General features: G+C 38.7%; 2 protein-coding genes across 3 annotated transcripts in view; one reads left to right on the top strand and one right to left on the bottom strand.

The window, feature by feature from the left end:
* The first annotated feature begins 41285 nt into the window (after positions 1-41285).
* Positions 41286-68337, top strand: BMX (BMX non-receptor tyrosine kinase). Of its 2 annotated transcripts, XM_040532867.1 has the most exons (17): positions 41286-41423; positions 42450-42554; positions 44696-44777; positions 46527-46646; positions 48443-48504; positions 53186-53364; positions 56535-56594; positions 57146-57200; positions 57989-58071; positions 58578-58705; positions 59113-59187; positions 59954-60125; positions 61042-61258; positions 62848-62912; positions 63932-64050; positions 65990-66147; positions 67168-67399. In XM_040532867.1, exons 1-17 carry the CDS (start codon positions 41286-41288, stop codon positions 67240-67242), a joined length of 1893 nt encoding a protein of 630 aa, XP_040388801.1. In that variant the 3' UTR covers positions 67243-67399. The 2 variants fall into 2 exon arrangements, with proteins under 2 accessions (XP_040388801.1, XP_040388812.1); XM_040532878.1 differs by lacking the exons at positions 41286-41423; positions 42450-42554; positions 44696-44777; positions 46527-46646; positions 48443-48504 and adding exons at positions 51877-52112; positions 55420-55482 and having other exon boundaries at positions 67168-68337.
* A 3076-nt stretch (positions 68338-71413) lies between these two features.
* The window catches only part of ACE2 (angiotensin converting enzyme 2), a 25528-nt gene continuing 24852 nt past the window's right edge, over positions 71414-72089 (bottom strand). Inside the window, exon 18 of the mRNA XM_040532779.1 lies at positions 71414-72089. This exon is cut by the window's right edge and continues 128 nt beyond it. The gene's annotated coding sequence lies outside the window, so the exon portion shown is untranslated.

Below are 72089 nucleotides of genomic sequence, written 5' to 3'. Positions count from 1 at the left end.
TGACTTGTTGCTGTCACCATTCACATAGTGAAGTAAATTAAGGGAAACTTAGAAGAAATGCAATTTTAAGCACCATTACTTTTCATGGGATATTCCACACTTGACTTCATAGATTACAGGCAAACTAGAGGAGTGACCACCCTTGGCCTGATACTCATTGGCAAATGCTGGTGGTGGTCAATGGTTTACCTCACATTGGTTGTCCTTTTAGAAATCAATAGTAACTATGAAACCTCATCCATGCAAGTGATGTGACCAGAACTTGAATAAATAAAACCAATGAAAATATCCACTAGGAATAGCAAAGCAGTAAAAAAGTTTTTTCCAATGGGTGTTTACTTGGCTTACTCTTATTTGGAAGTATTTCTTGTTACGAGGCAGTTCCAAATGTACATAAGAAAATCCTTTCATTTCCTCCTTCCCACTTCCCCCACCCAGCTAAATAAAAAGAGTGTGTAAGTCCATTTAAGTTAGATGCTTATGTTTTCCAAAATATACATCAGTCCTCCCAAAAAGAAAAGCAATGAAGATTCTTTGGAACTTCCTGAAGTATTGTATAACAGCCCTGAGGTGCTCCTAAATTCATCTCTCTACCACAGAATAAAAGAAGCCCAGCTTGTTCCTGTGAGGGACTGTCACATTATTAAGCCATTCAGCTGCAATGAAGAGGGTTAAGAGGTCAACAGAAGACTGCTCAGGTTTAAATGCTGACAGACATTTTCTACCACGTCAGTGGAATTCTGCTCTTGGATTTGATCACCTTGCAATTTTGGTAGAAGTTCTTCTTTTCAAAATGAACAATTTAGGGATTGTTCCTGGAAAAAAATGCTGCTGAGCTCATGTCCTTTTTTGCAGGCCAACTGAATTTAACAGACAAAGCAAAAGAAAAAAAAATTAAATCCTTGTGACAGGTTTAACTGATTTTAGTAGAGAACCACATTTCTTCTTCAGGAATCCTAAAAAAGTCTAAAAGTCTATTCAAAATTAATGCAGATTTTCAGGTGAAGTCATTGTGGCTAAGTCATTATTAAGTGTATTTTATTCATTGAATTCCTTAAAGACCACAGGAAGCTTCACAGTATTACATGATGTTCACATGCAGAACCAACCATAAACTGACACTGAACTGGCTACAAAAGTCTGGACAACAGTAAGAAGAAACACTTTCTTCCTCTTCCTCAGTGCTAACAGAGCCTATTCAAATACAACACATGATCATAGACATGATCTTTCCTGGTCTCTGAGGACTGATTTCAGCTACTTATGTTTGACAAATTGAGTACCCATAAAAAGACCAAATGTATCTCAATGTGTAATGAGCTGCATAGTGGTCACTGGACATTTACAAGAGACTATCAACAGAGACTCTGTGGTCTGCCTGGACAGAACATCATGGACTCTCTGGCCAAGCGGTGACAGCTTTCAGAAGTAACATACGTATTTGAAATTACCAAACCAAACCAACAAAACACGTCTTATAGATAACTTCTTGTAGGCCTTTGCAGCAGTACATTTTTTATTCATACACGTAGAATAAGAATTAAGTAAATTGAGTCCAGTCAGGTTTTGAGTTTCTTCAAGAATGGAGACTCCATCACCTCTCTGGGCAACCTGTTCCAGTTCATACAACGGTCATTTACATCAAGGCATCAAACTAAGACAAGACAGGATACAGAACAGTTCCTCACTCTGCGGAGAAAAGCGTTAGAGATTACTCAAAAATATCAGGTTTGAAAAAGTGTCAGGAGAAGTAGTCTGATGTTTTCTTTTTCTTTTTTTTTTTCTTACAGAGAATTTCTAGAGTTTGTGATATTATTAATTTCTGTTTCCCATTACATGTGGCAATCATGAAATCAATATGCCTTTATCATTCATATTTAAAATAGACATAGCCTATTTTGAGTATTATTTAATGCACATGCAGCCTGCCTAGTCAGATCTAAACTGCTTGCTGGTTAACATATTTTAGTATACACCCTAAGATTTAATTCTAACTGTGGATCAAAGAAAGGCAGCTGTATTTTTTTAAGAGTGAAAGCTTCTATAGCAAAATCACCAAAAGTCTAAGCTGTAGTTTCATCAGTCTCTTTACATGCAGAGGGTCATATTTCCTTCTCCTGTGGCTCACACAAACTTCCCAGATCTTTTATTCTGGAATGGGGATGGTGGTCAGGATTTTCACTACTAATAAACCCCCTGGTCAGCCTTGGTCTTTGGCCACCAATCCAAAATGGTGAATCTGCCAGGGAACAGAGGAGTTCGCAGATCACCCTGGGACCAGGTGGATAATGAGTGAGCTGTCTAACTCCTAATAAAGCATTAAATGAGATTAAAAATTGGAACTCTTTGATATTCCTTCTTTTTGTTCTTGCCATTTTACTCATACAATTGCTATCACCTCCACTAGATAGTTCCCTAACTAAGGACCGAACCATTTCAGGAAGGGGCCCTTAGAAAGCAGTCTCACATAGTAACCAAAAGCACACTCTCAATACAGAAAATGCACATATCAGAAATGGACTAAATATATAAATTCCCTTTCTGAAATGAAGAATTACCTATATTGTATTCCCTTCAAAGAGTTTCTTTTCAGAAGTCTTTAATTTTATCACCCCTAACAGTCTTTCCTTCCTTTCCTGGGTTTTATTTGTAAAGGTGTTCTTAATTATAAGAAGAAAGACATTGCCACACGTAAGCTCTGCAGCCTATTGAAATCACAGCTGCTCCAACAGAGAAACACTGGAGTTCCCAGCATAAATATGAGTACACTAAATTCCCCTTCTGGATATCAGAACTGATTTACAAACCTTTTTCAGTATGTCCATTTTATTGCCAAACTGAACCAAAATACAATTTAAAAAGTGAAGGAAAAAGAGATGATAAAATGTAGTGGGGTTTGCATACCAGAGCAGTCATAAATTTTTCAACATGTGGCTTCAAATGTACCCATAAGTATTTTACAATCATATTTTAAAGACATTTTTATTTAATTTGTTTTTTCTTTAAGCTTACTCCATTTTTAACTTATATAGCATATTGCGTTTAATTTCCTGACCTAATTATAATTTGCAACACCATGTCTTATGACATTATAAAAAAATGAATGTCTTCCTCTCAATTCTTTTTCTTACTGTATTACTTACTTCCTGACAGACTCAATAAACTTAGCGATTTGCATCCAGATACCATATTAGATTCAGTTATCAATAATTCCACAAATACATAGACTCTGTATTCAAAGAGAAATTCAGGTGGAAATCAGCCAAAATTTTCTCTACGCTTGCTTCTGTAAATGCAGTGTATTGGGCAGATCCATTCTTCTAACAGCTGCTTCTATAGGCCTTATTCGGATCTAGCCACCAAATCTTCTAGAATACTTATTGTTTTAAGTAAACAATCTGTTGATAATCACCTGTGCTTTTGTTTTGATCCACATATTGGAGCACTAACTCTATTTTACCTGACCTCTTGCTTCACCTACATTTATTTTTCTGTTCTACATCTCCTCCTTCCAGTTTTTCCCCTTCTCCCCTTTCCCCTCCCCTCCCCTCAGTGTCAATGAATCATAACACAAAGATGGCATTCCACAACAATTTTCTCTTTTTAATTCATCTTTGCTTTCTCCCTAAATATTTGAAGTCTCAGACCCAACTTCACTCAGGCAGCTGTGCAGTAACCTAACATCTGGTTCCTCGCATATCAACCACATGCAATTTTGCCACGTCCTGTACAAATGCAAATGCAAATGCAAATTCAAATGAACAACAACAACAGCAAACAAACTAACACATCTTTATGGGTCCTAGAGAGCTTACAGTATGACTTCATCTTACTTTAGGGCAAAGATCAGCACAGACAAATGGGGGAGTAAAGGAACCAGCAAGGCAGTCCTGTTATGCTAAACAGTGGGCTCACCACAACCTCAAGTTATTGTTGCAGAAAACCAGCAAGGCAAGCTCCTGTAGAGAGGTTTGGAAATACAGGTTTCCCTCCATGTCTGTCATAATAAACAAAGATAAATTTTAAAATGTCACACTCTTATGTATTTAAACATATAGCAGAAAAAGAAAGAAATGTGGGGAGAAGACAAAGATGGCCAAGACAATTCATAGTTCTATTCATATTCAATTTTACTTCACCTAACACAGGAAATAATTTAAACCATTATTTCCCTATCATTCTTCTATTGCTTACTGCTTAGTTCTTTTTCAACAGATATCATTTCTGTCACACTCACAGTCTATCAGTTGTATGTGAAAGACCAAAACTTCTCTTTGTATGTAGAACTCCCTTCAGTTAAACAGAATTTCATGACTTCAAGATTCTTCCTATGTAGATACAAATGCAAAATTGTAACCTTAAATTACAGACTTTCAGGTAGTGATCGTACTTGTCTGATTCTATCAAGTGCATAAAACATTTCAGACAGCTAAAAACTTCACAATCAATAAAAAAATGCTCATGGGAGACAGCATTTAAGTACTGCAAGCCAGTGGTATGATGGTGCAGAGACTGAGAAGGAAAAAAATATCTCTTTTTTTTTTTTTTTAAGAGTCCTAATGACCTCCAAGTCAATCATTTCCTGACAGTTAACGACCAGATGGATTAAGACCTCCTCCAGATGGCCATTAACTGCCAGGAAATAGCCGACTGATTGGCCATTAGTGCTTTAAACACCATTAGGATACTGCTCTTCATTAGTCCCATTCACATGATGTTGCTATGCACTGAGTATATGAATGCAGCAGAAAACCTTAGTTTCAAAAGACACCAGAACAGAGTGCACGTATGAAAACAGCATAAGCAGATGTGTTTCGCTTACGCAGAGCTGTATTGCTGGTAGAACCATAAGAATGTGATGCTCATGGAAATCATTGAAGAGAGAGTCATCACTGCAAGCTTCCACACACTAATCCACTTATGTGTCGTCTCTTATGTCCTGACAGGACTACCCCAAGGGGTGAAAGGTTAGCCTCCATGCCAAATCAACTCATGGTTTTCCTGCTAAGATGTCCAAAAAAGTATGTGACTATTGAGATTAGGTTACACGATCAGTATTAACAGGACTAAGACAAAAATTCTAAAGCGCAAAAAGCACAACCATTTAGTTTTAGGGTACACACACACATTAACATATTCAAAGAGAGACTAAAATATCTCTTCCAAGCAATCTCTAGAAACAGAGAACTATATATTTTTTAATCATGTGTGGTATATACACATAACCACTTTTAGCTATTGACACAAAAAAATGCACAGTAAAACTAACTGGACAACCCCTAATTAATCTGAGCCTGATTTATCGTAAAATCTCCAAAGTTAAAGATAGATCATTAATCTATATTCAAAAATATTTTTTTCTGATTCTCTTTATATATATATATACATATATATAAATAAACATATGAACATTTATGAAGTGAAAATTGGACTATTTGTGAAATTATAGGTAAAACAGTTTTGGAAAAATAACCTGCCAATGTTATTATGTAATCTAAGGTAACTAAAGAGCAGTGGAGCTGAGAAGGACTACCTTCAAAAGAGCAGTGAGCACACCTAAAGCTATATTCCTTCTATTATTTTTGACAAAAGCTACAAATACTCCTGCTCAAAATCATCAGCCAATCCTTTGCAGAAAGAGATAGAAAGACACTCTCACTACCTTTGCCACATTTAGATATCATTTTTTGCAACATATTTTACACAAAGGGCATGTTAACCCTCAGCTTGGAAAGATAAAACTAGTGAAGAAATTGTTTGTTTGTTTCTGCAAAATTAATCAGTGATTTTGTACTTGGTGCTGGTGCTTTAAGGCCATACCATTACAATTTACAGGTCTGAAGATAAGCCCAAGTTTTTATGAGAAATCTACAAAACACAATATGAGCTAAAATTATTACAACACTTAGGTCCTCTGAAGGTCCTTGGTGCCAGCAAGGCCTTCATAACAAGCTCCCACATGCTGCATATTTCATTTTCCTGAGATTTGTGTCCCAAATATGCCAAAATTAGTTTCCATCACATGCTGCAGATGTGTTAAATTCTTGGAGAGGTCTTATTTGCACTGGGGCAAAGCTGGTTTCTTGGAAAAGAGAAGACGACTTTCTTATTACTTTCTTCCCCATTTTTTCTGCATTATTTTACTACAGTAGAATATATTTTTGATATGTTTGCTGAAGTCTTCATAGCAGGGAGATGCAATTAAAAATAAACCAACACATTATTATTTTTTTTTAATTTAAGTTGATTAAATGAGTATCTCAAAAACTGCCAGAGGTTCTGTGGTGCTTTCTGAAATACAGAAAAACACAGAGAAATCCAACACCCCCAGAAGGAACCATTCTAATTGTGCCTGAAAATAGATGATTTATAAAGGAGAGGAGAATAAATCTTTAGTAATGTCAACGTGTATACATTACTAATTCCATATATGACTATTGTGAGCTATTAAGCTAATCCATCAGTGAATTGGGGAGGTCTATTCAAAGAGTACATGAACAACTGGGGCTCGCAAGCAGGCTGGATAGTCATGAAGCATAATCCTAACACCTCTTCACAGACCTCCTGAAACACCCATACAACAGTGACAATGCACTATTGTAGACCAGAGCTCTACTGACACAACACTGCCTCTGACTGGCACTTACCAGTCTGTGGTGAATGATGGAGTCCGGGTTGCCTCCTCCACACATAGAGAGACGTTCCTTAGCACATGAGAGAAAAACCTGGATGATGTGCTAAAGGCAAAATGGCACAGTTGGAAGAGTTAGGATTCCTTTTAATCCATGCACTCATGCATTGGTATCAGAACTATTTCAGATAGCTGAAGCTCAGAACAGGCTTCCTATATAGCAATGACTTATCTATCCCAGATGTACTATATAATTTTTCATATAGTTACTTGTTCTAGTGACTTATAAGCTTTTCTTCTTTACGTTCCCTGCTAGGCCTGTTCTGGTGAGCAGTCAACTGGTTTACTCAGTTCTTGATTACCTCATCCCTTTTTTAGCAAACAAGAGTCCCTGCCAATTACAGGGTGCAGATGTCTTACAGAGTTTAATGCCAAAGAAGTAGAAAATGCTCCTCTGTGTACAGGCAAATAATTGCCAGAAACTTATTTATAATGAGGATCCATGACTTTATTTCCAAATTTGAACAAGTTAGACATAATGCAGTCAAGTTATATCTGAATCTCACCTGGTTCTGGCAGACAGTATACACAGAATATTTTCTTACTTCACCTGGTGATGACAAAATAACTACTGACTTTAGTATGAATGTAATTTCACTCATGCTTTTCAGGTAAAGTAATCTATACCCTTAGGAATGCTAATATGGGGAAAACCTGACAATTATATTTTCCCAGTTAATTTTATTGACAATAACATAAGCACTGATTTGTGTCACTGTGTGATTGAATATATCTTCAGAAGGCTTGTGTGAGGATTTTTTGTAAAACAGCAATCTGCAATAATAGTGCAATAAAAGAGTGGTTTTGAAGAGGGCATTGTGGAACAACAAACTGGGAGACTGGGCTCTATGTCCAGCCCTCCAGGTAAGTATCTGTGTTGGTAGACACTTCCTTATCTATAAACAGACCTAGTAATTGGTGGAGCGTCCCTTATTTTCCCCATTTTATGATATTTTCTAAGCATCTTTCCCCATTTACTGGCTGAAGATATGCAAAAGCGAAAGACAAACAAATAGTAACAGGGGAAAAAAAAAAAAAAAGTAATTCTTTTTTGTTAAAGAGAAACAAAAAATCAAACCTACCACATGGACCTACTACGTTCCTGCTAGAGGGCAGTAAATGTCAACACTGTCATATACTTCCTGCTTCTAAAATGAACTGCTTTTAATTCAGAACCATTAAACTTCACAGCAGTGGTAACCCCTTCCTGTGTGTTGTCTTTGCTTTGGGCCAGTCTCTTAAATCATTCAACTCTGCTGCATGCTAGAGACTGAATCCTCAACAAATGAAACTGTCCCTGCAGTCAGATTTCTGCAATAAGGCAGTGCTTTGATCAGAGCCTTCCTTCTTTCCCCAAGGATGAGTTAACCTAATAAAAATGCATATCCTGCCCAAATGTTCATTTGCTCTCATTTATTCATTCCTTAATACTAATAGCAAGATCACTAACAACTGAGCCTGGGTATAAATATCCACCCTTCAATGGCCATTTGTCAAAGATGATCAAGGCCATACCACAATTCATGCTGTACTTGTAGACTGGGCAGCTGCTGTTTTTCTTGCGTTGGTTCAAAGGCACCCATTAAGAACAAGCATCTGGTCTTAGAGAGGGAGCAAGGGCATGAAATCTGAGCAGTATGAGCAGATACAAGTCCGAGTTATTTTATCTAGCTACAGATTCTCTTGTGCTCTGTCCCAGTATAGATGGTAAAATCTTCATTGGAAATGTAGCTGTGTTTGTAGCTACAACTGCCAACCACTAAAGCCTTTGTTCAACAGCCACTTGAATTAAGATCCAGTAGTGCAGGTTCTGATTTTCTTTTATACCCCACTCATCAACATCCAAGGGACTGTGGAACAAAATAGTGAAAGGTCATCCATAAATGAGCTTGGTACAAAATAAAGGTCTTATTCTCTATTTTATTATATAAAGCAATAGACAAAGTTAGATGCTGTCTAGAGAGGTAGGCAGCCACAGTGCTCTTCCTCAAAGTCAAAACAAGCAACCTAGTAGAGGGTACAGAAGACAGCCACTAAGTGTTTAACATACTGTAGCTGCACACCGGTGCTTTCACCTGATGAAAGACCAAGAGAAAATGTACCTGACCACTATCTTGGGAAAAAAAAAAAAAAAAAAAAAAAAGAAAAAAAAAAAGGGAGGGTCATAGCTGTAAAAGCAAAGATATAAGGCAAATATAAGGCAAACAAATTCATGTTATCTTTGCATCCTAGCTTCTGGATTTACTTTTACCCTTAAAGTATCTCTAACACAGAGCTTATGTTTTCTTTCATAATAAGTGGTTTAGATTTACACTGGCTCAATCAGTGATGCTGGGATTTATTTATTTTTGTCTGTTTTGCTTGCATTTGATAACATATTTTTAAAAGATATTAAATCATAAAAGACAAAAGTTTAAAATCACTTTAAAGAATTATTTAAATTATTATTTAAAGAGCAGGGAACTTTCTTATTTTTATGTAATACCTGTTACACATGAACACTGAAATCTGTCTGAGGTTTCTATGCAGAAATCCAGCTAAAGTAATAACAAAAGACTACTAATGTTCTATCACCTTGGTCATAAAATGTTTCAAGTAACTTAAAAAATAGAACATTTGGGGTAATCAGAAGTCTCAGTCACAGCAGAAAAGGCCCCTATCACAGCTGTGAATGGGCTGCCAGTTTGAAAAAGATGATCAAGAGGCTTGAGCTGTTCCCATACCCTATATGTTTTTCTCATAGATAAGGGAAGCATCACAGCTGCAGAGCAATGAAAAGCTTGTGTTCAAATTTCTTACGTAAGAGAACCCAAGGAAAACTGAAAGGCGTCTGATTGCAATGTTAGTAGTAGACTTGTTATTTCAGTATGCATTCATCTTCTCTTTCCCCTATAAAGGTTATTCGTAATAAAGACAATGAAGCCACAGAGCTGTGTATCTCTGCAAAGCAGATAAACATGGATGAAAATGAAGGAGCTGTCTATGACTGCCTTTTGTCATGCAGCAAGGGTGCCAGGAATGAGCTTATGTCAAAGGTAATGCGATGTTCAATTTTAGGGAGTTATTAAATAGTGATGACTAGTTAATAAACATCAATTCAGTCCTTCCATTGAGTTGACAGTTTAAATTGCAATGGCCTTACCAAGTATGAAAAGTGCAAAAAGCCACGTGCACTTGTATAAAGAGTCAAAGCAACAATTATCATCTGGCAAAGAAAGTCTCCCATGACACTTGTACTGAAAAAGATGACTACATTATTTTGGAAACAAATAGTTGACTCTTATCTCAATTTGATCAAATATTTATAACCTTCGGAACATTTCTCTGTGACCCAAAAAAAGCTGGCACAGCAGTCAGAAGGCAGTGAGATTTTGTTTTGGATGGGCAAAACAGCATCATAAGTTTGGCTTTAAAAGAAAAATCAGGTACTCTTCACCCCCAAGTTAAACCTACAGGGCATGAAGTGAGGTGGCAACACTGTTTTCAGAAGGGAAGGGGCTGGAGAAGAAAATGGCATTCTTCTTGGTGATGATGCTGTCTTCAAACTCTTTTTAGTCCTGTCCAACAAATCAGTGAGGAATGGGAGTTCACAAGCTTATGTGAATATGCCATCCTCATGAGATATATTTTTAATTACGTTCATAGTAGGGGCAACTGCAGCTCCAGTTCTGTGTCAGGGCCTGCAAAAGAGTGTGGGAAGACAGGTTTCCAGCCTTATCTGAAACTCAGATGTGAAGAAGGAGATGGCAGCAGCAGCCCCTCCAGGCCATGCATCATTCATGAGCACAGGAAGAGGCATTTGACTGTAGTTCATCTCTCGCATGAAACGTGACAGGATGAATTGGTTTGGGTAGCATTTTGAAGCAACTTCTGTAATATCACCAACAGAAATACCTAATGTGGAAAGTGACCTGTGGAAAGTTACACCTTGGCCCTAAGAGCTGAGAGCCTGCCTGTCCTCTCTGCTGTTCTGGCACAGCACAGGGTAAAAAAGGCTACTAAAGCTCCTCCTCTCTAATGACATCAGAAAGCAGCTTCATTTGATCAAAAGCAGACATCTGCATCTAAGCTACTTCCTGAGGTCAACAGGCCTGATTCAGCTTGAGATGAAGCGGAAATCTAAATACCAAAAAAAAAAAAAAAAAAAAAATCTTCTCCAGTGGCAGCTGTGACCTTTAAAGTCAGGTGAAATAATTTCACTTTCCACCTTTCCAAAAAACCTTTCATACAGCATCAAGTCCAGATTTATCCTAATCGACACCCATCTGTGATCTTTGAAAATTCAATTACATCATTTTCTTCCCCTTTCTGTAAACATATTCTTGCTCCATCTGGCAACGGGAACCATAAATCACCCCAGACTCTACTGGCTATTCTGGCATATTTGCGGTAGTTCACACTGACAGAGAGTATTTATACAAATGGCAAAAGGAAAACACTTCTGGATGCATGAAGTGGAAGCATCAGCTACGAACAGTGTTTCTACTGTATTACTCTGATTCTGCACATCTTGAACTCAGCTGCACCTTCTGTCCTCCAGCACTACGTTCATCGTTTCTTCATGACTGCTTTCTGTCAGAAACGCAAGATTAGTGGATCAAGAGAATGCAGCAAATGTCAGCCTTGTGTTACAGCAAACCCTTCATTCTCCATCTTACGTCTCACTTGCAAAATTAATGTGAACCAGCTAGCATGAAAACAGTCATGGAGACTGAAAAACTCCATGAACATAAACAGAGGGCAATGATAAATAGCTAAATACAGAGGTTAGGGGAGAAATCTAATGGAGGATTTAAGGATCAGAGTAAATTTGGTTTTATTTAAAATATGCATTTAGGATCAGGAAAAGTACCTGGGATACCACATTCATGCAATTTTTAGATGTTCCTAAACTGGGAGAAATAACAACCACCAGTCAAAAGGGAGGAATAATGCAAAAAGCCTTTGATCAAAAGAAAATTATAATAGCTTGGTGAAACCATGTCACAGAGGATTATACATCTGGAAGAAAGGAAGTACTCTGAAACGCTGATGCATACAGTAAGAAGGAAACAGGGTAACCATGGTGCTGAATGGCACAAATTTGTAGTAGGAACAGCAAAGTAGAGAGCCCTTGACAGTACTATGTGGTACCCAAGATAACCAATTCAATTAAGAGCTCCATAAGCAGAAAGGTCACCTAACAAGGACACCTGCCCTCACCTTGACGACTGGGGTACTGCTGAGGGTCCCGAGGGCAGGGAGGGGGAGGCAGGTGAAGGAGACTGGTTCCTGAAGTTTCCTTTCCCTCCACATCCAACAGCACCAGCACTATCATGCACATCCTGTCTCTGGATGGGACAACAACCGCAAGGCTTTGTGGCCCAGGCTCATGCACGTGGCTTCCTTTGCTGCAGGCTGCCCTCAGTTCTGGGCCTCAGATTTCCTGAGCTACAGGTCAGAGTGTCCAGCAGGAAAAAGAATTGGGGGCAGAAAGTGGACTGCACTGGTAGAAAAAGCATGGTGCTAAAACTGTTGAGTCTTTGTGTACATAACAAAGGAAGAAATATTAGTATTTGCTAGTAAGAGATGCATCATTTCAGTGCTGTTATCTCATAGCATTTTCAGCTTTCTAATGCTCTGGGTGCTGAAATCATAGTTATACAGCAATCTATCTTTTTTGTTGTATTTTTTTTGTTTGTTTGTTTTGTTTTCATTTTAGGTAACTTTCTTTCAACACAATAACACAATTTAGGAGAAACATTTGTATGCAAACTGCAACTTTTTTTGGGGGGGGTGGGGGTTAGGGAGTTGTTTGTTTGTTTGTTTTTAAAGAATCTGCCTGAAGGCCAGGTTCCAAATTTCTGTTGGCAATACTGTTATTTAAGTTCTTAAAACAGCTGTAGATGCTGGGACTAAGAGAACAAGATCAGAAAACAAATTGTAACCGTATTTGGAAGGTGAGAGTGTCTGCTTCATGAAGCTTATCTGATCAAGGAAGTTGTCAGTACAAAAGGTGATAATACATATAGGGGAAAGCAGTGAATGAGAACACATAGAGACATAAACCTGGTAAACAAGGAATAACAGAGACAATGCCAAAGACCAGAAGTCTCTTGTCAGTAATGGGCTACTAATGATGGGCTAATAAGAAACTGGAGGTACAGATTTGGAAAAGGCCAACGCAGACTTTGCAACCACCAAGAAGATAGAAACAAGAGGAACATAGATTTGGGATATTCAAACAGGGTCAGTGGGACAATACCAGACATAAGGAATATTTAGGGAAGGAGTTTGGGGAGGAACGAAGAGGGACTGGACAGAAAGGTGTGTAGAAGGGGCCAGCCAGTGAGGAGAATCAGTATGGCCAGATACCAGACTAGCATCTCGGGTCATACCGGGACCTTGCTGTTGCGCATGTCCTGGAAGTGTTATATGGGGTTATATGCCTGCATTATCTCATTATTTCTTAACAGATATCCTGTGAAAATATGTGAATTATACAACGTTAGAAAGCCCTTGGCACAGAAGACATGCAAACAAGAAGCAGTATATCCCACACTTCCTGCTCCCGTCAGCCTAATAGGCAGGCAATAATTTTGTATTTTTAATAATCCAGGACTGATGAAGTCTAAGCTTAATTTGAAAAATGGGCTGCAGAGGATGCTAACTACCCCACTGACACAGCTGATGTGGAGGTACAAATGTGTTATTAGAGTCCACAGAAGTGAAGCCTGCTTCAAATACATGAACTTGGGCACGGTTATTCATAGGATTTTAAAGCTATGAAAATGTTGAGAACTATTTGAAGGGTAAGCTTGCACCTGAGTCTTCAGTCAGAAATCTCCAGTCTTAGAAATCAAATCAATTATTAAAGCCTTTTATGCTCTTGGTCAAATTGTTCTCATCACTATTTTCATGACTGAGAAACTGCTTCAAATAACAGTTGGGGATCTACAAGATAACTGAATGCATACAATCAATTATCTCTCAGGAATATGGTAGAAGTGGAGACAAAAAAAATGAGAGGCTGAAGAAATTCAGACAGACATCTGGGTTTTGCACTGCTGTATGCTTTGTATTTGAGATGAGCTCTGCTTTTTGTTTTCCTGTGTCAGTGGTCTGGCAAAGAACAGTATGCTAACAGGAACACCACATGTTAGGCATTACATACTCATGTATAAATCCCCACAAAAGAAGAAGGACTTAGACCTTCTGCCTTGAACTGTTTTGGAGATCATTTTAAATAGATGTATGTGGGAATTATACAATGCGTAGAGACACAGGGAAAAAGAATTGTTAAATCAATCGGTCCAGTGTCTATCCAATTGGACAACATCATTTTTTTTCAAGCACCAACAAGCTTTACATACTTCAGAGGAAAAGTAAGAAATCCCACATCAGACAGAGGAAGTGTCTTTTTGTTTTATAATAGAGACTGTCTCAAATGCAGAAGGATTCAGTTTAATAGCATTCTCACTTTTGTAATATATTTTTCTAATCCAATATCATCTACAACCTTAAATATTTTTATTAGCCCTCTAATTCTGTTAAATGGTTTATGAATCTTTTTGTATTCTGAACAAAACCAACCTTCTATGTCAATGAGTTCCAAAGACTAAATAAATTTTTGGTAGAAAAAGCATTAGCTTTCATCAATCTTTAATTAGCAAACTTTACACATGCATTTGAGTGCCCCCTTCTTGTCTGTTAACATCAGAAAAGCAATTGTTCCTGAATCTGCTTAGGTGTTATACTTTATTTTGAAAAACAAAAGTTTGCCCACTTCTAATAGTTCTGTATATGGTTTGTTAAGCCCCCATAATTCTTTTAATCTTTCATTTACTCTTTTCTGTTGAAATGAAACGAGACATTTAGTTAGACATCTGGGAGATGCCAGTGGTACTAAACAACAACCAAAAGGTGTACCTGAACAATCCTCTTCAAACAAAAACAACAAAAAACAACAACAAAAGGCTAAAATTTATCATAAATTAGATTATAATTTAAACACAGTGGCTTATCAGTTCCCAGGCTTCTGCCCTCACTCAGGGACACTCCCAGCAGTTGGAACTTCCCTTTCGTCAAAAAAAAAAAAAAAAAAAAGGTTTTGGCAAGGAATCACTCATCTATCTCCCCAGCATTCTGAATGTATCTATAGATCCAAATCCTATAACTTGCCTTTTTAGCTACCATTTGTCTCTTGCCTCCACTAATGTGGTGATCTTTACATATTCCCTACATCTTTGCTAGAAGACATTTAACTGCTTAGAATTTTAAGCAATTACAATGCTGTCTTTAGCTTTTCTTACCTATCTTTAGAACTTAAAAACACTTTCACAGATTGTGTCAGTTAAAACTGTGGCAAACAATTGCCTTGTTTTGGTTGTAACCATTTCCCTGTATCATATATGCTGTCCAGTCTATTCAATACCTCTTCTAGTGAAATTGTTGCTTCAGAAAGGGTGTCATCAAATGTGGTTTTGTAAGCACGAAGCCAGCAACAGCAAAACTTGTCTTGCAGAAAAAGTATAGGCATGGATTGGCAGCAGTTCTTAGGGCAGCAGTTCTCTGTCCGTTCCTAAAATCCTGGTCCTTTCTAAATGTTTTAGTTTCTCTGTGGTCAAGTCTTATGTTGTTAAAAGTATCCACACTAATTACCTACCCATAGAACAGAAGACATCAAATACTTCCTCTAGATAGCTTGATTATTTCTAAAGGCATCATTTTTGAAAAAAAAAAAAAAAAATCAATCACAGCATTTCATATGACCTGCATATGTGCAAGTCACAGACTTGTTACGTACCCAGCTGAGGTTTTAAAATGAGGAGCCTTGTAACTTCAACCAGAGAACTCTAAATCTAGGCAAAAAAGAAATACTGCTCAGTGTGATCAAGGTTGCACTGCATCTTGGAGGTGCCTATTTCTCTTCATTGAGAAAGGCTATGATGAGTACAGCCTGGAAAGAATCCAAGCCTATCTTTTATTACATTTTAAGAGAAACTTTCAAATTCTTTCAATTAGAAGTAATCCAACATCCACTACAGCATCTCTCAAAAGTGTTCTGTCTTCTGCTGTTTTGATGGCTTGACCTTACTACAAATTCATATTTGTTGCAGCACCAGATACAAATGTCTCCACATTTGCAGCAGAGATATGTCTATTTTCATTATTCCTAACATTTCTCAATATGCTGCAGGCAGGTAAATAATCTATTTGGGACTGAGGAAAAAAATCAGGATATAGTTCTCAGACAAAAGTTAAGTATCTTTGTATCTAGCAATTCTTCTGCACGTGAAGGAATTTCTAGCTGCATTGTTTTATAGTTGCAGAATGATGCTCTTTGGTCTTTTGTTAGGTAAGGCCAACCTCACTACAGGTGGAGATCATGGGATAGCATAAGCTCTGTGCTCTGAACAATGCTCTATATTTCTGAGTTCCTGTTTTTAGTGATTGCACTAACATGTTGTTGAATTGGTATGAAACTACTGGACTTCAGGATAAAGTTGTGTTGTTGAGACAGCATCCACTAGCAGATAGAAAGAGGTCTACAGAAAGAAGAAATGTAAAACAAAACAAAACAAAAAGTAATACTTTGTAAAAGACAAACCAGGAGACACCTCATTCATAAGATGAATGTCCCTGATGGGATTCCTAACACTTTCTTTAAAGTTGTTCCAAAAATCTCTTCCATCATCCATAATACTCTTCATGTCCAATGGAAAAAGCCTGGTTTTTGTTGTTGTTGATATTGTCTTTGTTTTACTGTTTGTTTTTTTGTTTTGTTTTGTTTTTGCTTTGTTCACATTCTTACTATGCCTCACAGGGTGCTTGGAGAAGAAAAGATTTCCTGTGCCAAGCTATAGTTTGCAGCAGAAAAATTGGATCCCTTCTGATGCACAGTCCCCAGCATACTAGTTCATATCTGCCTATCAGAAACAAATTAGAACAGCCAAAAAAAGCGAAACATTCCTGAAACTGTTGACGCTTTTTCTTCTCTTCATTTATCTGTCCTCAGCTCCAGATGGAACCCATTATCCCCTACTTCCGCAGTTAGGAAATGGTTCCTTTGTACATGCTGTACTGCTGCTCCGTTGCTCCGGGTGCATTCATGCAGCCAGCGATGAATGAACGCTGTCCCTGCTGCAAGTGAGTCAAATGTAAGCCAGTAAGAAACCAGATGCCTTATGGACAAAAAGGATAAAATGAAAAATAGCTTACCTGAGCGTAAGCATAGCACTGTGCTGCACAGGAAGGCTACCCTGTTCCTGACCTGATTTAACTCCCATGGACAAAGAAACCTGCACCAGTCTGCAACCACTATGTAGACCTGGCCCTCTATATCAATCACTTGTAAGCAGAGATTTGCTAGAAGACACAGTTAGGTTACCCTTTTACTTATATGTCCACAATTTTCTTCCTTCAGCACTGTTTTGTTTACAATGAGATGCAGTTAGCTTGCCTTGAGTGTAGTTTTTAACTACACATCAGGCATACACTTTGTGTAAAAGTTTTGCTGCCTAACTTTCTGTAAATGCAGTGAAGAAAATGAAACACCCTCTCTGAAGAACATCCATAAAGCAGAGGGAAATTCTTTTTCCATCAATTGACCTCAATCCCCAGATGTTCAGCTACTTTCTACAGAACCCTACAAGCTTTACAGGAAAAGTAGGAAAATACAAGTACAAAAGTACAAGCTTTCTGATTAAAAATGTTGCGCCCTAGAGAGAGACATTATTTATCTGTCTAGTGCCTCTTATTCATCCTCACTGAACTGGAAGCAGAACAGTAAGATCTAGGTAGTAGTTTAGGGCACCAAAAGTTATCATAGGAAGTTTCAACTTGCTGCAGTGCAAAGGAGGAAAGCAAAGAGATTTACTAGAGAGAGTATTCATTATGCATATTGTCTGTTTTGCCCAGATCTTCTTTCTAACCCTGCAGGCTCTCTCCTCTAAAGCCATTCCTTCACTGGGCACGTGGACTGAACTCGCCTTGGACTGGGGACCACCAAATAGGCATGAACGTCTGACAGAGGTGTTTACATGCTCTTGATTTGCTACAGAGCTGTCTGGCATGTTGAAAGAAGGAGATGAATGCCAAGGCTGATGTAGGGCTGAAGCTGAGAGCAGGAGAGTGTGCTGCCCAGATTCCTGCATGGACTCCTCAGATCCCTGTGTGGGCACCAGGAACCTGCCTTGCATGCTGTGCTGCTTCGTTGCCCCTTCTAACCTCCTCCGATGAAAACATCCTGCTGGTTCACAGCACAGACAAAAGCTCAGTCTTATTTGACAAGCCACATTCCTGTAGATGACAAAGGCGCTCTTATCTAAACCTTGTATCTGAGAAACCCACTCCTTTTTCCACTTACTTCTAGATCTGTTTGCAATCAAACCCTAATAAAAATTTACATTGTAATACCAAAATGGTGAGTGAAAATAAGCAGCTTGCCTCATACATGTTCAAAACCTCTTACTTGCCACAAGGACAGGAAAGATTGAATTATTTCTCTATTTATATTGTTCTGAAAGAGAAGGTAAAGAAGGCAAAACATGAAACAAAACAGTTTCATTGAACTGTCATTCTTACAAAGCAAGGCACACTTTGCTACAAAATAAATAAAATAAGTAAATAAATAAAATTAAATGCAATTACTAGGATAGAAAATTACATGTGGGAGAACTTAAATTACTGTTTTAAAATATTTTTTATATTTAAATTTTACCATTTCATACTACAGGAAAACTCCATAAAAATTGTTCCAAAACAAGTTCTTATTTGATCAGACATTTGGAAAAAAATGTGGTTTATACTTTTTTTTCCCCTCTTTTTAACGCTAATATCTTAACACTGTCTATAGAACAACTTTATACTTTCTAAAGAAACATGAGAGGAGTATTTGACACCAGAGGGTGGTGCTGCTGTTCAGAGGGACCTGGACAGACTGGAGAAATGGGCTGGCAGAAACCTCACAAAGTTCAACAAGGGAAGGTGCAAAGTCCTGCATCTGGGGAGAAAAAACCCCAGGCACCAGCACATGCTGGGGACTACCCAAAGGGAAAGCAGCTTTGCACGGAAAGATGTGGGGATCCTGGTGGACACCAGGTTGAATGTGAACCAGCAATGTGCCCTTGTGGCAAAGACAGACCCAGTATCTTTGGGCTGCATTAAAAAAAAAGCATTGCCCACAGACCCCTCTGCTCAGCACCGGTGAGATATGTCTGAGTGCTGGGTCTACTTCTGGGCTCCCTGGTACAAAAGACAGAGACACATACTGGAGAGAGGCCAGGAAAAAGTGTCAAAGGTGATTAACATATTGGAGCATCTGACATAGAAGAAGCTGAGAGAGCTAGAATCATTTATCCTGGAGAAGTGAAAGTTCAGAATCACACCAACGTGTACAAATACCTGACAAGAGCATGCAAAGACTAGTCAAACCCTTTTCACTGTTATATAGTGACAGGACAAGAAGCAATCGGCACAAACTGAAATGCAAGAAATACTGTTTAAACATAACAAAAAATGTTTTACTGTCAGGGTTATAGAACACTGGAGCAGGTTTTGTAGGGATGTTTTGGAGTCCCCGTCATTGGAGTTATTCAACCCCCCCCCCCCCCCCCCCCAGGACACAACCCTAGCAGCTTGCTGTACACGACTGTGTTTTGAGCATCAGGTTGTTCTCAACAGTCTCCAGTGAGGCCTTCCAACCTGAACCATTCTCTGACTGTAAGCGGCAGTGTGCTACCCTGCTATTAGTGCTAAAATATCAAATATAAAGTCACACCCATCTGGATCTTCATTAGTGTAAAAACTGTGGTGATCAGTTCTATCTTTACAAGCTGCAGAACAGCTTGCTTACCACAGGCAAAAAATGCATGTGTCAAGTTGAAGGTATTAAGGGCAGCATGCCTTAAAGTAGATTGAATGCAATGCTTCTCTTCATATAGCTATGCCAGCAGGCCAGAACCTTTGGTGTTACAGCACCAACAAGAGGTCACCTCCCTCTGGGCTTCCTAATGGTCTCTGCCATCAGCTCTCACACACAGAGCAGGACTGAAAGACTGTTATTCTACCCCCTCTTGCTTGGATTTAAGTGCCAGAAGAACACAGCCACTCCAGGGCCAGCGACAGGCAAATGCCCAGCTATGCTGTTCTGGCACTCAGTTCCTACAGCACAAACAATCTAGGATCAATGCTACAGGGTGGAAAGAATGAGTTTTCTAGGAACAAGTGCAGCACAAAGCCTTTTTCACCCTGCCTGTCTTGGCTTCGTAGTTCCTACTGTTCTTTCCACAAACTATTAAGCATATCCTATAAAAGCTGTATCAAAGGACCCTCTGACAACAAGACTGGACACCCTCCCCCAACAGGATGTTTTGCTGTTTCAAAGAAACACTGGTAACCTTTTTAAAATATTACGTTTAAGGATTTGTAATCTGACAACTAGTCCTCAGACAGGCATCTACAGTGGATTTCAAATATTCTTGCAAGTCAGAGTTGTACAGACAAGCCCTGTGCAATGAAACGTTGATGATTTTCTTTCCCTAACACATATACATAATACTTTTTTCCTTCTGAGTGGAGAACTGTGCCACAAACATGATTTATAGTGTATCATATGAAGGAATGATTGCAATAAAATGAGGCATTACAAGAAATATATCTTGCTAATTAGAAATGACAAGATGGAACATTTACTGTGTAACTGCAACCCTCAAAATTTATTTATAAAATCCAGAGAATCTTGACTCTTAAAGTATAAGGAAGATGAGAAAAGAGTTATGTTTGAACTTGTCTACAGACGTATGATAAATAAAGCTCCACAGCACACAATTCACTTGCATACACTTACCAACTGTCCCACTGCTCTGAAGAATTTACCTTTGCCCCCAGCATCTCTCCTGAAATGATGGATGGGATTGCACCATTCTTGCAGGGTTTTGGCATTTTCATTTCATGGCAATGAGTCCTCACTGTTTTTTCTGAACTTCTCACATTGATTCAGATTTGCAGGCCATGCTCTGGTTTCTCTGAGTAAGACATCTCTGCATGAAGACCTGTCCATCTCGTTCACTAAAGAAAAAGAAAAGGCTGACAAATTACATGAAAAAAAAAAAATAATCAGAAGTCAGACACCAAATTTTAGAAGCCAGGACCACAGAGGCAGAGCAAAACATTTCCCAGTGTAAGAAAGACCCAAAGCAAAAGACCAGAAGACAAAGTAAAAGGTGACACAGATGGAAAACATACAGCATGAAGGGCATCCTAAATATCCTGTGCTCCTTCAACAGGAGAAACCATGTTAGAGGAAGCATGGGTGGAGAAAAAAAAAAAAATAGAATTGCATGTTATGGGATGAACTGATATGGCTGAAGCTTTCATCTGATTTGAAGATAAGTTAGGCAAAAAAATATATATATATCTATTTTATCTGTTGATTTTCCTGTGTTGAAGTGTTGCATGGAAAAAATGCCACTAAAATGTTAATCAGCTTTAGCAGATCAAGAAAGCATGACCATTCACTGTTGGTGGAGATTCAAGCAGCTCCAATCTAAAGATTCTCAGTAAAGCATGGCATGTTCAGAATTCATCTGGAATGTGAACGTGTTACATTTATGAAGGCAGAGTACAGTGCTTTGGCTGACTTCAACAGCTGGTTGCAAAATAACCAAGAGATGCAGTAATAAAGAAGTAGTAATTCTGGGCTGCAGAGTCTTCATCACTGCATATGAGAAGGCAGAAGGAGCTCTTAAAATATGAGTACTCTTTTTTGTGAAGATTGTCTTAGCTGTAAATGGCTTGGCTTCGGTTTACTTTCATGTCTACAGGAATCTTCATAAACCATAAAATCTCAATCTGCTGGATAAGTTACCTTGAAGAACAAGGGATACACACTAATTCAACAAGTGTTAGCTACATTTAAAATAAACACAAACCCAAAAACTTTACAAGTAAAAGTAAAAATACACACTCTAATAGGCAGTTGTGTAAGAAAAATATTTCATTCCACTACAGAAAACAGCTGTGTGGCTTTTCTACCTGATGTGAAAATTACACTTTTTTACTGTTGCTTTCTTCATTCCTCTCCTTTCCTCACTTTTATTTTTATTGAGCCTTTCCACCATTTCTGCCTTCTCCATTTTTGTTTTCTTTTGTTTCTAGGACAGAAAGAAGAGCAAAAGAAATAAGCTAAGACTTTAAACCTGCACACCACAGGTTTTGCTACGATGGTAACAGAAATAAACACATTTCACTAACATGATCATCAGTGAGGAAACCAGGAGGAAACACAGCAGCACAAGCCATGGTCAATTTTTCCTGCAATAACATATGCAGGAAAGCACTGCCAAGACATCTGCAGATGTCTTGTGCAGGTTTGGCCACTTTACCAGCTCTTAATACTTGCTTTGAGGCTTTCAAAGAACTGCAAATTAGACCTGGGTGAACCAGCTGCTGAACTCCCTGGCTAGCTGCACTGCAAATGCTGAGGCCAGAAGGAATAACTTCCACTGGCTGAACACCTCTGTGTCTCAATTACTTTCAGCTGCCTTCAGGGCATAGGCTAGAGCATTTCTCCACCTGCTTTTGCTCACCTCAGATGAGCCTCCAGATCTGAAACTACAAAATGTTGCTGTGCTATCTTCTCTGTGGCTCAGCATTGCCAAAAGGAACTATAGTTTGAGCAGAACTTCAGCCAAGCCAGTTACAAGCCTGGGACAATAAAGCCAAGAATCCAGAAGGGCTAGGCGTGTATCACATGAGAGAGGGCTAGAAGTCAAATACAAAGCAGTGTTGGGGCATCTAAAATAAAATAATAATAATAATAATAAAATCAATCATATATGATATCCCACACAAGGACTGACAGAGACAGTTATTACCAAAAAGCCTCTACCTCCTACTCCAAGTTAAAGCCTCAGTATAGCCTAAGCATTTATAAATCACTAGTCAGCACTCCAGAAATCATGCTGCTTTATAAATATGTATTATTTTTTAAAGATTGCCTACTGTATCTGTGCTGTTTTATTTTTTGTTCCTCCTCCCTCCAAGGAAGCTTCCTAAATTCAGGATGTGACAAAGCTATTCAACTTTAACAGTTATTATGAAAGATTCAACTTTAATAGTTACCATGAAAGGGTGGCAGCAAATAGCAGCCTCCTTCCCTCTGCATGAAGGAGGCTCGATCTGTTGCATCAAAGTAGCCTGCTCCAGGCAGGTGGGTGCTTTAGCCACCCCTTCCTGTCACTTCTAGTTTCTTCTGTACTACCCATCTCTCAGGCCTTCTTGGGCCTTTTTCCAGACCATCTCCTTTGTCTATGCACTGCACTGCACTGCACTGCACTGCACCGCACCGCACCGCACCAACCCCACCCCACCCCACCCCACCCCACCCCACCCCCCAATCCAGGCCCATTATATCTACACAAAACAGATTTTATTTATTTATTTATTTATTTAAGAAAACGGGTTGCACTTGTCTTTAAATGAGTAATAAAGATGGAAGTCATTTTGCTCCCTTTTGACTCCACTGAAAGTGATGGGAAACTGCAGCTGTGGAAGTTAGGGGCTCATCACGGTATCACAAGAATAAACTCAGAGCTATATGAATTTATGAAGCTATTTCAAAATATTAAAAATCCTCTATTTTTTTTTTCCAGAATGTCTGCAGCCATGGATTTCCTAACATGCTACAGTGAGCAAGGATCTTATAAAGTTATGACTTTATTTCACCATTTGCATAAAAAGATTGCTGAAAATCAAATTTTAAGGACAGCTAATCCATCTCCAGAATTATGCCTGCATTAATATTCTAACTCAACTCACGTATGAAGTTAAAGTGAAACCACCTCCCCTTTTCATCAAAAAGCTTCAAACTGAGTTATTTCTAACATTTATTATGGATATATAACAAGTTACTTCAATGTATAACTCAATTACAGGGGCTTTGCTAACATTTTTAGCTTTTTATAGTTAGATTTTTTGTGGTTTATGATGTTTGTACTGCACTATGCATCAAGAGAAATGCAATCTCTGCAGGATATTTGTTATTTTACATAGAATCTGGTGATTTCCATCTAATCCTTCCACTGTTTTCAGTACAACCCAGTTATTCACCTTAAACTTCTGGAATTACATAGTAAGACCTAACAATATTTCAAAGCAAAAACCTGTGGTTATAATTTTCCAGTTAAAACTTTCAATAACAATGACTTCTGATAACAATTATAATCCACAATGTTGCATCTTTATTTAATGCCACCCTAGTAATCCAAATGCAGCATTTGCCCACTGATTTTCCACCTCTTCATTCAGTAAACTTTGGGTGCCTTGTCTGCTCCTCTCTTTAAAAAACTTGTTTGCCCTTAAGTTTCCTGGCACTATAAGTTAATATATTCTTCCTCTGATGTTGGATGGCTTAATCATCAGCAGTTAAGTAAAATCTACACCTCACTTATTTGCCTTAATGCACAAAGAGAGCTATTCTTTTAAAAAGCAGGTTTAAACAAATACTTCCACACTTAGTTTTATGCCTCTTAAACTTCACAGGGAGAAAAAGTCAGCAGTGTTACATTGCTACAAAACTGATATTGTATCAAGCCCTGAGATCTACAAGAGAAAAGTTTTATGGATAAATACATGCTGAGTGCTTTTGTACAGATTACATTTCACCCTTTAATTCTGTTTTCTTGTGAAAAGGTCCAAAACAGTAAAAACTGCCTTAGGCTGTGTTACCACACCTCTATACAGCCTTTCCTCTAAAATACCTAGCTTGGATTTTGCTAAACCTATCTATCAATCTACAGATAATGTACATAAATTCAAGAGAAAGCAACCACCAGATATTTGAGCTTTGGGAAGAGGTAATACAGTTACCCTTGGATCATCTGGTTAAGGAGAGTTTCAAAGAGCTGCTGTTGGCAGAGAGACCTCTTATCTGAGTATGAAAGCCACCAAAAGTACAGAAAAGAGGAAAGTATCATGCTTACTATATCTAGGTGACTCTGGATCTCTTGCTGAAATGAAATGTTGCTGAGATAAAACACCGGTGAAGACAACCAACAGTTAGAAGCAAGCACTACCTCTAATTTATCAGAGACCCTCAAAACTTATTTTTCTGAGGAGGAAGACATCAAGGACCCATTGCTCCTTCACTATTATTAACTCCACAGCAGCATTGATACTGGCTGTTCTTAGGTAATTTAAAATGCAGTGTACAAATAGAACAATTTACGGATGTATTAATCATCACTTAGTCATGTTAATGAAGTATGTGTGAAGAATCTTCCATCTTTAAGGCAAGTGCCATATAAAGTTCATCACATAGAGCCAATTCTTCATCCAGAAACGGTATTTGTTTTTAATTTTAGCATTAACTGCAGTGAATGAAAGTTTCGTCTCAAAAGAGAGCTTACCACTCAAGAAATAGCTGAAGAAAGTTTTACATACAAAATGTGTTTCATAATAGCCAAATCTAAAACAAATAAGATAACAGTCTCTCCAGCAACTTGGATACTGAGTGGTCTGCCCACATCAATATTTGTAGATTTAACTGGGTCATCATTTCCACTCTAGGAGATTCTGCCAGGTTGAAAAAGGGGCAGAAGAGGGAACAAAAAACACTTTAACAGTAACTGAAGAACGAGGAGTGTTTTTGCCAGTGGAACATATTTGTTTGGGGCAATGTTAGGGGAAAAAAAAAAAAAAAGGAAGAAAAAAAAAAAAGAAGCCCTAAGTTTTTCAATATAATTTGATACCAGATTCTCCTCAGAGGAATGGAAAGAAAAAAAGCTGTTGTCCTGAGGATAAGGATGAAGGCACACTGGGACATTTCTAGCTAAAGGTCACTGCCCCCAGAGCCACCCTCCTACATACACACATACTGCTATGCTGAAACAGCACAAGGCTCAGGCTACCAATGAAATGAGACTACTTTGTTATGTTTCTTTTTACATAGAGGAATCCAGTAAATGTGTCTAACACTAATGCTCTTTTGAAATTATTTTAAAAATTTTAATTTTTTCAAAATTAATCAAAACTTTCACTGAGAAGAGTAAGTTAAATCAGCAATTGAACCCAGGCAAAGAAGTTGGCCAGCACCGGGCAGAAGTTGCTTTCTATCAGCCCAGCACCTCAATTCCCAGTTTGCCCACTCTATGCTTCCTGTAAGAAACGGGGGAAAGGAAGACAAGCAGGCAGCAACTAGTTACAAAGGTCTATTTCAGGTCCCTCCAAAATTTTTTTTATCTCTAAACCTTTGGTGGGTGTAGTTGAATTATTTGTTTTCTTTCGTGGCAATCCTGGCATTTGAAGATCCCATCTCATTCCCATCTCCTCCTTTCTTTATTCCTGACCATGCATCCCAATTCCCTGTCCACATAATGAAAACGTTCATTCTTTTTAACACATATCAATGAGTTTATAGCACAGACCACAAACAATTATGCTAGCACAACTGAGAGGGTTGCAGGAATAGGAAAGAGCAGCCAGGAGAATGGAAAGGGCAAGAACTTCTTGTCTCCAAAGAAAACAAGCTGCAGAACAGCCTCCCAAGAGCTCAGCTGGCTTCAGCCAGGCTTCTGGCTATCCAGAACTACTCCCCAGGCCTTGGCCCAGCACATCTGCTCCCTCTCAGTATCTGCTGCATTTGCCACATTAATGAGAATTTCACAATACTAGCTGTTTTCTGGTAGCCCTTCTGCTCTGGAGTCAAGAAAATATTAATTACATTAAAAAAAAAAAAAAAACACTTTTTATTTGAAAGATAAATATGCTAATGTGAACCCCAACAACTCAACACATCTAGAAGGTAAAGAGTTGCATGAAATTAGTAATCTGCTAATGCCTTGATTTCATGACTTCCTGATCTGCCTCATGAGTGTAAGGCTCAACACCTGCAACAGAGCATTCCCATACGCATTTGACAAAGTAGGACACAGGGTTGCTTTCCCTCAGTTTGTCCATGTTTCCTACAAAATCAAGTTCCCAATGCCTGTATAATACGAATGCAACTATAATTAGAAGTTATTTTCTCTATACATAAACATAAATGCCCACAATATAGCAAAAGATTACAAAATTCGAAGAGAAGACATTGGCTTTATCCATGTCCAGATGGAACAAACAAACTGTGGAAGGAAGGAAGGAAGGAAGGAAGGAAGGAAGGAAGGAAGGAAGGAAGGAAGGAAGGAAGGAAGGAAGGAAGGAGGGAAGGAAGTCCTAAATCATATTTTGAAGTTTGAGCTTTTTTGGTACATAAACCACTAACCAACTGCCTCAGCCAAGGAAAAAGCGTTGAGTGACCTTGATCATTTACTCCTTTACCTCAGCTTGCTTCCTGTAAAAGAGAGACATGCAGAAAAAGGCATGCAGAAAAGGCATGCAGAAGAAGGAAATGGTGTTTATCTCCACAATGATCATGAACTTCATCCAACTGTTTTGGCCAGACTTGTTTCTGTTTTCTGAGATTTTGAGTTGTCCTGTAGTTAACCAGGAGCTAGTTATGTGGTAATTGGAGGATAAATAAACACAAAAATGTGTTTATCAGTCTCTTTCTAGCCTTGCACCCACTGTTCATAACTAGTAGTAAGCTACACCAGTATTCAGGGCTCTAGCTAGTATCGCATAACCATGTGCTCTGGAGGCATATCAGCCTCAGCACAGCTAGCTTCAGTTCTTCCAAGACAGAGCTATGTCTCTGCTGTGGAAACACACAAAAGGCTTGGGTACAGCATTGCTTCAGGAGGCAGGAAGCTGACAACCAGCTTGGCATCCTTCAGTAGTTCATATTCAAGACCTTGACCTAGATTTTGAATGTAAATAAATTTTGCTTTTAAGCTGCCGTGTAAACAGACATGTTGCCTACAGAACTGACACTTTGACAAAGATCTAAACTAGCATTCAGATCTTTGGTGATGGGATAGTTGTAGGAGAGGAATCCAGCTTCTGGCCTGGCATTCTGCACCTTCCTTGGGGTCCCCGTGCTTAAATTGAAAGCCTGATACACTGAGAAAATCCCCATTTGAAACAACCATTTCCTGAAAAATATAAAACCTTTCAGATTCTGGGAATTATTATCAATATCCTTGGTAGCTACAAACAAGGCTATTGCCTCCCTCCAGTATTTCTGTATATGTTCCCAGGAGGCATTGGCATCAAAAATTGTTTAGATACACCTACAATGAAGGCTTCTGTCTCCACAGACTCTTGATTTCATCTCCTAAGTGGAAAAAAAAATCCGTTTAAGTGAAATCTGAATTTAAGTGAAAATTTTAGGTACAAAGGTATCAAGGAACTACAATTTTTGTTCTGTAAGAAGTGCAGTTTGAAAACTTACTAATAAGCTGGTCTTGTGAAGAGATCACAAAAGTCCAATACAGTTTCTGCTAGTTAAAAATAAACCCAAGCAACCCTTTCCAGAATTTTTCTTGCTCTTATCTCTGAATCTTGACATTTAACATTTAGCCTCACTGCAGCTCTTCTCATAAAGCAGACCTATTGGATAACAAAAGCTCTCTCAAGTACAAAGAATGCAAGGCCTGAAACATTAGTGGTTGGCCCCTTGCTCAGTATATCTGCTCACAGTTTCACTGTTCTGTGTCTTCAAGGTTCAGATTTATGGCACACAATATGCCATAAAGGTCCTTATTATCTTAAGCACTAACTCTGTACATTTAAGCATTTTGATTGGAACATCTGCAACACAGAATATGCCAGGAGTCCTTTCAGAGGATGATTTTACAAATGCAAACATAATTTTGGTTAGACAAAGCCATTATGCAACACAGTCTCAATTCACAAACACAATTCAAGTTCAGCTAGAGGGATGTTGCACTTTCTTTTAAACCTCGTCAACAACAACAACAATGTGCAGCACTTTGTAATTTTAATTTGCATGAGATTCAGCACATTTTTTTGGTCTCAGCTTTATATGGGTTTGTACCTAACGAGTCTCATTTGGAGTTTAAGCCTAATGGCAGAACTGCTTCCCACATCAGCTGCACAGGCCACAAAAATTGAACCCTATATAATATACAAACACACCCAGGATCTGGGTGTGAGGCAGACTTATGAAACCATCAACACCAACAAATGTCTACAAATAAACAAGACGGCAGAAGTAAATCTTGTTCTTTTAAAACTTTTATAAACCTCTGCATTTGGCACCCTGATAGAGAAAGGACATTGACATAGTCCAGAGAAGTAAACAAGAATGATAAAATTTGATTGCTAACATGCACAGAAAGTCTGGAAAAACAGGAATACAGTAAAATGAAATCTAAGCTTTTAAACTCTTGAAATGGTGTTTCATAAAGGAGTAGAGCAAAACCAGCAGAATCACCCAAGTAACAAGACAGTACATTTTATAGAGCAATAACAGAGTTCCTTAAATAGTATAAAACTGACTGTAGTTTTAGGAGTAAGAGCTCTGTTAGCCTGCCTCTGTGGTTATACAGTGTTTAGCACTTAAGGACCTCCAACACAACTCTGAGTTCCTTGGACATTTTTATTTAGAAAAAGTCAGTGTTCCATCATTTATTGCAGATTATTATACAGGTAATAATTGTAGTTATTATACAGATAATACCAATATCCCAACCTCTCCAAATCCAGATGCAAAGATCCTGTTCAGTAAACGGGGAGAACATCCAGGCTTGTCAACTGATTTGTTATTTCACACATTTTAAAGATCAAAAAACATAGGTAAGTGAAAGGCCAAATGACAATTTTAGTTCTTCTTCTAGAAAGTGTGGCTGTTGTGCACATGCATTTACATCTTTACACAAGGGCGAAAGGATGGACATTTATACCACAGGAAAAGCTTGTATATTTACAGTGAGTGTGTTTTCTGTGTATTGCATCACATTTCTGAGGATGTATGCTATTCCCCCTCCTATTTTTCTGTTCTCATGCTGGGAATTATTTGATGGCACTATTTTTATATGAAAGGGAATTAGTCTGAAAATAACCGTATGTTATTCTGCATGACTGGGTGCTGGTGTCAGAGTGCTCACGTTATCAGACTGAGGACAAACATACATCCTGAAATTCCAACACTCCTGGGGCAAAGAGCTCCATAGCTCAGGATATGCTTGTGAGTGACCTGACAGACCCCAGCCGCCTGATGAAGCTTTGCTGAAATGTTCTGTCTGTCTCTTTCTGGCCTTCTTTTCTGGATGCTGCACCACCTCCACGGCTGTAGATTTCCACCAACACATTTGACCGACCCCATTTTGAAACCACACCTTGTCTGCCTACTTCAGAATGTGCTCAACATTGAGAGGAAATGGAGTAGTGCTTTCTTTTTTTTCAAAGTGAAAGCATGAGTGACACCTAAAGAAGAGATTAAGATGACTGAGGGCACCTTAACACTGTGCAGTGGATTATGGCACAGAGATCCCCAAACTATCCTGCAAAAAATGAGATACAGAACAAGCAGCAACTTAATTATACCAGCACTGCTCCATGAGCTATTTAATCTTGCTGAGAAGCACCCTACAAATGTTGGTTTCCAAGACTCAAGATCCCTGGTTTTGTGGCTAAATTGAAATAAAAGCTCATTTTTTCTAATCCAAAGATGAAAAACAGTGATTTTAGCAAAAAAAAAAAAAAAAATTCAAAAGAAAACAATCTGTTTAAGCAGCCATTGTGGGCATTTTTATAACACACAAGACTAAACTCGTAAATGCAGAGAAACAGCCCCAAAATCCCTCTCCTGTCTTCCACAGCACAATCTTAGCACACTTGCAGAGAATGAAGCTCTTTTTTTTCTTCTCTGCTTCACTGTAAGCCAAAGTTTGATCTAAAGGTTTTGTCTCCTGCTCTAAGCAAGGGTGGAGACCCACTACATCTGTCCTTTTCCACTAGTTCCAGTACCCAAAAATATGTAGATAACTACTGACTGCAGAGAAAGAGATTGACACTGTGATGGTGATTAAGGAGTTCTTTGGGGAGGTTTTGATTTCATCTCTTAATCCAGTAAATATTTCAGAGGAGCAGTTTCAAAGACCAGAGCAAACCACCCTGAATCCCCTGCAGCCCACAGCAAAACAAATTCCCTTGGAAACAAAGGGCTACGGTTCAAATTCCTCTCCCAAATCTGGCAAAGAAACTACTTGAGGAAAGGTGTTCTTTCTCCTTCTCCACTTCAGAATGGATACTTTGACCTCTCTGCTGTAAGGGAAGGCTTCTGGGACTAGATCTAAGTCCTGTGAATATTGTTTCCGAGTCTGTTAAAACAAGTTTCATCAAATTCACCCACTATCACCAGACAGTCAAATGCCCCTTTCTGTCAATTCAGTTTGTCCCTGCAAACATTTATAAAAATATATTTCTAATACACCATATTAAGCATCTTCAAACCATTCAGTTTGGATCTACATGTTTATCCTGTAATTAGGAAAGAAGTGGCATTTCAGTGTTAAGCCTAATACTAAAAAGATAAGCAAGCTTTTACTCCAAGCACACAGTTAAAATCTGTAAACTGACAGTAATCACAAAGCTTTCAGATACAAGTAGCCATCAGCTTATAAAAACTGTTTATATTGTATAGCCTCTCATTTCCTTGTGCTTCTCCCTAAGGTTAAGGTAATGCACACGTACGAGGAAAACCTTTCAGCTGCACATTCACTTGTGCCAGATATACCTAAGCATAGTATATTAGAATTACTCACTTTCTCGTCCATATATGTTTACCAATGCAAATATTACCTAACCAAAAGTCTTTTGCATCAACAGAAATAGTTTATTTTATATCTCTTTTTATATATTCATGGCTTGTGTCAGAGTACAGTATCACCAACAGCACAATAAATCAACAGTGGAATGAGACTAATCACCTCTAACAACCACTTCTGTTCACATGAAAGTGGTCACAAACACAGTGCAAACTGCTCCCTGACACTGTGTTCCCCAAGGACTCACATGCTCACCAGGAATGGTATACAGGCTAAAATGGTAAACAGCTAAACATGGCCTTGCTGCTGCCTGGCAAATCATCTTCTGAGGGCTGAACTCTAATATCTTAGCTGTGTTGGAAGGTCCACGTCTGCCATTCATCCAACAAGTTTGTATATGAACATGAGGTCACGAGACTGCCTACCTGCAAAGCACCTATAAGATGCTCCTTTGCAGGTCAATGGTTTTTCCAGTCAGAAGGGGACAGCCAGGGGAGACCACCATTAATCTATGAGAATGACTTTACTCCAGGAAGGCATATTGGAACAGGTTAGTGTTACCTGGCTTGGAAACTACACCTTTAATACAAAAGCAAACACGAAATTAACTTTGATATTATTATTATTTACTATGTTGAAGAACTCTGCCTGAATTAGCAGTGGCTCTTATTAAACCCTTTTTCCTAAATCGTCATGAATTTATCCCAGGAAGAAACACATTTTACCGCCTTTTTTTTTTTTTTTTTTTTTTTTTTTTTTTTTTTTTTCCCGCTGTTGAACCATGCCATCTACTGGCTTTCCGGACAAAGACAGACTGATGAGAGCTCAAAACACGGGCTGCTTCAGAAGTTGAAAGGGACATCCAGAGATTATTCCATCCACTGTCCTGAGGGAAAGGATGGCCTCAGATTAGGTAACCCAAAGCCCTACGTATGTCAGATTGAGTGTCGATTATTTCCAGTAAAACAGATTCCACCATGTCTCTGGACAACTTATTTCAATATTTAACTGTTTTCTCAGTGAAGCATTTTTCCCTTCTATTCAGACAGAATTCCCCAGGGCAATTTGTCTGCTGCCATTTGCCCTCTCATTGTGCGTGCCTGTGAAGCGTGCCTCCATCTGCTCTAGAAATACCTTGTAAGTATTTAAAGAATGTGACTAGTTCCCACCAAGCCTTTTCTTCCCTAGGCTCTGCAAACCCAACGCCTCATCTAGTACATCTAGTTCTTCCACACTCTAACCATCCTGGTGGTCCTGTCCCAGTTCTCAGTGTCTCTCACTGTCAGGGTCTGCTGCTGGTTTGTGTTCATCGCTGCCCACCAGGACCTCCAGGGCCCTGGTCATGGAGCTGCTTCCCAGCCAGCCCACCCCCAGGCTGTTCTGCTGCCTGGGCTTGTTCCATCCCACACACAGCACTTCACGTCTCTCTGTGTTGAACATCATGCAATTCTTGTTGGCCCTGAGGTATGCTGACATCTCACTGTGTGGTGACTCTTCCTTCCTGGCTATTTATTTACCTCTCCTCCTTGTTTGGCTTCATACACCACCTTGCTGAGGGCACATTCAATCTCCTCACCTGGACTGTTACAGTAATATAAAAAATATACTATCAGACTCTGTATCAACCCTTGTGGAATTCCACATGTGACCAGCTCTATAAGTTCAACTTTGAGCCTTTTGCGCTCTATTGAAACAGTTTCCTAGCAAATTTGTGGTCCATCTGCCCTGTCCATATCTTACCAGATCATCAGCAAGGCTGTTGGGGAGCACTGTGTCAAACACCTTGCTATGCATCAAGTTTTGGCACCCAAGGTCTCCCTGTCTCCACCCAAAGGGCCCTCCCACCACAAAGAGCCCCTTGCTTCCACTAAAACGCTACCACAGGAGGCAGTAAGGTTAGTTATTCACATGTAAGCCAATAGTTTCCGTGAGGACGTGACATTTTTTACAGGGTCTGCTGACTGGTCTACAGCTTCCCGTTTCTTTCTTTTTATAGTCACAGATAATACTTGTCTTTTTCCTGTTGTCTGGGATCTTCCTCTGATCTCTGTGACCTCTCAAAGATGATAGAGTAGCTTTGCAATGACACAGCAGGCTCTCTTAGCACCCTCATCCCAGAAATCCCACAGACTTATTTTAAAAAGTGTCTCTTATTTGTACAGATAGTCCCTACTTGACTTGATATTACTCTTGGTAGGGCACAGTTTCATTCTTTGATTTTGATGCAGAACCAGTGCTGGTGGCTACATGTGTATATGGGTCTATCATAAACACCTTATTTAAAAACTATGTAGAACAATGCCAGGTTATTTGCTTAAGTCTTCAACTACTGAAACCAAGCCTATATGTGAAAATAATCACTTCTGACTGAAGATAAAACTAGCTTCCAAGCTGGTGGTAAAAAAAGTGAGGAAGAGGTGAACCACCACCACTGCCTAAAAAGACTTACAAACATACCTTTTTTTAAAATCTCACAGTCATTTGGAACCTGACTGACACTTTTTGATTGCTTGGCAATATGAGACTATTATCTATATTATTTTATACTTGATACATATATTACAAACATATATAATTTACATTTTTAGTGTTATTTGTCTAGGAAAGTGATCACTGCTAAGAAAATACTGCAAACCCTCAGCTTTCTACAGATGTTGTTGGGCTAACAAACCATCCTCTTTACATATACTAACTCTATACATGCTTTCAGAGCAAGGTCACCAAAACAATAAAGTAGCATTCATAGGAGTCTAATAGACGACTTCCTTTAAGGGACGTAATGCTAGTAAAGGCTCTGTAAGCCACGTCTTGCCCTCAGCTACAGCTTTATGCCAACGGTGCTCTGAAATCTGCAAAACACCAGTGCACACACTGGTGTGTGTGACCAGTGCACAGGGTTTATGAGAACTTCGCACCTCTTCCAGAGAGATGTACTGTTTGCATAATATTAGCAGCAATCAAAACCAGACACAGAATACTCCAGTTTGAAAGGGACCTTCAGGGGGTCCTACTCAAAGTATAGTTCAAGTATGATGACATCTGCATCATAATATGAACAATTAAAAACACTATTTGTCATCCTATGGAATAATCTTAGGTAAGGAAGATGTACCCTTGATGATCAGAAATTACTGAAGCAAACTGGTCACACGAGAGTCCATGGGTCCTGATGGGCTGCACCCGTGAGTGCTGAGGGAGCTGGCAGATGTCATTGTGAGGCCACTCAAAAATCTTTGATCAATGATGGTGACTGGGAGAAGTGCCCAAAGACTGGAGGAAAGCAAATGTCACTCCTGTCTTCAAGAGGGGCAGGAAGAAGGACCCAGGGAACTACAAGCCAAACAACCTTGTCTTGATCCCTGTGAAAGAAGATGGATCAGCTAATTCTGAAAACTATTTCTAAATATATGAAGGACATGAAAATCACCAGGACTAGTCAGCAAATAGCTGACTGCAGCTTCACAGAAAAGAACCTGGGAGGTCCTGGTAGACAACAAGTTGAACAATGAGGCAGCAGTGTGCCCTTGCCACAAAGAAGGCTGATTGTATTCTTGGCTGCACTAGGCAAAGTATCACCAGCAGGACAAGGGAGGTGATCCTTCTCTGCTACTGGGTGTTGGTGAGGCCACATCTGGAGTACTGGATCCAGTACAAGAGAGACATGGACATACGGGAGAGTCCAGCAAAGGTCTGTGAAAATGATGAAGTGTTTGGAGCGCCTTTCCTGTGAAAAGATGCTGAGAGAGCTGGGACTGTTCAGCCTGGAGAAGAGGATTCTCAGGAAGGATCTCATCAATGTCTATAGATACCTCTAGGGAGGGTGCAGGATGAAGGCAGGCTGTCCTGGTTTCAGCTGGGGTAGAGTTAATTTTCTTCCTAGTAACTGGTATGGTGCTGTGTTTTAGACTTAGGATGAGAATAATGCTGGTAACACACTGACATTGTATTTGTTTCAGAGAAGCACTTACACAGAGCGAAGGACTTTTCTGCTCCTCACGCTGCCCTGCCAGTGAGGAGGCTGGGGATGCCCCAGGAGCTGGGGGGGACACAACCAGGACAGCTGGCCCAAATTGATCAAAGAGGTATCCCGCACCACATAGTGTCATGCTGAACAATAAAACTGGGAGGAAATTGGCCAGGGCGGGCAACAGCTCCTCAGGGTCTGGCTGTGCATCAGTCAGCGGGTGCAGAGCAGTTCCATTGTGCATCGCTTATTTTGTATATTCCTTTATCATAATTATTATCATTATTTTCCATTCCTTTTCTGTCCTACTAAGCTGTCTTTTTCTCAACCCGTGAGTTTTACCTTTTTTTTTTTTTTCCTGATTTTCTCCCCCATCCCACTGGTGGTGGGAGGGAGGAAGCGAATGGCTGTGTGGTGCTTAGCTGCCTGCCAGGTGAAACCACAACACAGGCTCCTTTCAGTGCTGCCCAGTGCCAGGACAAGAAGCACTGGGCACAGACTGGAGCACAGGAGCTCCCTCCGAGCACCAGGCAGCATTTCTGTGCTGTGTGGGTGACGGAGCCCTGGCACAGGCTGCCCAGAGAGGCTGTGGAGTCTCCTCCTTGGAGGTCTTCAAAAGCTGCATGGACATGGGCCTGGGCAGTCTGCTCTGGGTGTCCCTGCTTGGGCAGGGCTTGGAGCAGGTGAGCCCAGAAGGCCCTGCCAGCCTCAGCCACGCTGTGAGTCTGTGAATATATTATATTTAATACAAGTCAGCTGGTAAGTTATAAACAAATAGCTAATACTAAATAAGAATAAGTGAAATGCATATGTTTAAATATACATCTGTGATAATATTATAAGGGACTTGAGGCTGCAGCCCACTAATATCCCTTTTAATAATGGACAATTGTGACATGCCTCCCCAAAAGTAGCTTTGTTTGTATATCCTGCATACAAATTGTTCTGATCCTCAGTAATTTTCAACTATACAGCAAACGTATTCAGGGAACAAGAGGTCTTCTGCTTAGGGCGGACAAGTTTGCTATATGTAGTGAAAGTAGACTGCTGCATAACATAAAAAGAAGTAAATATAACATTGGAAATATTTTACATGTCCTGTAATGTGAGGAAAAATACACAAGACCAAACAGTTCACTTTCACTGAAAAGTGAAGAATACATGAAGGATAATTAAACCACCATGTTAAATTAACTTTTAAAATTAAAAGACAGGAAAGCTTAAGACTCGGGGCTATTTTCCGTATGCACTTGAGTTGTCTCCTTCACCAGTTTTCATTATACCAGGATAAGGAAACAGTTCCATCCCTTACCCTAAATATGACTTGCTAAAATGAGTGCCTAGAGGATGCATCTTAAATATCTATATTTAAATAGCATCATGTCTTAATTGAATTCTGTTCTGTTTTTATGTTTACATTCTTATCTTATTAAAACTAAATTGCTTGTCTCACTACAGACAGCTTTTTATTCACTGTTTGTGTTAGACTCACCTTAATCATAAGTTGTCAACACCAAGGTAGTATTTTTCAACCAGTTTAATTAACTAAAATGCATTTCAAGTGTGGTGGATTAGAAAAAGTTCAGTTTATCGAAATATGCAAATGTAAGAACTTGATGCTTCCCTAGCAAGGCTGACATAATTCGTAAGAAGCTAGAGATGATTGTTTTTGTATGTCTTCCCAGGTCTTGAAAGTTTTAGAATTAGTAGTTATAGTCCTTTACATCTACTTTAATTGGAGGAACGGAATAAACTTTGTGTTATTCCAAACCCTTGGTTGTTTGCCTGCTTGCTCTGAGTGAACAGCTTACTGAGCTGAAGTAGTTAACTTGAAATGAAGGAAAGGACTCCCTCTGAACCTGCAGGACAGAACACCTGCAAAAGGTCCAGTATTTCTATGAAGTGGAGTGATGCTTTTCCACCTTTTGTATAGTAAACCTGCAAAACCTGCTGCCCTGTGGTGGGGATGAGGAGCAGATGCTGCTCATCATGTGCAGACACCAGGTTCCTTAGTGACTCAGCACCCCATGCAGTGGGTGTTCTTGTTCACGGAATCACAGAATCACAGCGTGGCTGAGGCTAGCAGGGACCTCTGGGCTCACCTGCTTCAACCCCTGCCCAAGCAGGGACACCCAGAGCAGTTTGCCCAGGCCTATCTCCAGCAGCTCTGGAGATCTCCAAGGAGGAGACCCCACAGCCTCTCTGTGCAGCCTGTGCCAGTTTTCTGTCTTATTCTGTCAAACATTGGAAACCAGAACCTGGGAAAAACACAGAATTACTTGACTATTAAGCTTTTAAGTAAGTCTGCTTACTTCATCCAGCGAAAAGGACACATTTCTACTTGGCTGGGAGTCAGGAACCTCACTTTGCCATCATTTCTGAGCCAGGAACCATGCTTCTAACGTGTCTGTTTCCCCAGCCAACGTAGCTTAGCCAGCTTTTTCTCCAAGCTTGTCCTGTCACAATTGCTATTCCTTTGCCTCTTAGTTTTCCAGCTGCTCACTTGTCTCTTCTGAAGTTAAAGGATACCAAGAGGGAAAAAGCAGCAGCAGTGGCTGAGCCTGAGTACTCTGTGGCTTGCATATTGCATTAAAGCCTACCATTAGAAAATGCTTGTCAGTGACCACCACTTCCAAAACACTTCACCAGGAAAGGAAACAGAAAAAAAATGCTAGAGGACATCACTCCAGTATATCCTGGCCCCTTTTGCTTTATCGTTGCTGAGTCCAGTTCTTATAACGTCTTATAATGTCTCAAGACAGCAGTCTTCTTTCTTGAAGAGTGTTGCTTCTAAGACTAAAAATATGTTGGTGGAACAAACCTGTTATCTTTGTCACTATGTAAAGCAAAGTACAGGCAAGTGCCCTCACATGCAAATGCAACTATCTTGAACTTAAACCACAAATTTCAAGCAAGAAAATAATTAAATAAATAAATAAAAATCCCCAAATCCTTCACATCTCTTCAAACCATACAGAACAAAGCTTTACATCTAATTCCATATAGCTTTTTATCTTATTCCACAGTGAAATTAGATTTCACAGTTCGAGGATATGAGCTCCATCCACCAAAGCAGGACGATGCCACACCTCGCAGCTCTCCAGGTAAGCAGACGTTTGGACACAGCACTGACCCCTCTGGGCACTTTCTGCACTGAAGCATCCTCCTTCAGCATGACGGAGTGGTTAGTGCAAGCGAGTTCTAACTCGGCACAAAAGAGTCTGTTCACAGAGGAGGGGCAGCCTGGAAAGGGAAAAGGCAGCACAACATAAACACATTTTATTTCTCCAGCCATACTCTTGTTTTAAAAAAGTATTGACTGTTTAATTTGGCATAATTTTAGCTATTGCAATTTGTCTTCTGTGAACAGAAAGAAGAGCATTGTGCAGTGAATCTGGGCAGGAAGTTGTTTAGCTGCCAAGACTTTCTGTTTAGAGTTTGAAATTGTTTTCTATTTCAAATTTTAATGAGAATTCAGAATCTGGAAATATTTATTTATTTATTTATTAATAGAGCCAATGCACTCCAATAAGGAAATGCCTTCCATATACTGCAACGTAAGGCTGAATACACAATGTTATTGTTTAGAGAAACCAGAGGATATAGAAATTTTATAGGCTTTTTCATGTCTTACAGGTGCTTTGCTCAACATATTCAAACTTTAATTCAAAAATTTTAACTTTAAACTTTAATTGCATTCTTAGAACTATGTCATGGCTTGCTACAGGTCCACAGACAGCAAGGTGGAATTCATGTTATTGGATTACAAGGTGATCCATTGACTACGGGGACATACCCAGAGCTACTGAATTCTTAAATTTAACAGGTTGTTATTTTCAGCTAATTACTACAGGAAGAAGAGTGCTTTTTTCCATATCAAGAAAACAAAAATATAACTATTATAAATATTTTTGTTTAATCAATCTGTTTACTATTTAATAAATTGTATTTTATATATTTAATACATTATTTTTAACACTGCTTACAAATAAGTATACCAAGGTACATTTTACTGAACATAAACTTCTAATATTTAAACCAAATTACATATGATAAATCCTTTTGCTTCTTCTGATTTCTTGGTGTTCAGACATGGGACAGCTTTTCCAAAACCAGAAGTAGTTTTGTTAGTGTTTCTACAAATAGCAATGTAGGTACTCAGGGTTTTTTTCTAAGCCACAGCAAGTCACTCCATGTGGCTACAGTCACCCTGTATGGTTTCAGACGACATTCTTGGGGCTCTCAGTGGTCATAGTGTTATAGCTAACCTGGATTGGACTTTCCTCACATAAGCAATGTTATCATTCCCGGTTGTTCAGGAAATTGTTCAGATTAATTCAAGCAGCAGTTACCTAAGAAATGTTGTAAAGACCACACAGCAGCAATTTCACAAAAATGATCTGCAAATAAAGCTTTAAAAGAAAGTAGCTGAAATTCCATTTCACTGTTTTGTGGCCTCCAGTATCCTGTGGCTTCCTGTGACCTCCATGAACTTCTATGGGTCAGACTTGAATATTAGGTATTTCCCAGCATAAGGAAACACAACCAACATTTCCCAGCATAAGGAAACACGACCAATATAGTGTTACAAAAAGCAGGAGTTATTACTATACCACAGTAGGAATTACAAGATTTTTAGGTCTTCTATCAAACCTAATATTTTCATTGCAAAGAGCTTCTCTAAGCTATGTTGAACTAACTTCTAACTTTGAACTACTTACTCATTCAGTCAGGGCAAGTGCCTACACTTTAACACTGACAAAATCCCTAAAGTGGGTTGGATGCTCTCCCTCTCCCCTACATCAGAGCAGACATTTCTATCGAATCTTTTCAATAGAAAGATTTCAGCCCCAACTCCTCCTTTACCTAACCCAGCTCATATCTCCTTCCGATGTCACACATCATTGTAAGATTGCCATTAAACTGACCCACCAGTAGCACTAACATGCATTACCCCATCCAAAAGGGAGTTGATGAAGGTGTTTTTAGTCCTCCTCCCCACAGGGGGGTAGCCAGATGTACGGAGCAATGTCTAGTGAAGCTCCCCTTTTCCTCCTCAGAACGCTCCTGCTAGATGTGTGTTGCTTTCTGGGCTCAGTTAGGATTCAGTGGAAATATCATGTGGGTGTGATGAACATCATGCAAATATTCTCTTTCTGCTGGGCTCTCTGTGGTGAACAGGAACATAACAAACTGCGTAGCTTAGCAGAACACTTTCCTTTTGAGCTCCAGAACACACAGGGCAAAGGACATTCTGTCTTTACATCTTGGTAAGATAAGCTGAATCCATACTAAACTTGTAGAAATATTATGGACCTCATTCTTCTTAGCATTTGCTACTGTATGATTATCAGGGCTAAGAGAAAAATACATTGATATATGTATTTATAAGTGGTGCAAGAACATTTTTACTTTTTGATCTTCTCTACATGTCATTGTTCCATAAATGTGTATTTGTTTCAGCTGAAAGAAAAAAATGGGAAATTTCCAGTTCAGGAAACACACTTGTTAACACTAGGTCTGTTTTTCTAGTCTGTAAATACAGTTTTCTATTTTGTTGTTGTTGTTCTCTTTGTTGCTGTAATGATTTCCGTATTATGCTGCAGATGTAATACATTTGTGCATAAAGTAGACTGTGCTCTTTGCCAGAAAGTGTGCATGGCTTTTAAAGAAGAGATACTCAGATAGTAAAGTCACAGAGGTGCCTTGTTTAGAACTACAGTAGATCTGTATCTTAATTTTCCTGTAATGTGACCTTTTTCCCTGAATGAATAAGTTAATCAACTTCATTTGCTCATGCAATATTAAATGCACACTTTGTAACCATGTATTTCATAAAATTAAAAAAAAAAAAAGCCTTGAAATTTCAAAACATACAGAAGACTCAATATATTCATGATTACAGTTTTTATAGTTGGTGTTGTTATGTTTGTTAACAGTAATAATAAAAGTTACTATGGTATTCTTTTAGGGAAACAAAATGGAGAATAAAACAATTCTAGAAGAACTTCTTCTAAAGAAGTCACAACAGAAGAAAAAAATATCACCAGTTAATTACAAGAAAAGGTTGTTCGTTCTGACAAAAGCAAGCCTTTCATATTATGAATATGGCAAAGAGGTAAAAACTCATTTTCTAAAGTTAGCTGTTCTGAGATATTCTGGTACCACCTAATTCTTCTGGTTTTCTTCTGTGAAACTTGATTAGATGCTAAGAATTAGAACAACAGGTGTACTTTGTTTTGAGTAGATCAAAAAATTACAGAGTATCAAATTTTATTTTCATTTTGGGAAAGCACTTAGCCACAGGCTTAATAGTGTCTCTGTTCACAACAACTCTTACAGTTATGCTTGCCATTGAGCATCTGTTTGTGTCCTTCCAAAGACAACAAAACTTAAGCAAGTAATTAACAGTGGCATATGTTTACACTTTGTCTTGAATAGGGATGTTTTCTTTGTTCAGGCCTCCCTCTGAACTGACGTAAATAACTGGCTTCAGAAATTACTTGTTTGAGGCATAATTAGTTCACAATCTTATCCTTCAACTGCACAAAGCAGATGGTTAAGCCATCATTTTCTAAAGACTGACTGTGCGTCACACAAGGATAGCTTTTCACTCAGAAGATCTCCTATTGGCAATGCAAATATAGGTCCCAGGCAACTTATTTCAAAGTTTTTGCTCCTTCAGTACATTTAGACCCCTCCTGTGAGCTACATTCCATTAGGACCCTGTGTGGAAGCTCAGTGCGAACAAGCTCCACCACCCTAACAAAAATATGAATGCTGCAGCTGGGCTTCTGTTTTGCACTTAAGGTGTTTTTTTTCCTCTTAATTCCTCCTTCTTCTTTCCTCCTCTCCCCATCTTCTGCCTTGTCCTCCTACAGCTGCATCAGATGTTTTCTCAGATATAGGGCTGTGTCCTGTAGCTCTTGCAACTGACTTAAAAAGGCATTTGATTGATAAATTGGATGTGGGTAGGGCACTGGGGAGGGTTGTTGTTTTTTATTACCTTTCTTTTAAACTTTAACAAAAACAAAGCAATGGCTTTTCCAGCTTGAAACATGGAATTGTGCAGAATAGTCAAACTGGAATAGTCCATACTGTGTTGACAATGGATTACAATCTGCTGTGTTTTTTTATCTCTTAGAAAAGAGGAAGAAAAAAGGGGTCTATTGAGATTGAGAAAATCCGATGTGTTGAGACAGTGAATCTTGAAGAATTAACACCTGTTGCAAGACAATATCCTTTTCAGGTTAGTCACAAAATCTGTTAATGCACATTTCATGTCAGTCATCCTAGGGTTACACTGATCATTCCTGCCCCAAGTGCTGATACCTGCTATTGCTAAGTGTTACAGATATTTGTAAAAAGTAGAAAATCGGCCCCTATAAGTGATGTTGTGACTTTGCTAAAATGTTTTTACCTGACTGGGGTAGAATTTGGATTAATTCTTGATTCCTTTATGTTTACATTTCTATCAGATATTTGCTTAAATAGGGTCTGAAATATATAGATTAGTACACTTACGTGATTATCACTTTTTTAAGGCAGAATTACGCACTTAAAAATTCTTATTTTAATTCTCAATATCTCTTTCCACTTCTGCTTTTTTGCCTGAATACCGAGTTCAGAAGTTGACCCCAGATTGCCCGATTACCATTCAAATGTGCCACAGTCAGGAAAACCAATGCTACGCATACAGCTGCACAATGCACAACACATGTTCAGGAATTAAATGGGATGAGAGAAACATAACTTCAAATGTTCTGCCTTCCATCTTTTTCAGTTCCCCAGCTCAGGTTCCTCCCTGAGCCTCCATCAATCCCAATTCTATGAGCAGTGGGGCATGCAGGTCATAGATCCCCCTTGGAATGTCACCTCCAAACAGCGCAGGCTGCTCAAGGAAGTGACTAACAGCTGCTGAACAGTGTGTTAATCCATGACCCTGCAATAATTGCCATGGGCAAGGGCAACCTCATGAGAGATGCTTAGTATTTCACCAGCTGCCTAATCCTAGGTGTCATTCCTATCCTCCTTTCCCTTCTCCCTCCCCAGCATTGTGGCACTGAATGGCATGTTTACATTAAATCCTTGTGTTTATCTCAGGAGTTCATGATTCAGTTAAGTGGAAAAAAGAATGTATGCATGTATGCTGCAGTCCCAGGAAGGGGGACTGTGTTCTGGGAAACAGTACCTCTAAAAAGGGCTTTAGGATCATGATAGCTGATTCCCATCAATTCCAGTGTGATGCTGTGGCCAAAGGAGCTAATGGCATCCTTGGACATGGAAGCAGGCACACATTCAGTAAAATCAGGAAGGCTGTGTTTGTTTTGACACTACTGTAATCAGCAGGAGAATATCGTCTCTAGTTCTGGTGACTATAATTCAAGAAAGATGTTGTAAACTGAAGAGGGGTCAGAGGAGAGACTTGAGAGTGCCTAATAGATTGGATAACATGCCTTAAAGAGAAAAGCTTGCAAAGCTCCACCATTTGACTAAATAAAGAGACAGGAAGCAGATTGATCAGTCACGTATGCATACCAGTGGGAGTACACATTTAATAACAAGGGCTCTTCAGTGTAACAAACAAAGCAATAAAGTGATACTTGAAATTCATTGCAGATGACTGAAAAGCAATGTACACAAGGGAAACAAAGCCCTGGACTTAATACACACATGCAGTCAGCCCAGTATTAAGCATGATCCAAAAAGCAAAGCAGATGTTAGTAATTATTAGGTAGGCATCAGATGAAGCTTGCAGAAGATTGGTTGAAAACAAGAAAAAGAAGCTTGTTCACAATGTTTAATTTAGCTAAGCTGTAGGACTACTGACTGCAGGACGTTGTAGATACTAGTTACTTGCTTTAAAAGGCAGCTGAACTAATTTGCAGAAAAATATCTATCCAAGGTGATGAGGTAAGAATGCATCACCTTTGGATCAGGATTCCCTGATTACGGTGCAGCTCCCCTGAGCTTACACTCTGCCTCAATATTTGTTACTGAACACTGTTGGAGATGTGTTGTGGCCTGCGTAACAACAACAAAAAGCTGGAAGATGCATCTGGAAAAAAATGGAATGGAAAGAATGAGTTTACATGTGGGCTATAAGGTGTTTTGTACCCAGAAGACAGTTATATCTAGAAATATTCTATGCTGTCCTTTGTTCCTGCAACTGTTCTTTCAGACACAAACCACTGCGGTCAAGGTACTACATGCAAGGCTTGTATTTATATAAGATGGCAGTGCTTACAGGTGACCTCGGCAAAACATTACTAAATTGTAGGAGTTTGATGTCAGTAGGTCTGTAAAGCCTATTTTTTTGATTCCCAAGCTTTGGTATGAAACTTTTAGGCAGCACACTCTCACCATGCTGTCTTTCTCAACCTCTTCCAGATTGTGTACAAGGGTGGCCTACTTTATGTCTATGCAGCTAATGAAGAGAGACGGAAGCAGTGGCTTGCAGCTTTGCATAAAGGTAACACTAGACCTTTGTCTGCCAACGTATTCAAATAACTTGAGGGGGGTAGGAAAATGCTCCTGCTCCCTCATTTTGTGCCATTCTTTGTCACCTGCTTTTAGTCTCATTCATACAGCTCTGACTGGTTGAAATGTATTGATATTTTCAAGAATGAATTAGAAAATGTAAAGGATGAAAAATGCAGTGAAAAATAAACCAAAATAAATCTTCTTTTTGTATTTTTCATGAGCATTTTCTAATTTTCTAATCTTTGTCATATGTTCACCCTTTACCAATGCAAGTTAATAGAGAACAATAATTTATGGTTCAGCTAGTGTAGCACTTACCTTCATAAAGCCACTTTGATAACCTATACTGCTAGCTTTTGTCCCTATTTCCCCCTCCCACCCCCCCTTTTTTTTCCAATGAAATTTCTGTTTTATTCAATGAAGCAAATTCATAGTTATGTAAATATTGAATTTTAGGCAGAAAATTTATTCTTCAGTGAAGGCAAAAACCTCACATTGAATAGGGCAACTCTCACACATGCTTGTCATTGTGGAAACAGTAGACAATCTATAGTTGGCTGTGAATAAATATCCTCTGCAATTTTACTTCTAAACCTGTGTATGAGATACCTCTTTGTTTGTGACTGTTTTCACACACAGAGTAAGAGTATGTCAATTACTTTAGCAGGGTTATGGAGAATGTTGACCAGGAGCAGAATAGGAAAGACTAACTACATTGGATCTTTTAGAAAGAAAGATATTGTCAAGAAATCATTAAGGAAAATTTTGGTGTACTGCAAAATGACTTTTGTGAATAAAAAGATTGCATTAATGATATAGTTTGTAATGGTAATCAGGTAAACAATAGCACAAATATTCTAGCTGCCTACAAGCCTCTTAAAAAGTGTATAAAAGTACTGGTCACCAAGGGGTGCGCTGATCCTTTTGGCGCTCTCTTGTATGTTCAGGAGTCTTAGGCTTAGAATGGGTCATCTCAGAAGGTCTGAAACCCTGTCCTGAAGGAGTCAGGTTTTAAAGCCTCACACTATACATCCTACATTTCTTTTAGGTGCTTTGTGAATCCAAAAGTGCTATTATGGTTTGCACAACTAATATATCACTAGCACAGTAATAGTACTGGGACCACTCAAAGCAGTGCTTTGAGTATAAAATGTGTCTGTGATAGTGTTCCTCTTTGCTATGCTTAAATAACAAATTTATTTTAGCAGACAAACATTAGTTTGGATTTGCCATATGAGGTATTAGGTATCTGTTCTGATATTGAGTATGAATTATCATTTTCTTGCAATATATAGTTCTAGGAAAATATTCAGCATATTTTGATATACAAAAATATTTTCTTTTAATTAGTTTCACTATTGCTTGTGAAATCTTTATAACATACATGATTTTAAATCATAACTGTTGGATTCTACTTTGTTTGTTGATTGATAGGACTGTACTGTGTCGTTCTTGACACCCAGTTTTCTTTCTCAAAAAAGAGGTAACTGGTGGGTATGGAATTCAGACTTGGTTTGTATAGAGAAATAAAATATAGACAAAATAGTATGGATGACAAAATGTGACCAAGATATTTGTCTACAGCTAGGAGTCAATAAACTCTCTGGGGTCCCACAGTTTACTGCAGCAACTATATTAATCATAAGGAACATTCCAGTTACGCAGTCTTTCATGTTCTTTTCTTTTTTTTTTACCTTTTTTTTTCTTTTTTTTTCTTTTTTCTTTTTTTTTTCCCCAGAAATTAAAGACAATAATGATTTACTAAGCAAGTATCATAGAAGATTCTTCACCAATGGGAGGTTTCTCTGTTGCAACCAGACTTGTAAAGCGGCCCCTGGATGTACAGTTTGGGAGAAATGTAATATCTTCTTTCACTTCTATTTGCTTAGTCTCAGTGATGCTTTTCACAATATTGCCAAATCCACATGGACATTTAAGGCAGTGTAATAAATATACAAGTTGATCTACTAATACCTTTCTATGTATGTGCTAAGCTCCTTTTAACATCATAGCTACTATACATTGTATCTCATAGTATAGTTGAGGAGTATAATACCCCAAAATGATACCTGTTGAGTTTGAGCTAAAAGGATAGTGACATTTTTGAAATATTTTTCTCTTTATGCTTAAGAACTCTAGCTAAATTGTAGCATTGTGCTCTTAAGACCTTCTTAGTGATGAGGTCCCAATAGTTCAAGAGGTAGGAACAATAGAAGTTCAGCACAAGAGTGTATGAATGAGTGTAAAACAAACCATCTTCATAACTGAACAAAAGTAAAACTATTATATTAATATACAATTATGTACGTATATGATGGAAATTTTTCTAAACAATGTGATTTAATTTGCAACATATATACTTTTTTTTTTTTTAACATGCTTTTCAAATGCATTTTTGTGGAACTTAGTTGGATTTTTTATTTCTATTTTTTAACCTATAAAGACTGAGAGGGGAAAATCTGTAAAATGGTACTCTCTCAGGTTTCACGTTTTCAGAAGGGAATTCCCTCATGTCTGTGTACATGCTTAACAGGAAATCCCACATTAAGGAAAGGGAATAGCAGATTAAGAGTATTTGGGTTTCTGCCTTTTAAAGCTTGATTACCTGGAAGTGTAGAGCACTGATAGAGATGCTGATTTCAATCATGACTGAAATTTGCTCTTGAGCATTTACTGTCACAGTCAAAAATCTAAGACCCCAAATTCAAAGAGAAATCAAGAAATGTAGGTGTGAGTAGTTGGGAACCTGATTTATATCTGTGAGACTCCTTGTAACAATGAAGCGTTTGCTTTTGAAAATTGAAATTAATGACCTAGGCTTATCTACTATTAATACAGGTTTCATGATTATAGAACACCAAATAATATAAAGAGTTGTCAGCTCTTTTGTAACAGTAATTTGAATAGCTTCATATAGCTTCACAACTATTTGTTACATGAGCCAATGAGTCTGTGAAACCCCTGGACAGCTGCAAGGGCAAGGAAATATCTCATTGTCAGCCATGAATGACCTAGCCAAAAGAAGAACTGCAAAGGGAAATTTGGTATATTGAATGCTTCATTTCTGCCCGATATAATAATGCACACATGCAAGATATTGTGCTTTGTCTACACTATATTTGTTCCTAAATAAGTTCCTGAGGTTGCTAGTGGAGATGCGTGGAGCACAGGGACACGGCCTGCATAGGGAAGACTCCAGACAGCCTCAGTCTTGTAGCCACTGGGTAATTGAAAGCAGTATTTCTTAACTACTACTTCATAGACTATAAGCGTCCATGAAACTATTTAAAAAAAAAAAAAAAGGAATAAAAATAAGTTCTCTGTCTCCCTTTGTATGCAACCAAATAAGCTAATACAGCTGAGAAAACTAAAGAGCTAAATACAACTTCAAATTTCCCTGAACCTTTATTTTGGCATAGATGAAAGCAATGATTGATGGACTTTTAAAATATATTGATATGGTGCTTGAATTAAGAGAAGGTCGGAAAATACAGAGATAAACAGGTCTATACCACAGTGAGGTGAAATGTCAGCTGTCACAAATATTTATGTTTACAATGCTGTTGCTGCCACTGTATAGATCTGCAAGTGAGAAAGCCTCAAGAGACAAATCCTTACTTAATTCATGGTATGTTTTTAATCCCTCTCTTTCAGATGTGACTCTATGTTGCACAACCTGGTCTGTGAAACCACTGCCTCCAGTTCCTCAAACACTGGTAGGTCAAAATTTCGAGTATCATCCTACAGAGAAAGACCCAGCATCCAGGTGATGGGAAGTGCTGTAGGGTGGGAGAGAGAATTGCAAACAGCATCTCACTGGAAGCTGGTCTCAGCTTCTCATGTGCAGTCAGACTACAGCATCCTTCTGTCCAGCAGCACGGTGAAGGGAAGGACATAGCTCCCTCTTCAGTGTGTTGTAAATGGCAAACTGGGAAAGTCTCAGCCACTTTTAGTTCACTTAACAGGCTGGTGACAGTAGAGGCTACAGTCCTTGCAGTGACATCTTTAACTTTACACACATTTCTAGTGGGATCAGGGAATACCATCAAAACTAGCTCTCTAGTGTGTAGGAGGTCCTAGAGATGCCCAAAACTCCCCTCTACCATTGTCACCAGAGGAAAATGGTGCTCGCAGTGCTTGGAGAAGACATAGCAACTGAAGATGTGAACAAATATGCCACTGTTCATGTGAGAAGTGGTGGATGGACTGCACTTTTCTCACTCAAATCCCAAGTTGTTCTGGTCTGAGGTTGGGTCAGGTGTAGAGATGCCTCACTAGGAATGTCTGTTTAGTCCAGCTCTACAGAGACAACCTCTAAGTTAATGAATTTGGAAGAGCTTCTGGACACTCCTGCCTTTATCTTGACTTTATATCAGACAGAAACCCAGGAGTGTGTTGTCCCACCAGCACCTTCTGGGCCTTGCTGTCCATCTGAGAAAGCTAGGCATACAGACCCAAAAAGACAAACAGGACAACAGGACACCAAAAAAAAAAAAAAAAAGCTGCTTGCAGCAGTTTAGCAAGGTGCTTGATGAAAAAGGACAATAACTGGCAGAGATAAGAATAAAAGCAAAACTGGAAGAACTGCTTCTATGTTTATTTCCTCTTCTCTCTCCTCCTATACAAATGAAAGGGCAATAGTGCTATCTTTGACCTTAGTTTCACTGCCCAGCCTCATTATTGAGGTTTGTAGGTGGGAAGGAGGTAAAAATGTCAAGAGAATAGAACAGAATGAAGTTGCATGAGTTATGATGTTTTTACCTGTTTAAAAAAAAGACTAGCAGCATAGTCTGTGTATTCACAGATCGCTACTCCAGCCTTCTCCAAATTAAACTAGTTTAGGTTTTAAATCATGGGATATTAAAAACTGTTTCCTGCCTTATTTTCATTTGTCTTCTGTATCTTTAGGATACACTCTGGGTCCATTTCCTTGCTTTTCTTTGTTAATCAGAAAGTAATTTTAAAAAAGAATGGAATTCTTATGTACACAATTGACATGAACAACCAAGGCTTTAAGAAACACATAAGAGTATCAAGAGAGAAAAGATAAAAACAGAAGCTGTAAAATGAAGCTCTATAATAATAATAATAATAATAATAATAATAATAATAAGCCTTGAAAATAGGCTTTATCAAAGAAGCTTTTGACATTTTTTTTTTTCTGATAATGAGATTTGAAAACAATGGCATTGTGAACATGCAGCAGTGTAACTTGTTTTGAATACTGTGGTCTGCTTTGCCTGGCTTCCATCAAGAGATGCTTTGTCTATCTGGAGAGAACATCAGTCATGCAAATCTGCTGCTGAACAGGCTGGCTTCTGCTAGGCCTTTACGATTTATTTTCATTGTCTGCTCAATTTCAGAGATGATATTTTGAAAAGAAAATTTAAAAAGCGGGATCATGACAGTATTTAGATTGATTCTTCCAAAACAGTTTCAGTAAATGCAGATATAACAACTACCACATCTACTTACAACTTGACTTAATTTCCCCAAAATGTATCATATAGATCAGGTTAAGAAGGCTGAATTCTCATGGCAAGAAACAGTCTATATTTAATTCCAGAGCTACTTCTATAAGTTTTAGCACATTTTTGCTTTGCCATCTCATCTACACAATTCAGTTGTTCAAGGTCCCACTTGAACCTCCAGCCTTCGTTCCATCTACCTCCTAGTTCATGTCCCTCACCTTTCCAGCCCCTGCAAGTCTTGCTCCCTTGCTCTCTCCTCAATTGACCAGAGGCACTTCTGTGTTTCCTTACATCTTTCACCTTTGATGTGTCTATCCCTTTCATCAGTTCAACATTGTACCACTAGTCTCCCACAGAGGAGCTGGTTCCTGAAGAGTGATGCCATTACAGAGATTAAAGGTCACAAACATGCCTTCATGGGGAGCACTGGGCACTTCCCCTGTGCTGTGATAACAGCAGGAAGCAGGAGCTTCCTGTCTTAGAAATACTTTCATCTCTGCTCGCGCCTGGCAGCCACTGTCTTTTCAATGACAAATGTTTCATGTAGGTCAGATAGAAATTCACTGAGTGCACACGCATATCTTCTCATGCTAATGTATTGAACAAGGTTTATGGAAGCTTAAAGGATGCATCACATGCCTCCAGTTGCACAGTGGTGGCACAGTTTTTCAGACAGTAGCCATACCCCTGTACCTATCACACCTGAATCTCAGACTGTTACCTACAGCTCTCTCTAGATAGTGGTGGTAAAGTCCTCAATATGGAAATCACAATAATATCACTGCCAGCATAAAGGAAATAACAAAGTCCATTGAGTTACTACTAGAAAGTTACATGCTCTGGGTCTTTCAGCCAGTTCCAGAAATGGAAAGCTGTATATAAGGACACAAACTAAGACATTAATCTGTACCAGGTTACAGATGAAGTCCATCCAGAATATTGCAACAGTCAAGTACACATCCAGCTGCAAAACACAAAGGGATGCAAATCTGATGTGCTCATCTTTGGCTGGTTCTGTCCCCTGGCTATTTGGACAAAACAAAACTCCTTGCTGTGATCATAATTCTTTCTGCCATTTACTCTGGCCAATGCCTTGCTCTTTCCTGGGATCACACAGCAAGATGAAATCTCCATCAAAGCATGACACCCTGATCATTCCATAAGCAAAAGAGAGGAAATGAAGAAAGAAAAAATTAATTTCTAAAGGTTACCAACTCCAAATCTCAGAGCTGCACATGAGTTTATAAGTACTTTTACTTGGTCTAAGCATCAGCTTGCTTTAACATCGCTACATGTTTTTATGGGAAAAAAAAAAAAAAGCAAACAAGCAAACAGTTAAATCTCTGTATTATAAATTTATCCATCTTTCTGACAGCTGCGGGCAATTCTAGTTCTGTCATTTTCCACAAAACCTACAGGAAGTCTAAGATTTGAGTCCTGGCTAACACAGGCCCTCAAGCTATAATCTCTGTTCCACTGAAGTCGGATATGACGAACGGGAGCCAGCTTTCCTGGGTTCAAGTAGTAGCACTTGATGAGTAATATATCTAAGTCTAGGCAAATGAGGAGGATTCTACTGTGAGTGATTCCTCTTTAAAAAAAAAAAAAAAAAAAATCACAGGAACTTAGTGAGATCAGACTGAGGCTCATTGTGTTTACAGGAAGAGGTACTTTGTGTCTTCTTGCTTAGTGGACTCAGTCATGCATTCACTTGGCTCTTTGGTTTCTTCTTGCTTAAATAAAGTAAAGAAATGTCAGTAAAGAGGAGACAAGCAAATATACGATGCCAGGTTTTTTTGGACTTAACTTCAAAGAACCACAGCCTGCTTCAGGACATTTGGCATTCCTCCCTGGTATTGTATTACAGAGCTTTTCAATTCTAAAATAATAATATAAAATAAATAGTTGGCATCTGGAGTCCCTTCTAAGTCTTTGTTATTTTCCCCCATCCTTTTCTGTCAGTGTTCTGCATGTAGTTTTTCCTGCTCTTAAAGGGTTGTGATATCTGGATTTTCTCAGTTATGACATTTCTCCAATTTCTAAATGCATTTCAGTACCTAAATTTTATATGCTCCTTTGCCTATGGCTTTTAGATTGACATAACCTAACTTTAATGACCGTCTTCAAATCCAAGTTATTTGTGTAGACCTCCTGATGACAGAGGCTTCTGTAGGAAGACACATTTCACCTGAAGACCCTGGTCAAAGATGAATGAATCCCAAAGTTACATACCTACACTTGTTTAGCTTGCATAGGGAAAATTAGCCACCAAGAACTGGAGTTCCTTATGTCGAATGTGCTTAGCAGAGAAACATCCAAGCTAGTCAATAACGATGATAAGAAAAGGCAACAATTTATAATTCATATAGCTTTTTGTATTCATTGATTAGTAGTAACAATTGACTAATCCTTGTTGTGCTTCATGCTAAGATTACTATTGATCAACAGACATTTAAAAAAAAAAAAGTTGTTTTATAATACTGTAATGGGATTTTCTGATTCAACAGGACATCATCTCACCTTGTTACAGGTAAACACAATTTAGTCACGTGGTTTCTAGCTCATGAATTGCAACTGTTCAATAAACATTATCAGCTTCAGATAGGTGGTAAGCTTTTGATATGAGTCCAGTCTATTATGTCATCATGTTAATTAGAGCTTCCTATTACAGCCGTGTCAGCCTCCACTCAATGTAATGCCTCTGGTGTCATGATGGAACTTGGCTCTCTTCTCACCTGTCTCACAAATGTGGACAATTAATGAGGGAAAAGGTGCTTGCCTGTGCCCACATTCTTAGTTTTGATTAATTTGCTTAATATCATTGTACATGCTGAAGATATAAGTGATAGCATACATGCTGTGTGGTATTTCTTACTGTACCCTGTGATGCATCTGCTTGTCTTTTTATTTCCTCTGTCTTCAAAAGTTGAGACGTAGAAGCCTGCCTCAGGTACTATCACCAAGCAAGTCAGTCCTGAATATGGCTGTGGCCCAATGCAACTATGAACCTTTAGGAGATTCAGCTATCCGGCTTGTCAAATGCAATAAATACCACGTATTGCAAGAGGAAGATTTTGCCTGGTGGAAAGTGAGAGATTTGGAAGGGTAAGTATGCACTGCAGAATACTTTTTTTTCGTGATCATGACCTTCCACATGCCTTATCCTCATTGGCAACACTTCAGGCAGTCCTGGTACCTTACAGGGTCTTTAAAATTAGCCTTAGGTTGGAACTATGTTAGTAGCTATTACACCTTTTTGGAGAAGCCTCATTTTCTCATGTACAACTACATTTTCATTACCATCCTTGGCTACCAGACTGGGTGCAATTCACAATAGTCACTGCCTGTATACCAGCTAAAATAGTATCCTTAGTGGCACTAATTCTGATATGTGCCTGAAGAAGGGCTTGTGCACTCAGAAGCTGCCCATTTTAGTTTAGTTTAGTTTAGTGAAAAAAAGATAAAAACTCTGCTCACAAACTTTGCCTCTTGAGTTTGCACAAATAAACCTTAGACCAACACCATCACTGTTGTAATAGCAGTGAGAACACACGAGACCAGTGAGAACTGCTGCAGCAGGAATAATTTCTCACTTCAGTCTCTCACCGGCTTTAGCAATACTTTCCCAAAGAGACAGAGCACCCCCATCCTGCACAGGACAGAAGCATTAAATTATTCCCTTTGAGGTTCACAAGTGGAGGAATCCCCTTCAACTACTTAAAATAAGACATTTTTCATTAATATCCAGCTGGTGTAGAAAAGAGAATCTCTTCCCAAGTCATTAAATAAGAAACAGCTTTCAGAGTACACTGGAGACAGAGGCAGCACAGCAAACAGGAGCTGCCTGGAAGAGATACGATTCCTTGTCTGTCTCATGATGGATACTAGCTGAGTTTGACTTTATGTACATGATAGAAAAGTGGAAGAGAAGAATTTTGAGCTAGGGGATTTCCAAACTAGTTTGGAAGAAAATGAAATGACTTGATCCACTCATAATTCATTGATTAAGTTTACATTTGCAAGTAAGCAAACAAATAAATCAACATTAAGTAAAACTCACAGGATTGGCATACTGCTCTGGATGAAGAAAGCAGCACACAACTCTGGCAACACTAAGACAATAATTGAGTAATCTGAGACATGCTTTTAAAGGCCATCATTGGAATGATGATGATGATGGCTACGTAAAAGCATATGATACAGGCAGCTTTGCGTATGGAGGTTGAACAAAGTGTTCTGAGATGAATGAAGGAGCAGAAAGAAATCAAGAGAAAGGAGGACATTTAAAGTTATAGATATATAGATTTATAGACATACACATTTTTCTCTTTGGCTTGAGAAACTGAGACTTGCAGTATTGATTCTGCAAGGACAAACCCCACCCATATATATCATAACAAAACCTTAAAGTTCTGCTTGGAAATACTGAAGATCTTGGTGTTTCAAATGTAGTATAAAAAAACAGAAGTTACCTGTTTCAGATTTCACACCCTCTCAGATTTCTTCTTGTTCTATTGAGATCTGTGGTGGAGAAACCCTTCTCTTCTGTCTTCACCCATGTTCAAATGTATATTAATTCCCCCTATTTATTTTTCTGATGAGCGCAGCATACAGTCCACCCTGTTACCACTCTGTGGATGACTACAGGTCCCCATAACTTAGTTCAACATGTCATGCCACCTGCTGCTTTAAGTGGTAGCTCAGCTGTCTACCTTCCCTTAGCTTACCTTCTCAATTGCGTCTGGCATTGTGTGGGGAAGAGTGCTGAGCCTACCTATTGACTTTCTGTGTTTGACCTTGGATACTCTGATGGCACCCATTAGTCACTGGCATCTTTCATCACAGCAACTGAAATGGCATGTAATGATATTGTTGAACAGCTGCTCCAATCTTCCATATGATGAAGCCAATCACTGAGGAAGAAGCCTTTTCAGTGACTAGCAAAAAGGATAATTCATTGAAATGTAGCCTTCTAAAGTAAAATTACCTCTGCATTTTCCTCCATATCATACAAAAAGCATAAATGCTTTAACCATGAGCATTTCTGTTAGTGGCATTCTAGAGAGCAACTGTCTGATTAATCCCTTTTCTTATTTTAAGTGACCAATTTTAAGAAGCAATCATGTATGATAGCTGAACTGTGAACTGTTTATTTTGCAGGAATGAAGGTTTTGTACCGAGCACTTGCTTGAGAAAGTTATCCCTGAATGATGATGAGCCAAGGTGAATCAATATGCAGCCATCCACTGCTTAAATGTTCTCCTCACTACTCTAGAAAAGATCAGGCAACATTTTTGGAATATTTTTCTTCTTAAGTAACTTTCTGAGTACTAAGCATAACATTTACTGCAAGGTGTAGAATCAAGTACAATTTGTCTTCTTGACTCATACATTAATGCAAAAAACATCAGTTGAAAATCTTGGTTTCATTTAAATCAGGAGGATTTTGCCACTGTCTTCAGTATGCTGGGATTTCAGTCTTTGTAGTCTTATTTCAGCATTAAAATGTCAGCTTTGCTAGCACTCTCGTGCATCTATATATAAGGGAGCATTCCAGTACAGCGTAAAGTGACTCCAGGTCTGTCAAAGTGGTATATCAGATCTGACTTTTTAGTAAGATGATATGACATTGTAAGTACTAAGTGTATGCCAAAATGTTTGAACGAAAATCTTACAGTAGCTTAGCAGATTTTCTCGTAGTAAACCATACTGGATAAGATTCAAAGGTTTCCTTTTTTAAAAAAAAAAAAAAAATTAACAACAACAACAAAATGCAACCACTGTAATAGTAACCTGTAAAAATCCAGAATTAATTAGAATCACTATTATTTTTGCACAAAAGATTATTTTAGAGGCCTCTTTTTCTGTCACATTAACTCTATCTATTGTCTGTCATGCTAAGAATATTTATTTGGGAAGTATATGGTCGTACAGGTTTGGAAATCTTCCATGTAAATTTTGAAAAGGTAGATGCAATCTCTTCAAGAGGTCAGTGAAGGCATATGTAGTCTCATTGCCTGCTACAACATGCACAGAGCATATTTGTCTTTCCAACACATTGCATAGTGGAGAGGAAAGGCCATGCAAGTGTCTACCAAGTTGGGGAAAAAAAAAAAAAATGAGGAAAATTAAATATGTCTCAACATTTTAAATGTTCACTGTAGACCATGGCATAACAGCAGCAATTGCTCAAAAAATATATACAGTATGACCTGAGGAAAGCAATTTCCATAACTAGTTTTTCACAATTTCAGTATATTGTTTTGTCTTTGTAGGGAAAACTCAAGTGTTAATGAGCACACATCATCAGAAGAGCAGAGTATTGCACAGCACGAGTGAGTATGTAGGATATGTCTTTGTGAGAACTGAAAGATTCTTTGGGCAGAGACTCCACTTTATACAACTTCCTAGAACAATGGAATTCTATACACTGATGTTATATTAATGGTAATAACTATATACATAGTCATCAGCTTTGAGGTCATCAGCAGCATCACTGCCCACAGACTTCCAAAAGCAGGAATGTATTTGGTTTTGGAAAAAAAAAAAAAAAAAGGCATTTGACGTTTAGACAAATCAGTCTCCTACAATAGTAAGGAGTAAGGAGTTACTCTCCTACACTGTAACGAGTTACTGTAAAAAGTTGGAGTCACAGAGTAGGCCCAGATATTTCAGGATGAAGAGACACATCAGAAGCACGTGGGAACTAGCGGTTTCCTTCTTATAATGGCCCAAACTCATAAATGCGGGACAAGTCCCAACTCTAATCTCTGGCTTTTCAAAGCAGTTTTGAAAATGTTTACATTGTATGGCATTTTTCATGAATCTGCTGTGCCTTATCCAGAAATCAGCCTATCAATAACAAGCCGTATATTTCTCCTTGCAGTTGGTATGCTGGTGGTATCTCCCGTGCCCAGTCTGAGCAGCTGCTCCGTCAAAAGGTCCTGCATATCTTTTATTGCTTGTATATGAACAACCGTGTAAATGTTTCTGTGCCAGTTGTCTTTGCTATACTGTGTAGCTAGAGGATGCTGATGCTCTTCAAATAGCTGTCGTATTACACAGTGCTGGAAACTCTTGTGCTAATTTGGTACTGACAAACAGATCTCTAAAAATGTCCAGATGTGTTGATGGCTCTTATGCAGACAAACAAATGATACACTTCAAAAATAGGCCTGGAGCAAAGCCATAATGCGTGCAAAAATAAAAAAAAAATAAAACTTTGGCAATAGAAAATGACAACAGTTTAATGCATTTAGTTTAATGTAAAGTTTACAGTTTAATGTGAAGGAACTGAGAGAGAGTTCTTACTCAGATAGGATGTACGTGGCTTTGTTTGGGTCACACAACACTCACTGCCTCTGGCGGTAACAGGAGGATTGAGAAGGTGTTAGAAATTTTTCATCTCCCCTGCAATAAATCTGTATCGACGCACCACACAAAAATGGCACACTACTTGCTTCATGTCTGGACTGAGGCACAACTCACCTGGTTTTAAACATCTACAGTGAAATACCACAGCCAGTTACCTAGATACCCTTTTTAGTGGATAGAAATACGTATTTCTAAGGCATAATTTACCTTGTCCTAATGTAGTACTTAAAGGATGTCATATGAGTTATGTCTCCTTCTCTTGTTTGTGGACATTACAGTATAGAAATCTAAAGTTCACTGGGATGAATCCCAACTTCAATGTTTCTTGTATTATTATTATTTTTTTAATAATTAGGGAAAAGAAGGTGCTTTTATGGTGCGGAAATCTTCTAGCCAGGCAGGAACATTTACTGTGTCTGTATTCAGCAAATTTCATGAGTGAGTATCCAAAGAATGTATATCATTTCTGTGAGCATGCTATGGGCATATTACTTGGTATGACTGGTTATGAACAAAATCTCTGCAGCATTGTGTTAAAGGGGGAAGGGAAGGGAAGGGAAGGGAAGGGAAGGGAAGGGAAGGGAAGGGAAGGGAAGGGAAGGGAAGGGAAGGGAAGGGAAGGGAAGGGAAGGGAAGGGAAGGGAAGGGAAGGGAAGGGAAGGGAAGGGAAGGGAAGGGAAGGGAAGGGAAGGGAAGGGAAGGGAAGGGAAGGGAAGGGAAGGGAAGGGAAGGGAAGGGAAGGGAAGGGAAGGGAAGGGAAGGGAAGGGAAGGGAAGGGAAGGGAAGGGAAGGGAAGGGAAGGGAAGGGAAGGGAAGGGAAGGGAAGGGAAGGGAAGGGAAGGGAGTGTTGCAGTTCATCCAGCAGCTAACTAATCTATTCATACGTGGTCTGGAAGGCACTTTGTAACACTTGAACATACACAGCACTTTGTTTTGTTTTTCAGAAGTAAAAAAGGAACAGTCAAACATTACCATGTGCACAAAACCCCTCAGAACAAGTATTACCTTGCTGAAAATTACTGTTTTGAATCAATTCCCAAACTTATACACTATCACCAGCACAACTCAGCAGGTAATCCTGTGTGCTCTTTCTACTTGAATGGATTTGGCTTAGGCTTCTGGGCTTCTCAGAGTTATCATGAATCACTTCCAATACTGAATCTTCTAAATATCAAAACATCTTTTGGGAGAATTTAGGTGTAACTTGATCTACTATGTTCACAATCAAAATAGTTGCTTTGCTTTTCTGTACAGCGCTTTTGGGTATTGTACTACCTCTTGCAATACCTCTGCTGGAATAGCTCTTAAGCACAGAAAATACTCAGTCTTGTGAAGTGATGCATCTGCTAAACATTGTCCTCTGTCATTACCTGGATGGTTGTAATATGGTGTGTGTGTGTTTGTGTTAATTCCCCTGTATTTTCTTTGATTCAGAGAAGTCATTTATATATTGTCAACTTTAAGAGGTTTTCTTTGTAGGTATAGTGACAAGGCTCCGGCATGCAGTATCTATGCAAGTAAATAAAGTCCCAGACACCGCTTCACTGGGAAACGGTAGGAAGATAACTTTCCTTTTTGAATCTGGTGTCAGTCTTGGCCACCAAGAAATGAATAACCAGAAGACTGTGACTCTTACTGTGTTCAGGCTTGTAAGAGGTTGCAGAATCCTTGAGCTCACTGTCTGGTGGCCCTTTAAGTTTGTCCATAAAGACAATGCAGAGCCTCCTACCCTGTGAGAATTTGGGAACAATGGTCTCTCAGTCATCCAGCCCCTTCCATAGCTTCCTCTTGTACAGAATAGCATTGAGACTCTATGGTTCTATGAAATAGGGTATCCCTTCCTTCATGTGTATCTTGTCTACGTCCAGGGCAAGGTGAATGCAAAGGTGTTTTATGTCAACTTTTATGTTGTGCCTTTTTAAGGGGCTCTAAGTCAAATTTTGTATCAACTGTGAAAGGCTTTGTGTGCTTTCTTCCCCAGTACATCTGAGTCAAGGCCATTTCTTCCCTCTGCCACATTACCTGGCACAGTAATACCTGTTTTCCAGTCCCCTACATAAATATATACCATCATTTGATACTTAAAACTGTCTCAAATCTGTTTATAAGGCAAAAATCCAGGTAGTAGCAAACAACACTTTTAGGAATTGTAGTGTCCTTCTATAACTCAAACACAAAGCTGAGATGAGAAACAGGTATGTTGCCTCAGTGCAGTGTGGTGCTGCAACCCTTCAGAGAAAACAAAACCATTGCATGTGGTAGATGCCATGCCTGCACTTGCCCATTTTTTTGTTAAAGGGAATTTCTTGTGTCCCAATAGGAATATGGGAGCTGAAGCGAGAAGAAATTGTCCTGTTGAGAGAGCTAGGAAGTGGTCAGTTTGGAGAGGTGCATCTGGGAAAGTGGAAGGGACGATATGATGTGGCTGTAAAGATGGTTAAAGAGGGAACAATGTCAGAAGATGAATTCACAGAAGAAGCTCAGACCATGATGTAAGCTGTGCCATTGCTTAATTATTTGGAAGCAATGATCTCTCCATTCATTAATCAGTAATACATAGCAGACACAGGAAAAAATAATTTCCTCTTAAAAATATAATTAAATAGTGTTGGGTACATTAGGCACAGGCTAAATATGTAGCCATGTAATATTACCAGAAGAAAAACACAGAGATTGATGGGGTCATCTACAAAAAAGTTTTCAATTAACATCTCTTCTACAAGTTAAGAGGTTCCACATACATCACTTAAAACTATGCTTCATTAGCATTTATACTGAAATGATTAGAAGGATGTTCCTGCCATCCTGCAGGTAGGAATGAGATGAATAACAGGAAAATGCCATCAATATGAACATGTGACTTGCAGCTTTAGTCTGTGACTCCAAAGAGGCAATCATGTTAGAATGTCCAATGAAATTTCATGAAATGATAATCGAAGCACATGAATTCAAGAATATTTCTGTTATCTCATATTTTAAATGTATGCACTACATTTCAGGCAGTCAACTAGCTGATACAATCAGAATTCTAAGTCTTTAAATTTTGCAGCATGATTTTAGTAGAAATTTTTAAGGTAAAAGACCCACCATACCTGCTCATTTCTATTTTCTTCCACCAATAAGGCTGCACATTTGCACTGCTTAATCTTATTTCAGATTTCGACTATGAAGTTGTCATTTCATCAATTGAGTCTTTTTTTGGTTACCATCAATACTGAGTCTCCCAGTAATGAGCAGAAGGCGTCTCAGTTCTTCTTGAAAAGGAATAATTTACAGCCTGTGATAGGACTGTATCCAGTCTCACAAATGTCTCAGAGTATGCTACATTAATATTTGAAGGACAAAACTTACAGAAATGCACAATCATAACTATTTATTCTTTGACTATTTTATTTTTATTTGTTTCAGGAAACTTAATCATCCCAAACTTGTTAGACTGTACGGTGTATGCTCAAAACTGTATCCCATCTATATAGTGATGGAATATATGTCAAACGGCAGTTTGCTTAGCTACTTACAGAGTCATGGGAAGGAGCTGCAACCCCTTCAGCTTCTGGAAATATGTTATGACGTTTGTGATGCTATGGCATTTCTGGAGAGCTGCCAGTTCATACACAGAGACTTGGTAAGCTATCCCACAGGAGAATTGGAACAGGATAGGCAGAGGCAGTTCTGCCTTTAGGTTCAGCCATAGCTGCTCTGGCTCTGTGCTCTCATTCACCCCCAAAATCATCATAGTCTGCAGATCAGAGACACATAGTTGGCTCAGTACAAAGCAGCTCTGGCCTAGGGGCACTAAAGCCCCATGTAAACAGCACTGCCTACAAGCTGACCTGCTCTGTTTCAGAGCTGAGCTGGCAAGTCTACAGCACTGCATACTGTGCTGCCCACATTTATGGGTGCTAGCCTCAAGGGTTTATGCACTACTTGGCAGCAGAGATACCCAATTATAACATTAATAAAGCAAAGAGGTCTGTCCAGTGATAATTTAGTCCTCCAGGAGAAAGAGGTGCAGCGTTAAAGATGTGGGTTGTGTTTTAATGAGTTAAGGATTTGTTTAATTGGAAACTTTTTCTCTTATAAAACAGGTGTGACCACTATTAGGATAAACGGGAATTTACTCTGGTGCATTGCAAGCAGGAACAGAACTTGAAAGTCTGCAGTTGCCCTCTCCCTTAAATACATTTATCTGCCACTGCCTTCAAGCAATTTTTTCAAGTTGCTGCAAAACTTAGCTACCAAGAATGGTAGTATAAGTCTTTGGGGAAATAAGTGGTTATTTTATAGGCCTGTTAAAAGTGAACCTACCCAAATTTCTGGTATATTGTGCTTCAGAGTCAATAGCAGCATTTTAAATTCTAATGCAGACAAAATATGTTGGAATATTTGTGACAATATTTGTTATAGTCTTGCTTAACTTTCCAGTAGGGATGCCATCTCCTCAGGTAGCATTTTAAATGCTGTCTTGTTGATGCTTTCAAAGATTTGTTTCTATTTGTAAACAAAGTTGTTAAATCCATAGCTCACTAATTTTCACACCTGATTCAGGAATCAGGAATGTCAGACAGTTTAGGTAGCAGAACTCAAGTTATAAATACAAAGTCAGATTCTGAAAACTGGCTCTACACCATGGGAAAACAAATAAATTTTGAGCTTGATTTCAGGTTGAGGACTGCAGATTCAAACTACATCACAAAAATTAATGAGCATGCGGGCAGAGAATATAGCCTTAGATAAGTGTTCTCTAGTGATCATTTGTAGAACTAGGTTCATGCTGAACTTTTCATAAAACAGACTGTTTATATCATCTTTTATTGTTCCACTCTGCTTATAATGCAATGCGAATAATCAAATCAATGTTTTCCTTCCTGCTTTTGATGCCTTGGTACATTCTGAGACTACACAAAAAGACCCTGGAGGATGGTGCAATTCTAAAGACAGGATTTAGTTTCTAGCTCTGTTGCTGTCTTTCCAAGTGAATGTGGGTTTCTCACCTCTGTTTACTCATCCCCCAATGTCATTATTACAGCCAAGGTAATGATAAGAGCTGCTTACCATTATCTTACAGTTCCCAACTTAATTGCTTTGATCAAAAAATATCATTATTTCTTGAAATGCTAGTGGACAGAAATGATGATTAGCAAACTACCAAGACATTATTTGCTTCTCTTTGGTCTTCTTCTATTCATCTATTTTCTCACTTTTCTACTAAAGGCTGCTAGAAACTGTTTGGTTGACAGCAATCTTACTGTGAAAGTATCTGACTTTGGAATGACAAGGTAAGTAAAAGAAATGGGAGCCTCGTGAAGCTATGTAGCTATAATTTACTGTCATAGTTCAGCTAGTAACTGGCTATTGGTAAATTTAAGCCACAACGTGTTACAGCTCTTTGTGTCTCCTATCCATTAATGACCATAAACCATCAGAATAAAGATAGTTTACTGTCTCAAAAAGTTATTGCTTAAAGCCCAGATGCAGCTGAGTGATTTCACATCTAATGCTTGTTAAGGAAATCTCATAGTTTGCTTTGTGTGGAGGATATGCAAATAATTTTGGGGGCTAAACATCTCCATCAGTGGCCTCAGTGGAGAGAAGTGGGAGAGGATGAGCATCCTAGAGTACACGTCCTCTGAGGAGAGCTGGGGGAGCATGGGCTGCTTAGTCTGGTGAAGAGGGGGAGGCTAAGAGGAAACCTGAAAGCTGCTTATGGCTACTTACAGTTATAAAGCTGATGGTGCCAAATTTGTCTCAGCAGTGCCAGGTGATATAACCATGAGCACTGGTCACATAGTGCAACTCAGGAAGTTCAGGTTTGGACAACAAGAAGCTTTTCACAAGGAGGTAGTGCAGCAGGCAACACGTTAGTTGGGGACACTATGAAATTGCCATTTCTGGAGGCTTTTAAGACTTGGCTACATAGAGCCATAGCTGACCTGATTTGGTGTAGGGAATAATCACATTTGAGCAGGGGACTGGACAAGATGGCCTGACAACATTCATCTTTCATTCTGCATTATTTATCTGATAAGTTGATAACAAGGACCTGGCCTATCAATTATAGATACCAGGTATCCTTTGGAAATTTGGAATTCTGTCCAGGGCGTTCCTAGGAACCCTCTGATGTGCAAGGAAGAAACAGTAAGCAGTATTTTACTGCAACTGAGAAACCTGGTCTCGTGGAAGGTGTCTCTGCCTATGGCAGGAGGTTGGAATTAGATGGTCTTTTCCAACCCAAACCATTCTGTGACTCTGTGATTCCATAACTCAGTCAGAACCAAGTTTGTTTCTTGCATTGTAGGTATGTTCTGGATGATCTGTATGTAAGCTCACTAGGAACCAAGTTTCCAGTGAAGTGGTCAGCACCAGAAGTTTTTCATTACACCAAATTTAGCAGCAAGTCAGATGTATGGGCCTTCGGTAAGTATGGAATTTGACATATAAATATGTATGCATATATGCAATCATGTTTGGCTTTCCTTAGCATACCACATGGAAATACTAGACATTTGCACACTGAAAGAATGTAAAAAGCAGTTACAGCTTATGATCTTGTTTATTAATTTTATGCATCAAAGCCTGTACTCCGGATTTTTTAGCTCGATTGTTTTTCTTATAGCCACATAGAAACCTTGGCCACTCCCCAGTTGCTTCATATGTGTTTAATAGGATGCACCAAATGGAACTGTTGGCAGTGGAGATCAAACAGTATCTTTGGCTGTAGACCATAAATCTGTGCTGCCCAACTCAAAAGAGTTTTTCTATTAGTCACAGAGGTCAGAACAGATTCTTTGCATGAGCCAGCTGTGGCAGAGAAACCGTGCTAATGGAGACTCTGTATCTTCGCAAAGAATACGATGCATTTGCAGACCACCTTCTACCCATGAATTTCAAACATTTGAACTTCTACTTCAGTGGTTCTCAAGCTATTATTTTAAAATCCCTGGAGTCTGTTCAGTGTTTCTGAAACTCTGCAAAAGGTAGCAAAGAAAGGGCAACCTCTTGTGAATAGACTTAAATTCCACTTACATGGGTTTGCTCCTGCAGTAAGAAAATTTTAGCAGCTGTCAAATTGGTGAAAGATTGGCAACCTACTGTTCTTGACATTGAACAATGGTGAATAAAGCAGATGAAAGTGTTTCCAAATGCAGTGTTTCTTCTTATCTTTAACTTCAGCTAGTCTCCCAATATTGTTAATGACCTTTACAAGCTTTTTATAACATATACAATTCAATCAGAAGTTGGATTTTCTGGTGATAAATTTTCTTTTTGTTCTGATGGATGAAATCCTGACTCCAGGCATTATTGTCATTAACTTCAATATCGGCATTAACTTCAATGGGAAACACTATTTTTCCTTAGAAGGTCTTTTCTCATTTTACCACTATCCATTGATGCCGTGGAAGCAAAGGATGAGCTGAATCCATCAGTTCTTGTTTAGTTGTTTTAAACTCATGTGTCTTTGAAGGGCTAAAGAACTGAACTGATGCATTCATATCCCAAAAGTAGATGTCTGAGAACAAATAATCTTGGCTACTTAATGCTCTCATCAGGGAAAGCTGGAATTCAGACACAATTTTATTCTGATCTCACTGTGACACGACAATGCTCAAGTCTTCAAGCTGGAGGGAAGTTGAAAATCCAATAAATTTCTCAGTGGAAAAAAAAATCTTTACTGTCAGTCTTAATAATAAATATTGTGAATAAAATAAATATCTTCTTTTTTTATTTTATTTTACTGTTTGCATGATTATCAATCACACGTTTAGTTACAACAAAATAGTTCTAACAAAGCTGGCTGTTTTTATGAATTAATGATTATTCTGTTATCCAGTGTTTGTATTGCTTCAGTAAAATCCAGTTTTTATAGGTATGTGGAGCAGAGACCTTAAAGCATTCAGAAATCTTTCTGTTACCAAACAAATATATGTCCCAATCACTTCAAATGTATTTTTTTTTATGATTTATTCTATAAAATATGGATAACTATAGCTGTCATTTTCTTTCTCCATCCTTCTTCCTCTCTCTGTGTACACACATATATATGAAAGGGGATGTTTTTATATATTTTGTAAAAAATAGACTCTGTGGATATATGTTTTGAGTTTTGTCCAATATTGTTCACATTAAATACATTTTATAGCTAACTTTTTCATCCAACTTCACCTTCTACTACAGTAGAAATTATTTTACATTTGAGTACAGAACCACAATTGTAAGTTATCTCTATACTTTTTTTTGGACAATATTCTCTGTGGAGTCGGTTACATGTTGCATGTGCATCTTGTTCTGGGAAAGGATTCCCTTGCCTTTCTTGACTTTCATTTCTTGTCTTTGATTGTTGTGAATATTTCGGCAGGTATCTTAATGTGGGAGGTGTTCACTTTGGGAAAGCAGCCCTACGAGCTCTATGATAACATGCAAGTGATTGAGAAAGTTTCTCAGGGATACAGACTTTATAGACCACAACTGGTTTCAGACATCACCTACCAGATAATGTACAACTGCTGGCATGAGGTATGTATAACTGCATGTATTAACTGCAGAAAAAAAAGATCAGTAGGAGTTACTGGGATTCATAGTTGACAGGTGAACTAATGTTCTAAATGGTAAATCTCTCTTATAAAAGCCTTGCTTTGTATGTAGTACATTGCATATAACAGTCTAGTTCAGGACTTTGTTAGCAATAAGAGGAGAAAGCACAGGAAATAGGACATAAAGGAATATTCCTTCCCTTCTCCTCAGAACCACAAATTTAAGTAAATAACATTAAAATATGCTTGAATGTCAACGTAATATGCAGGGTGAGATTATTCTCACCTAATTTTACTGTTTTAAAAATTGAGTCCTGAGCCAAGGTAATTGTCTAAATTCTTTCCATGATTACAGGACCATTACTGCTATACCTCCCTATGGTCATTTGCCCTTTCTATCTTAGCCATTATAGAATTAAATTATCTCTATGCATATACATGTGTCTTAAATAATTTAGATAGATCTCTACATTTTTAGATCACTAAAGCTGTGCAACCCCACTGGGGTTATTTTTTATGGAAAGGTTGTGTTATCCCATCTGTGATTCTTCTATGAGTTGTAAGTCAAATGCTGAACACGCTCATATTATTTTTAAGGATTTGTGTCTGCTATGCCAAGAATTAATCCTGATTTATTTTTCCTCCTCAACTAAATTTTAGTCTGTTCTCTATGAACCATGACTTGTTTATCACCAGCAACAAAGCACCATTTGGCATATTGTTGGTGATACCATGAAATGACAGTGATAATAGTTTTTTAAATATAACTGACAGAGAGAAAAAAAAAAAAAAAAAAAAAGACAACTTATTTTGAGGACATGTTAATGCAAAGGAAGAATATTAACTATCACAACATAAGGAAAATATACAAAGTAACTTTAATTTTTTTTACCCTTTAAACATCATTGTCTCTCTGTTTTCTTCATGGAAAAAAAAAGCAGAGTGCAGTTCCTGAATGATTTCAAAAGTAAATAACTGTATCTATCATCTTTGCTTCATTCAGCTACCAGAAAAGCGTCCTGCCTTTTTTCAGCTTCTGTCGTTTTTCGAGGCACTGAGAGAAGACAGCAGGGCTTGAAAAAGAAGATTCATAGACTGATGACTGTGCATACTGGTTCCATATCACCTGTCTTCTGTGAGAGAATTAAATATGAACTCTTCCTGACATTAACCACCTCTATTATTCTGTATATTAGTCTTTTTCTGACTTAATCAGGGACCTGACCAAGAAGTGCATGGAGAAAGCTTTTATGATATGCTGCAGGTGATAGAATCTGGAAGGATGCTGTGGAAGAATATAATTCATTCTGTTAGCATTGTCTCAAAGGACTTCACAGACACTGAGGCATACAGCAACTGTGTATACACCTTCCTTGCTTCCAAGCTGTCATTGTTTGGCCTTAACTGGAAATGTAAATAGGGAAATTCATGCTTATTAGGTTTTCTGATTATCATAACTCATCTGAATGTATTTTTTTCTTTGTAATGTCTTGAAGCTGACGCCTGAGGTCAAATTTAGAACTGCTGCAAGTAACAGTAACATAAGAAGTTATAGCCTCACTTTCAATTACTTAGAAATTTCTATTGGTAAAATATTATATGTTTGTTTACTAGTAGTATTGATCTTAATTTTGGCCCTCAGGGTATGTGTTTGATTTGGAATTTATTCTAAACTACGTATCTAAGATATTTGCAGCTTAGCTACATACGAGGAGTTTTTTGGAGTGTTATTGCTTCCTGCTGCACTTAGAAAATGGAAAAAAAAATATTTTTTTTGCAGAATTTTGTAGTCATTACAATAGTAGGTGGTAAGTTACGCTGATCTCTATAAAACCTGAAGAGCCAAAATTTTAGAAGAACTGAAAATGTTATTAATATAATTGCTTAGCCAGATATTTTACTAGTGATGAGATGAAATTTGGTTCCTAATGTTAACACTGAGTTCTTAAATAAGAACACCCAACTTTCAAATGCTCATAACACTATGCTAATTAACACTAACTTCATTTTGTCTAGAGATACCAAATACATCTGAAGTTACTTAACCATAACAGAGTAGTCTAAACTTAGACACTGACATTTGTAAAATGCTGATCTAATGTATATAAAAAGAAGGGGTTATAAAATAAAGCAATTTCTGGAAAAAAAAATAAAATAAAAAGTCATCTCCTCTCTCCTTAGAGTTGAGCTAAGTCTTTGTGAGACCCCTCCAGGAGTCAGAGTGATTGCTGCCTACCAGCTGCCCTGGTGGAGCTGTCCCTGCCTTAATGGGGACACCTCTGCAGCTCAAGTCTGAGCTGGGGCCAGCACCTGTCCAGCTATAAACCGAGCCTAAGGAGTAAGAAATGCACGGTGCAGACACGTGGGGAGAGGGGAGAAAGAAATGAAGACCCAGGGCCTGTCTGGCTCTCTGGTGCCTGTGTTTCTTGTTGTTGCCTAGTCCCTCTGCTGGAAGCTCCCTTGCAGAGCATATGCCTGTCTACAATGGGAGCAGTGTGTCTTTCTGGGGAAATAGCATCTGGGAACATGAAAATGACGACGTGTGTGACTACACACAGCTGGGGGGGGGTGTCATGGGAGGCTTGTATGGTCTGAGGGAGAGGTTGGGCATGGGATGATGTTGCCTGTGCCTCAAGTAAGAGGTGCAGACCCATTTAAAGGGCAGCATATGAGTGAAGGGTGGGCCCCAAGGACAGACAGGGTGAGGGACTGACATTGGGGCTGATGTATGGGGATGGTTTTTTAATATAAATGTCGTCTTTTTATTTCTGTCCTTCCAACATCCTGCTATATTTTCTAGTGGTTTTATATATTAACAATTCTGAATTGTGGTCTTTTGATTTATAGCACAGCTTTTAAAATTAATTGCTTTGAAATGAAAGCTTTGTCTTAATGGAAATGTTAATCTTAACAACAGATCTGAAGATGGCTGGCATGTCTAATTACATTATTTAATTTTTTTCAGATTTGTCATTCCCCATTTCTGTTGCTGCACTGTAAGTGAGAAAACCACATACAGTTGAATTATTAATCTTAAAGTTCAGCTAAAGTACTAAGGTTTAGGGATACTATGGCAATGAGATATGTGGTATAGACAACTCAAAGAAAAAAAAATGTTTCCATTCCTTTAGATTCCTGTGTAATTTGCAGCTAACCAGTATCATCTGTCTACCATTTTGAATTGTCTTTAGTTGGTTCTTGTCTCTTAAATCAGTAGAGACCTACAAGGGACAGAATCGTGGAAATGCTGGCTGAAGGGACCTCTAGAGGTCATCTACCGAACTTCACACTCGGACTGGGACTGTCCCAATGACTGTCCCAACAAATCTTGTATCTACGGGAACCTTGAATGCTTTCCAGGAAGGTGATTCCACAGCCTTTCGTAGTATGGGATAGGCAACCTGTCCCAGCGCTGTACTACCCTCCTCATGAACAGCTTTTCCTTTCCAGGTGCAGACTGAACATCCTAAGCCTAAGCCTGCTGCCCCCCTGTTATATATATACACCCTGTCACTCCAGAGGACTGGGCCAAACCAGTAGCTGTAGGCAGTTACAAGGTTTCTCTGTAGCTTCTTCTTTGCCTTACTCAGCAAGGCCTGCTACCTCAGCCTCTCTTCATCGGACATGTACCGTAGGCCCTTTATCTTTGGGAGCTCTCTATAAAAGCTCTCTGGTTGCTCCATATCCTTCTTGAACTAGGAGCCCCCAAAACATTATTTCACTGTTGTCTCACTGGTGGCAAACAGAGGAAAATAATGACTTCCCTTGACAAGCTGGTCGTGCTCCTCCTAATGAATTCCAGTCTGCGATTTCCCTCACTCACAGCAGCCACACGCAGTTGGCTCATGTTCAGCCTGGTGTCATTCACAGTATTCGGACCCTTTTTGGCAGGGCTGCTACTCAGTCACTCAGCTCCCAGCCTGCATCAATACATAGGGTTATTCCACACCAAGTGCAGAACTTTGCACTTCCACTTCTTCATTTTCACGAGCTTTCTGCTGGCCCAGTCATCGAGTGTATTCATATCCCTCTGGACAGAAGCTCTGCCATTTGTCATATCAACACACCTGCTCCTTCTGCTGCCACTGCTCCAAGACAGCTGGAGACAGGGCAGTTTACCTTACAGCATCTAAAGTGGTACTATGCATCTATCCTCAGGTATCTAAACTCCATCCAAGTTTCCACTGAAAATGCGTAGCAGAGGAGGGACGAATGGGTAGACCTTTTTCAGGATCTCACCATATAGCAGAAAGAGTCTGTATATAGGTTCTCAGAATTTAGTGATGTCATTTAATGACCTCGCTTTTCGTCAATTTGGAGCTTTTATATTTAACATTAATAACATTTATTTTATGTGTGGTTACAGAGAGGTGCTGAGATTGCCTGTTTGCAATCTGCCAGTCTTAAAAATAACCCCATTGTTTTGTGAAGTGCATGCTACATGTCTGAGATTCTGCATAAAATATATCAGCTGATGAAAGTGAAGACTAGAGACAGATACAGGACAACAGTATTGGGTACAAAGATATCAAAAGGAGAATCTAGGGCAATTGACAAGGTCATGATACACTACTTCATAAAATACTACAGGGGATTCATCATATCTAACTTTAAGCATACAGAAACCAGGGCTTTTCCAAGTTCCCTATATAGTCAATGAAGGCAAGGAGAAGATGTCCTATTTTATTGGTTTGTTTTGTTATGCATTTTGAGAGCTCTGAGCTTTGTAACAGTGCAAACTGCTGAAATGTAGAAACTCTTCCATGAAATGGAGTTCTTATCTTCTGCACAGCTCCTGGCCTGGTTTCTTTTACTTTCATATATGTTTACATACATGAATGCATGCCTGCACATGCACATACACACACATTTAAGAAAATAAACTCCCAAAACTATGAAATAAAATTGTCAGAAATGGATCTGCAGACAGCAATTTACACACCCATGCATATACAGTGTAAATTCTTCTTGTGAGCTTACGACCATATCCATGAGATAATTATTTTTAATAATAATTACACAATGGTATGAATAATATATTATAGTATATAATAAATATAGTAAATTTACTATAGTAAGAAATATTATTTATGTAATAGTGCAATTTCTATTTGTAATATGCAGTATTTGTAATAGTGGAGGCAATGGCTGAAGTACTGATCATCTAGTACTAAGGAAATGTATTTCATGTTCAGATGACAACACAAAATGGATTTTTTCTTTTTCTTTTTATTTTTTTGTTTTTGAGGGGTCATGTGCTAATTGGTCTCTACAATACATATCCATAAACCAGTTAGAAAAATAACTTATGTTACAGCTTCCTAAGTTCCAGTGCTTGTTAGTCTTCATTCTGTAACCGTTTTACAATGATACAGATTTCCCGTAGGTGCAAAAAATGCATTTATTTCATATCAATTTGAGTACTTCATCACAAAGATTCTCATGGTGGACAGTTGTTGTTTTTTTCTCACTGTCTATCAGATAGGTTTCTGAGCTCTCCATCTGGAAAGATCATGATGTTCCTTATGGGCATCACAAGTATATGAGTTATTCTTGTCTGCCTTGATCTGTGTACAGCTCTACACTTCCAAGAGGTTATATCTCTTTACAGAGGAAACAAAGGCAAATTGGATGCAGCACATCTATGAAAAGCAGATGAGAGAGTGTGTAATATGATGCACATATTTTGTAGAAAAGCCACAGGACATACACATCTTGCATTTTTGCATGTTTTTTAGTTACCACATAAATGGCAGAATTAGTTACTGTTGTCTAGGAACCAGTAGATTCAGGGTCTACCGGAAGTCATGATGTCTGACAACATCCATAGCGTTTTGGTCCTTGCTAGCCATCACTGCTACAAGTGAAGTGAAGAAAAAAGACACCAACCAAAACAACCAAATGAAAAACAGAAACCCTTATTGT

The sequence above is a fragment of the Cygnus olor genome, chromosome 1, assembly GCF_009769625.2.
Source record: "Cygnus olor isolate bCygOlo1 chromosome 1, bCygOlo1.pri.v2, whole genome shotgun sequence".
Lineage (NCBI taxonomy): Eukaryota > Metazoa > Chordata > Aves > Anseriformes > Anatidae > Cygnus > Cygnus olor.
The sequence above is the reverse complement of the archived record's forward strand: the minus strand, read 5'-3'. Positions and strand labels throughout refer to the sequence as shown.

What these genes read in the sequence shown, in the direction of transcription:
- BMX (XM_040532867.1), top strand. Translation starts at nt 41,286, where the DNA reads ATGGAGAATAAAACAATTCTAGAAGAACTTCTTCTAAAGAAGTCACAA. An exon ending in CAGAGTATTGCACAGCACGA is followed by an intron (nt 56,595 to 57,145) that starts GTGAGTATGTAG and finishes TTCTCCTTGCAG; the next exon opens with TTGGTATGCTGGTGGTATCT. An exon ending in CACCGCTTCACTGGGAAACG is followed by an intron (nt 59,188 to 59,953) that starts GTAGGAAGATAA and finishes GTGTCCCAATAG; the next exon opens with GAATATGGGAGCTGAAGCGA.